The following is a 72,089-nucleotide window of genomic DNA, read 5'->3' as shown; positions in this document are numbered from 1 at the left end:
TGGCATCAAGAAACGTTGATCACAAAGATATGAATCTCTGAAAGGAGTGGTTGCCAAATTCCAAAGGAGCATGCATGTTGCCGAGAATCACAAGAGGGGCCTAAAGAAGATGCAGGTCAGCAATGCCAAGGCTGTGAGCTGGTGCTAAAGCTGTCAAGGCCCTCAACAAGCCCAAGGACGTTAAGCCCAAGATCCACAAGGCTGTCAGTTGCAAGCACAATCAGTTTGCCTACATTACCCACCATAAGCTTGGGAAGCTTACTCATTTCTGCATTACAAATAGTATTAGGCTGTCCCAATCAAAGTTCAAGGCCAAGGTTTAAACCAAGCCCAGGACAAGGCCCAGGTTATAGCTCCAGCTCTGCATTTGGCTCAGGCTTAGGCTCTGAAATGTATTCAGGCACCTAATGTCATCCAGCCCCCCAGAGGTGCTCAGGCCCCTATGAAGGCCCATACTGGTAGCCTCTGTCAGCCAATATAGGGATAGAGGGACTGGTGTGATCCTGGGTTGCCGTTTGCATGGGACTGGTGTCCTCTTGTGCTGTTTGTACAAATAAACCTGAGATAGGGTAAAAAGTAAACAAACAAAAGTGAAAAAAAGTACATATTAAGTAGTTCCTTTAATTATAATTCTAGGAAATGGAAATGTAATTATGTTGCCATAATGCAAATCAGTGGTTGACTGGAGATGGGGTGAAGGGAGGAGGGATTTCAAGTGGACATGTGGGAACTTTAGGAAGTGAATGCTCATTATGTTGATTGTGGTGGTATTTTTATAGGTATAGCTCCATGTTAAAACGCCTTAAACTCTATCCTTGGAACATGTACAGTTTATTGTATGTGGATTATGCTTCATAAGCTATAAAACAAAGAGAAAATAATAAGCAAAAACCAAAAAGTTTTCATTATCTTGCCTAAAGTACATTTTAGACTTGATGTTGTATACTACTTATATATTATGTCTGAGGGGGCCGGTGAAGTGGCATAGCAGGTAAAGCCGCCGCCTGCAGTGTCAGCATCCCATATGGGTGCTGGTTCAAGACCCGGCTGCTCCACTTCAGATCCAGCTCTCTGCTATGGCCTGGGAAGGCAGTGGAGGATGGCCCAAGTCCTTGGGCCCCTGCACCCACATGGGAGACCTGGAGGAAGCTCCTGGCTTCGGATGAGCACATTTCCAGGTGTTGCGGTCAGTTGGGGAGTGAACCAGCAGGTGGAAGTCCTCTCTCTCTCTCTCTCTCTCACTCTCTGTCTCTCTCTCTCTCTGCCTCTCCTCTCTGTGTAACTCTGACTTTCAAAGAAATAAATTAATCTTTAAGAAAATATATTATGTCTGAGTTTCTCTAATAGTTGATTTCATGATCTTGAAAATTTTGTTGCATCAATAAATGCCAAAAATATTCAGTTACCAGTAATTTCTTATTAATTATAATAACACACCATAATTAAATACTCACCTACTTAAGGCTGGGTGAGCAAAATAGATGAATTCAAATTGGAAAGCAATCCACAGGAAAACTCTTTGGCTTAACATTTTTTCATGTGCTTAAGTATTGTCTAATTCACAATGGAGAGTTTTTTCAGTTTTGAATTCCTGCCTAATCAGTTTCTCCTTTCATCCCTTTATAAAAGGAGAGAATTGAAAGACTCAGCAAGACTTGATATGAGCAGAGAGAAGCCAGTCTATTTTGAGCAAAGGAAATCAGGTTGCTGAGACTTTAGTACTCTTACTCTGTAACTAAGTCTCGGGTGGAGAAGTGAAAGACCAATACAGGGACTGGAAGATAACCAGGCATTAGAAATGAGCACAACAACTACTATTGGCAAATACCAAAAAAGACAAAGTGACTATGGTATCAGGAACTAGCTAACACTTGTTTCTCCACAATTTAAAAAATTTCTTTCCATACAGTATCTTCAATAACAGAAGACTGTTGTGGACTCTGTGTTGCTGAATGAAGGAATTAGAATTCTTACCAGCATCTAGGATGATTCTTTTATTTCACACATTTCTGCATATTTTTTGAGCAGCAGAATTGGTTGCTTTTGGTAGAAACTATCTTGGGGTGGGCACTGTGACGTAGTGGCCTACAGTGCCGGCCTCCACAAGGGACTCTGGTTTCAGTCTTTACTGCCCACTTCCAATTCAGCTCTCTGCTATTATGCCTGAGAAAGCACTTGTGGGAAGCCTGACTCCTTGGGCCCCTACACCCACGTTGGGGACCTGGAAGAAGTTCCTGACTCAGGGCTTCAGATAGGCCCAGCTCTGGCTGTTACGCCCCCTTGCAGTGTGAACCAGAGGATAGAAAATCTCTCTTTCTTTCTCTTCCTCTCTGTAATTCTGCCTTTCAAATAAATCAATTTCAAAAAAAAAAAATAACCTATCTTGTTGCACAGGTTTTTGTAGTAAATGGCCTTCAAGATAGATGGTGTCTCTCTGGAGCCAAGAGCAGACTTGCTCATTGTCCAGTACAATAAAGATTTCTCCTTCAGGAACAAAGGTCAGAGAAGTTTACTTACTGTAATAAAAGATTTGGGATCCTTACGCTGAGGGTTCTTCTGTCCTACCCTGTACTACCTAAACAGGTACCATTTTGTCCTTTTGGTGATACTGTAGGAATTGAGGTCTGGGGACCTGGCACAAATGTTGATGCTTTCTGGTTATTGTTTTACTCTGATCAATAAATTGTCCTTTGTCTCTGACCCAGGAATCTCATTTCTTCCACCAGATCCATTATACCATAGGGGGCTAATGTGTTAGTTTGCAAATAGGTTAAAAATCTCAGATCCTTCACAGTTCTTGATTCTGTAGACATTTTTTGGCAGCTAAGTGCATAATCTCAGGAAAGCTTAAAAAAATCAGAATAAGTCAATAGTCAAATATATTGGATAAAGAAAATGAGTAAGTGAAATTTAATGCAAAACACAGCTTCTCCATCCTGCAGAACAAAGTTACTAATAAGCGAATTCTGGTCATCATCTAGCTGTGGGGAATAATAGGTAATGGATAATGAATAATGAATAATTGGTAATTAGTGGCAAGTGAAACAGCCTAATTATCAGGTAAAAACAATTACAGGGAGCAGAAGAAATAAAGAAATTGGAAGACAATAGAGTCTTAACGTGAGGGAAGTTAATCTTAATTTTAAGGAAAAGTTGGTGCAGGAAGCTTCCAGAGAAGTATTATTGCCATTAAGATACCACTGAGCCTTTTGTAATCTCTGGAAGGAATCAAAAATACTACTGAGAATGATTGTTTCTCAAAAGCAAATGGAGTGGCAGAGATCTTCTTAGTATATTTTGAATTTTGAACCATCTGTAGGTAGTATATATTAAAAATTAGTATACAGACCAATTTTAAAGCATTACATAATTTTTAGAGCTGGTAAACACTAATTGTTTTTTAAGTGAAAAAACAACTACTTGCAGGGCAGGGATATTACATTTTAAAATTTTATTGAAAACTTGTTTTTAGAATTGCAGGTAGTTTGGTTTCATGGAGGTAAAGATGTCTTTAGAATTGATTACTTTTATTAAGGAAATTCTTCAGAATAGGCTCTTTCATTCTAGGTATGTAAAGTAAGTAAATACCCACCTATTGCTTTTGGATAAAAGTATGAGATTACTTTGAATTGGAATGCATTCTATTGTGTCCCAATAACAACTGTCAGATGTACATATTTTAATACTAAAGGATATTCAATCCGGGACTATTAGTGTCCTCTCCTTGAGTTTTTTGAGATTGAATAATTAAGAATTTGAGATGGCATTTTCAGGAGTAGAGAGCTTGCATTTATTTGTGCTTTTGGGAAGTCAAAGAGGTATACAGTTCAGCCAGGCTTAGGGCAATTTGTAAGGTTCTGGTCACAGAGTGTGTTCTGGCCCAGCACTGAGAGGAGAACCACAAGAGCAAATTGGCCTGGATGGCTTTGATTCCCATTGGCAGAAAGTGCAGGTGTTTGTTGCTGGGCTATGTGAGGAGACTCAGATAATAATAACAACAACTCACAGGGTTCACCCACTAGATTAAATGAACTATGCTGAGTCCTTGAGACTATCTCAGAAGAGCCCTGGGAAAAAGGAGAGGGCTCTTTTGCAATTGTAGAATAGTACTTAATTAAGTACTATCATTCTCTGAAGCAAAGAAAGAAGAGGATGCGGAAAGATCCAGTGAAGACAAACTAGGCAGGAAAACCACCTCAAACAAAGGTAAGATTTGTCATCCAGAATTAAACTGATTCCGTCTTCATTGGCTATGTGTTACCCTCCTCTTCCTGATCAGAGAGGGAGACATCTTTACTAATGAAGATTTCCTTTATAGATGTACGTTCTCCTACAAAAGGGCAACTTTTTAGAGCTACCCCTGCCGTTGCATGTCTTAGTCATTTTTGCATTGCTGTAACAGAATGCCATAAATGATAGAAATTTATTTTCCATAACTTTGGAGGCCAGAAAGTCCAAGACTGAAAGGCCTACATCTGTTAAGTTCCTTTTTTTTAAGTGCCTACTTTCTTTTTTTTTAAAAAGATTTATTTATTTGAAAGGCAGAGTTGGGGGAGAGAGAGAGGGAGTGAGCGAGGGAGTGGGGGAGGGAGAGAGAGAGGGAGAGAGAGAGAGAGAGAGAGAGAGGACTTCCATCCACTGGTTAACTCCCCAGATGGCTGCAATGGCTGGAGCTGTGCTGATCTGAAGCCAGGAGCCAGGAGCTTCTTCTGGGTCTCCCATGAGGGTGCACTTTGTAAATTCACATTTATTAAATAATAAAGAGAATAAAAAAGAATGATATATATTATTTATTTAGTTAAAGATTTATTTATTTATTTATTTATTATTTTTTTTTAATCTTTTATTTAATGAATATAAATTTCCAAAGTACGACTCATGGGTTACAATGGCTTCCCCCCCCATACCGTCCCTCCCACCCACAACCCTCCCCTTTCCCACTCCCTCTCCCCTTCCATTCACATCAAGATTCATTTTCGATTATCTTAATATACAGAAGATCAGCTTAGTATACCTTAAGTAAGTATTTCAACAGTTTGCTCCCACACAGAAACATAAAGTGAAAAATAATAGATGATTTTTTTTAAATGATGATGAAATCAGATCAGACCTATTGTCATGTTTAATCCCAGTGAGAGTCAAGTTGGGAATTGATAATTTCTTTCTTTTTTTTTTTTTTTTTTTTTTTTTTTTTTTTTTTTTTTACAGAAGATCAGTTTAGTGTACATTAAGTAAAGATTTCAGTCGTTTGCACCCCCATAGAAACACAAAGTGAAATATACTGTTTGAGTACTCGTTATAGCATTAAGCCTCAGTGTACAGCACGTTAAGGACAGAGATCCTACATGAGGAGTAAGTGCACAGTGACTCCTGTTGTTGACTTTACCAATTGACACTCCTGTTTATGGCATCAGTAATCTCCCTATGCACCAGTTATGAGTTTCCAAGGCTATGGAAGCCCCTTGAGTTCTCCGACTCTTATCTTGTTTAGACACGGTCATAGTCAAAGTGGAGGTTCTCTCCTCCCTTCAGAGAAAGGCACCTCCCTCTTTGAAGACCTGTTCTTTCCACTGGGATCTCACTCACAGAGATCTTTTTGCCAGAGTGTCTTGGCTTTCCATGCCTGAAATACTCTCATGGGCTTTTCAGCCAGATCCGAGTGCCTTTAGGGCTGATTCTGAGGCCAGAGTGCTATTTAGGACATCCGCCATTCTATGGGTCTGCTGAGTATCTCACTTCCCATGTTGGATCACTCTCCCCTTTATTTATTCTATTGGTTGGTGTTAGCAGATACTAGACTTGTTTATGTGCTCCCTTTGACTCTTAGTCCTTTCATTATGATCAATTGTGAACTGAAATTGATCACTTGGAGTAGTGAGATGGCATTGGCACATGCCACCTTGATGGGATTGAATTGGAATCCCCTGGTATGTTTCCAACTCTACCAATTGGGGCAAGTCAGCCCGAGCATGCCCCAAATTATACATCTCTTCCCTCTCTTATTCCCACTCTTATGTTTAACAGGGATCACATTTCAGTTAATTTTCAACACTTAAGAATAACTGTGTGATAATTACAGAATTAAACCAGTCATATTAAGTAGAACAGACAAAAAAAAAATACTATGAGGGATAATGTATTAAGTTGTCCATTAGCAGTCAGGGCTATGCTGATCAAGTCACCATTTCTCATAGTGTCCATTTCACTTCAGGAGGTTTCCTTTTTGGTGTTCAGTCAGTTGTCACCGATCAGGGAGAACATATGGTATTTGTCCCTTTGGGACTGGCTTACTTCACTCAGCATGATGTGTTCCAGATTCCTCCATTTTGTTGCAAATGACTGGATTTCGTTGTTTCTTACTGCGGTATAGTACTCTAAAGAATACATATCCCATAATTTCTTTATCCAGTCTACCGTTGATGGGCATTTAGGTTGGTTCCAGGTCTTGGCTATTGTGAATTGTGCTGCAATAAACATTAGGGTGCAGACCGCTTTTTTGTTTGTCAATTTAAACTCCTTTGGGTAAATTCCAAGGAGTGGGATGGCTGGGTCGAACGGTAGGGTTATATTCAGGTTTCTGAGGAATCTCCAGACTGATTTCCATAGTGGCTTGACCAGTTTGCATTCCCACCAACAGTGGGTTAGTGTCCCTTTTTCCCCACATCCTCGCCAGCATCTGTTGTTGGTAGATTTCTGTATGTGAGCCATTCTAACCGGGGTGAGGTGAAACCTCATTGTGGTTTTGATTTGCATTTCCCTGATTGCTAGTGACCTTGAACATTTTTTCATGTGCCTGTTGGCCATTTGGATTTCCTCTTTTGAAAAATGTCTACTGAGGTCCTTGGCCCATCTCTTAAGTGGGTTGTTTGTTTTGTTTTTGTGGAGTTTCTTGATCTCTTTGTAGATTCTGGTTATTAACCCTTTATCTGTTGCATAGTTTGCAAATATTTTTTCCCATTCTGTCGGTTGTCTCTTCACTCTCCTGACTGTTTCTTTTGCAGTACAGAAACTTCTCAATTTGATGCAATCCCAATAGTTGATTTTGGCTTTGACTGCCTGTGCCTCCCGGGTCTTTTCCAGAAACTCTTTGCCTGTGCCAATATCTTGAAGGGTTTCTCCAATGTTCTCTAATAACTTAATGGTGTCAGGACGTAGATTTAGGTCTTTAATCCACGTTGAGTGGATTTTTGTGTAAGGTGTAAGGTAGGGGTCTTGCTTCATGCTTCTGCACGTGGAAATCCAGTTTTCCCAGCACCATTTATTGAATAGACTGTCCTTGCTCCAGGAATTAGTTTTAGATCCTTGATCAAATATAAGTTGGCTGTAGATGTTTGGGTTGATTTCTGGTGTTTCAATTCTGTTCCATTGGTCTATCCATCTGTTTCTGTACCAGTACCATGCTGTTTTGATTACAACTGCCCTGTAGTATGTCCTGAAATCTGGTATTGTGATGCCTCCGGCTTTGTTTTTGTTGTACAAGATTGCTTTAGCTATTCGAGGTCTCTTGTGCCTCCATATGAATTTCAGCATCATTTTTTCTAGATCTGCGAAGAATGTCTTTGGTATCTTGATTGGGATTGCATTGAATCTATAAATTGCTTTTGGGAGAATGGACATTTTGATGATGTTGATTCTTCCAATCCATGAGCATGGAAGATTTTTCCATTTTTTGGTATCCTCTTCTATTTCTTTCTTTAAGGTTTTGTAATTTTCATCGTAGAGATCTTTAACGTCCTTGGTTAAGTTTATTCCAAGGTATTTGATTGTTTTTGTAGCTATTGTGAATGGGATTGATCTTAGCATCTCTTTCTCAGTCATGGCATTGCTTGTGTATACAAAGGCTGTTGATTTTTGTGCATTGATTTTATATCCTTCCACTTTGCCAAACTCCTCTATGAGTTCCAATAGTCTCTTAGTAGAGTTCTTTGGATCCTCTAAGTACAGAATCATATCGTCTGCAAAGAGGGATAGTTTGACTTCTTCCTTCTTGATTTGTATTCCTTTGATTTCTTTTTCTTGTCTGATGGCTCTGGCTAAAACTTCCAGAACTATGTTAAATAGCAGTGGTGAGAGTGGGCATCCCTGCCTGGTGCCAGATTTCAGTGGAAATGCTTCCAACTTTTCCCCATTCAATAGGATGCTGGCTGTGGGTTTTTTATAAATTGCTTTGATTATATTGAGGAATGTTCCTTCTATACCCAATTTGCTTAGAGTTTTCATCATGAAAGGGTGTTGAATTTTATCAAATGCTTTCTTGGCATCTATTGAGATAATCATATGGTTTTTCTTCTGCAGTCTGTTAATGTGGTGAATCACATTGATTGATTTGCGAATGTTGAACCATCCCTGCATACCAGGGATGAATCCCACTTGGTCTGGGTGGATGATTTTCCTGATGTGTTGTTGTATTCTATTGGCCAGAATTTTATTGAGGATTTTTGCGTCTATGTTCATCAGGGATATTGGTCTGTAATTCTCTTTCAGTGCTGCATCTTTCTCTGGCTTAGGGATTAAGGTGATGCTGGCTTCATAGAAAGAATTTGGGAGGATTCCCTCTTTTTCGATTGTTCTGAATAGTTTGAGAAGAAATGGGACTAGTTCTTCTTTAAATGTCTGGTAGAATTCAGCAGTGAATCCATCTGGTCCTGGGCTTTTCTTTGTTGGGAGGGCCTTTATTACTGTTTCAATTTCTGTTTCAGTTATGGGTCTATTTAGGTTTTCTATGTCTTCATGGTTCAATTTTGGTAGATTGCATGTGTCCAGGAATCTATCCATTTCTGATAGGTTTTCCTGTTTGCTGGCATACAGGTCCTTGTAGTAATTTCTGATGATTCTTTTTATTTCTGTGGTGTCTGTTGTTACATTTCCTTTTTCATCTCTGATTTTATTGATTTGGGTCTTTTCTCTTCTTTTTTTAGTTAGTTGGGCCAATGGGGTGTCAATTTTGTTTATTTTTTCAAAAAACCAGCTTCTCGCTTGGCTGATTTTTTGTAATGTTTTTTTGGATTCAATCCTGTTAATTTCTTCTCTGGTTTTAATTATTTCTCTTCTCCTACTAGATTTGGGTTTGGTTTGCTGCAGTTTTTCTAGGTCCTTGAGGTGCGCTGAAAGCTCATTTATTTGGTACCTTTCCAATTTCTTGGTATAGGCACCTATTACTATAAATTTGCCTCTCAATACTGCTTTTGCTGTATCCCATAAGTTTTGATATGTTGTGTTGTTGTCTTCATTTACTTCCAGAAAGTTTTTGATTTCTCTTTTGATTTCTTGAATGACCCAGTGTTCATTCAGGAGCATGTTGTTCAGTCTCCATGTGTTTGCATACTTTCTGGGGTTTCCTGAGTTGCTAATTTCCAGCTTCATCCCGCTGTGGTCTGAGAAGCTGCATGGTATGATTCTAATTCTTTTAAATTTGCTGAGACTTGCTTTATGGCCTAGTATGTGATCAATCCTAGAGAAGGTTCCATGCGTTGCTGAGAAGAATGTGAAGTCTGTAGATGTAGGGTTGAAAGTTCTGTAGATATCTGTTAGATCCATTTGGGCAATAGTGTCAATTAAATCTGCTGTTTCCTTGTTGATCTTCTGTCCGGATGATCTGTCTATTTCTGAGAGTGGAGTATTGAAGTCCCCCAGTACTATTGTATTGGAATCTAAATCTCCCTTTAAGTCCCTTAACATATCTTTTAAATAGACCGGTGCCCTGTAATTAGGTGCATATACATTTATAATAGTTACATCTTCCTGTTGAATTGAACCCTTAATCATTATATAGTGTCCCTCTTTGTCTCTCTTAACAGTTTTTGTATTAAAGTTTATTTTGTCTGATATTAATATGGCTACACCTGCTTTTTTTTGGTTTCTGTTGGCATGGAATATCTTTTTCCAACCTTTCACTTTCAGTCTGCATGCCTCTTTGTTAGAGAGATGTGTTTCTTGTAGGCAACAAATAGTTGGGTTGTGTTCTGTGAGCCAGTCAGCCAAACGGTGTCTTTTAACTGAAGAATTCAGACCATTAATGTTCAATGTGACAATTGATACGTAGTGACTTTGCCCTGCCATTTTCCCGGAAATATTTTCTAGTATATGCTTTGAGCTTCCCATGCTCTTTTACTGGTAAGTGTTCTTCCTTTCCCTTCTTTCATATTGATGGCCGTGTTTCTGTGTTTCTGAGTGTAGCACATCTTTAAGTATCTTTTGCAGGGCCGGACGAGTGGCCACAAAGTCCTTCAATTTCTGTTTGCTATGAAAGGTCTTTATTTCACCTTCATTCACAAATGAGAGCTTGGCAGGATATAATATTCTGGGCTGGCAATTTTTCTCTCTTAGCACCTGTGCTATGTCTCGCCATTCCCTCCTGGCTTGTAGGGTTTCTGATGAGAAGTCAGCTGTGAGTCTGATTGGAGATCCTCTGAGAGTAATCTGACGTTTCTCTCTTGCACATTTTAGGATCTTTTCTTTATGTTTCACTGTGGTAAGTTTAATTACCATGTGTCGTGGTGAGGATCTCTTTTGGTCATGTTTATTGGGGGTTCTATGAGCTTCCTGTACTAGGATATCTCTGTCCTTCTCCAAACCTGGAAAGTTCTCTGCTAGTATCTCACTAAAAAGGCCTTCCAATCCTTTCTCTCTCTCCATGCCTTCAGGAACTCCTAGAACTCGAATGTTGGTTTTTTTAATAGTATCCTGTAGATTCCCAACAATATTTTTTAGGTTTCTAATTTCCTCTTCTTTTCTTTGGTTTGACTGTATGTTTTCCTGTGCTCTATCTTCTAAGTCCGATATTCTCTCTTCTGCTTCACCCATTCTGTTTTTAAGGCTTTCTAATGTGTTTGTCATTTGATCTATTGAGCTCTTCATTTCATTTTGATTTCTCTTGACTATTACACTTTCCTGTTCTACTAGTTTCTGAGTTTCATTTTGACTCTTCCTTAAAATTTCATTTTCACGAGAGAGATTTTCAATCTTGTCCATTAAGGATTTCTGTAGTTCAAGGATTTGCTTTTGAAAACTTCTAAATGTTCTTATCATAAATTTTTTGAAATCCGTATCTTGCATTTCTTCTATCTCATCATCTTCATACTCTTGGCTTGGGGTGTTTTGCTTATTTGGAGGCATCATAGTGTCATCGTTGATCTTGCTCCCTCTATTTCTGTGTTTGTTACTCGGCATAGTTAATTCTTCTTGCGTCACTGTGCGTTTTTTTTCTTTCTTTTTTTTTTTTTATACTGTGTCCGTGTTAAGTGGACTGCCTGCTGTTGGAGGAGCCTTGGAGGCTTGAGATGGGTGCGGCCTGAGAGCTCTGCCTGGTTCTTCCTGGTTAAGGGTGTGCAAAGGTGACACCCTCAGGTTATGCGTGGTAAATCTCTCTCTTTTTATTTATTTATTTATTTTATTTATTCAGGGGGTAAGTAACACCGCAGGGCAGGGCTGTGCAGCATTGATGGTATTTAGCTTCCAGTCTTTGGCTCCTCTGGACTCCCACTGGGTTGCCTAGGCTACTGAATTGTAGTGACTCAGTTCCTTAACTCTCCCCCATTGATATGTAAATCCAAAGAGGAGGCCTGCTCTTTGTCTCTTGTGAATTCTTCAAGTGTTGCAGCCTTGTAACCTTTGCAAGGTTAGGGGGAAGAGAAACCCCGAAGCTTTTTTTTTTCCTTCTTTCTGGTAGTGAGTTTGCTGCACTTTCCGGCCCCCCTCTAGATTCTGACCCCCGTTTCCCCACCAATGTCTCGGGTTATTGAGCTCACCTCCCCTTCCAGCGCCGATGTGTGGACTCGGAGCCCTGAGCGTCCCAAGTCTCCCCGCTGTTGTCTGTGTGGCATGCACTCCCCTTGGAGCACTGGGGCTTCTGCGGCTCGGTCCCGCGACTTGGCTTCCGCGCGGTGGGCGACCTTGTTCTCCCAGTAGGTCCTCCGATTCACGATTCCCGTGCAATTTTTTCCTGGTTCTTTTTTCTGCGGCTACCGTAACTCCCCTTTTATTAAACTAAATTTTCCCGGACTATCGGTGCGCGCCCTCACTATTCCGCCATCTTGGCTCCGCCCCCTCAAGATTTATTTATTTATTTGGAAGACAGAGCTACGGGGAGCGGGGAGGGGAGAGATTCCTTATGCTGGATCACTCCTCAAATGGCTGCACTGCCCATAAATGGAATTGAAGGGAGCAGCTTAACCCACTGTGCCACAACGCTGGTCTGTTATATAAATTTCTCTAAGACACGAAGAGAACAACAGTTTATATGAAGGCTGCTCCACAGGAGTCTAACGCAAGGGAGGAAATATCTCCCAACTTCCCAATATGTACTCCACTACCAGCAGAGTGGAGGTGGAGTCCAATAGATGCCTGAGGGAGCTGGGTACAGTGGGCCATGCAGGACCTGTGGGACCAGCTAGTAAGGTACTACACATGCTTGGGTGAGAGTTTTAGGATGTAGATATAAAGACAAGAAAAATTTAAGCAATTACCCTTAGGGTGACATAGAACCTGGAGAAGAATCGGTTTACACGTGTACTTTATTGTTGATCTGTCAGTAAGTCATTGGGGTTGTTTTGTAGCAGCATGGAACCATTTCCACATGCACAGACTCACCAAGCTGCTTGAATTGAAACAACTGAAATTGTTTTATCTTAATTGGCACTTTACCATGCATTTAAAAAAACATGTAAACATACTGCATACTAGTGATGGATGCAGATTAGAAAATATTAATTGATTTTTATAGAGGGAAACTATAAATCTGTCAGACTTTAAGAAAATGTATGATATAAAAGAAACCATTTTTAGTGTTTAAATTGAATTGCTGATATATTGCCATATTTCACAGGCCCCTGGTGAGAGATTTGCCTATATTCTGGAACTCCACTTTATTGAAAAAAAGCTCTCAATGTTATAAAACTTGAATATTTTCAGGAAGCAAAAAGCATTTTCAAATATAAGTTGTTCAAGGAACATTAGGTCTCTTATTGCTTGAATCAATGGGAAAAAAACTAAATGGTTTTAAAAAAGGTTTGAAGCAACCAAAAAGATAATCTTTCTTTTTTTGAGGCAGTCAACTTGAATGATGAGCAAGTAGAGGGAAATGTTTAGTCGTTAAATTTTGACTTTATTTACACATTAAATTATGAAATACAAGGACACTCTCTCAGTTTTCCACTATAAGGTTTATAATTTCACCAGAACTGAAAACAAATGAATTTTTTTGCAATAAGATTTTCAATAAGAGGGAGAATAAAACAAAACTACATAGCAATTAAATCTTATAAAGAATAAAATTAATTTTAGACCGGAATTTTCGGATTATCATGTTGCCAATGCAACTTTAATTTTTAAATAAAGTAGGCTTAAGGTAAGATTAGATTCTTAAAAACAAAAGTCTCTGAAATATGAAGATTGTCTATTGTATCCAGTAAGGGGAGCTTTGTCCTTTAACTTCTTTCTCTTTTGTGTTTGAGCAAACCAGTCAGGGTCAAGTGTGCAGACCTGTTCCATGAGATACACATCTAGGGAGCAGAGGTCAGGGAGAGAGAGAGAGTGAGCTAAAGCAGAGAAGCCTTCTGAACTGGGGCCCAACAAGACTGATTTACTTGGAAAGAAAGCAAGCTGTCATGCTCCTTCACTTCAGGGTCAGGAATATAATCTGCTTGGTGATGTAGTTGTTTCATAAGTTTTATTCTGAGCCTTCATTGTTTTCCTCCTAAATGGCTTACTTCCAATACAAATGCTAACCTGAAGAGGATTATAAAATGCTGTATGAAGCCCATTCATATATATCTACATATTTTTTCTACTGCTCATACTTTGAATTTCACCTTGCCATGTTTTCTTTTTTATAATTTAATACATGGAAAGACTTCTTTAAGTGATGATTGTGATGCCATCAAAAGGACAGTCATTAGAAGACTGCGTTAGTGCAAAAAACTGCCAAATTTCAGGTGAAGCTATCCAGTCACAGAAAGAGTGCAGTTTATTATAGAATAGGTCAGAAGCCAGAGGCACAAGGTTGAGTTTTATCCCGGAGTTCCTGGTGAATATCTCACTATGGAGATGATGATGTCTCAGGGCCCCATGTCCTCTAGACTCTTGAGCGGCTAGAAAACTGATGTATTCAAAGAAGTGCCCCTTGTTGTTAAAAGTCACTTACCATCATCAAGCACAATGGGTACCGATGTTTGGAGACCTCAGTACCTTCATCAGGCTGTGCTTCAGAACATGATTTCTTCTGTGAAACGTTGCTTTGATTGTTTAAAATAGCTTTTTCTTTAGATGTTGTGTTGTTTACTATAAACAAACTCTTCCTTTGAAGTGTGTCCCCATTTACCTTTCTGATATTTAAGAAATATTTTCCCCCACATAGACTGTGTTGCCAATAATTCTATCTTTGCTTCCCATACTTGCTATGATTCTCTGTGGGGATTATGATTCCCAGAACTATGGTCATTGGATTTGACCATGTGTCTTGCATTGGCTAATTAAATATGAAAAGAAATGACCACACAGATTTTAATCTGAAGCAATACTGCATTTTTCTTTCATCTTCTTGCCTGCTGCCATCCAAGTTAAACATACAATGGGCAGCTGCTGGTCCCAGAATGAGAGACAGACAGGGCAGAAATAAACCTGACCCATGTCTTGTGAGGCAGCTGCCTAGCCAACTTGTGAACTGTGAGAAATAAATGAACACTTTTGTTGTGAGCCATTGAGCTTTTTAAAAGGTGCTTTTTCAAAGCAATATCACAGCAGAATCAAATATACTTCCAACTTTTAATTTTTTATATGCAAAATCTGAAATCTACAGCAAAAATGAAAGAAGAGTAGAATGGATGTCTATATGCTTGTCACTTAAATCCAACAATCGTTAACATTGTGACATTTCTGTTTTCTCCCTTTTTGTCTAATTTTTTTGAGGACAATTGAAAATAGGTAGACTTCATGACACTTCCTTCATAAATACTTTAATTTATAGATCTAAAAATGAAGACACTCTTATTTAGTTTGGGCTGCTATCGCAAAAATCTGAAAGAGTAGGTGGCTAAAATGCAGGAATTTTCTCATAGTTCTGGAGACTAGGAGTTAGATCAAGGTGCTGGCCAAATGGGTTCCTGATGAGGTCCCTTTTCCTTCCATGGTGGAGACAGAGAGATCATTCTCTTGTGTCTCTTCTTGTCAAGGCACTGTTGCCATTCCTAAAGGCCTAATTGCTACCCCAAATCCCACCCTAATGCAATCACATTGGGAATTAGGATTTTGGCATATTAATTTTGGAGGGAGATAAAATTTCAGCCTATAGCAAAGACATTTTCCCATTCAACTAAAAGTGAATTAACTTATAAATGATAAAAAAACTTTCCTTTATCTTAAATGCATAACAATGACCAAGAGTAAGCTAACATTACAGAAAATGTGATAATATTAGAGGTATGTGGAGTATAAAAAGCAACCACAGCCAGTGCAGAGTGAATTGAAACTGTCCAACAACTTCTTGAAAAACATTATTTTCAAGTTTATTAAATGTAAGGAAAGATAATGATTTATAAGCACAGCTACATATATTTTATCAGCATTGCTGAGGGCTCAGGCAATGAGGTGTTTTAAGCTATCTCAGTTTAGTGGTACATAAATCCATCTAGTGCCAGCATGCCAGAGAGTGCAAAGAATTAGAGGCCGGCATGAATTCCTAATGTGACTCAGCATAACGTGTGACTCCTGCTGAACACTTTCAAATGAATTGATGAAGGGCTGTGGGCCACACTCCTTTAAGCATAATGCTCAAGGTTGTTTCTTGTACTTCAGCAATAAAACTCTGCACAAATACCCAGAAAGGAGGAAGCTGAAATATGATAGACACATATGGATTGGAGATAGTAAATAGTGTAGAATAGGCTTTCCAGCTGGGCTTTGCCACCAGACAGACCTGATTAACCTGGATGCTGGGCCCATCCCTCCCTGAATAGTTATTTTTGGTAAAATTTTTAACTTCTCTGTGCTTGGTTTTCTCAGCTATATAATGAGGATAATGAGATGCTGTATTTAAAGACTATTCTGTAAATTTTTAGCTCCCAGTAAACATGGACATTTGATCATTTAGCTTCTCTTCCTCTCCTCCTGTCTAAGGACAAAAGCTGTTTGGGAAATTTGGTAGAAACAGTGGAAAAATAGACTGACAGGTCAACTGTGGTCGAGAAGAGGGCAGCACACACTAGGGAGACAGAATGCAGGAGCTCCTCAGATAGAGTCAAGATGGAAGCAGTTGGAGGAAATGACCATCACAGTACATAGGAGTCAAGGAGGGCTTTCCTGGGAGTGCAGTATACTTGAGAATGCAGCATAGTGACCATAGGCCCTTATATATTTTAGTAGACATAAGTCTGGATTGGAATCAGATCTGGCTCTGCATCATGAAAATTATAGTTCAACAGGAAGCATATGTAAAGCTCATACCAGTGTTTTGCATTGGAGTGGTTAGTAAATGGGAGTTTTGGTCCATTTAAGAGTCTACGAGACAGAAGCACCTTAGAACCATTTAGTCCATCGATTCTCTTTTACTGTGGACATCATTTAAGCTGCTTGTTCTGTTAAATCTTTTGTAAAAAGATCTAGTTATTTGAAAGGATGTTGCAGTGATGGAGTGTGTGTGTGTGTGTGTGTGTGTGTGAGAGAGAGAGAGAGAGAGAGAGAGAGAGAGAGGGAACTCTTCCATCCACTGTTTCACTCCCTTCCCATATGGCCAAAACAGCAAGGTTTGGGCCAGGCTAAATCCTGGAGCCAGAAATTGCATTCTGGTCTCCTATGTGGGTGGAGTGGCAGTTTGGGCCATCTTCTGCTACCTTCCTAGGTGCATTAGCAGACATCTGGATTGGAAGCAGAGTACCCAGGACTCTAACGAACTCTCTGATATGGGGAGTTGGTGTTGCAACTGTTGGTTTACCCTGTTATGCCATAATGCCAGCCCCTGGTTTTTGTTCTTGTATAAAACATAGCTCCTAGCTCCCACATCCATCAGTTCTGGCCTAGAAAGTCTGAGGTAGGACCAAGGAAGCTGCTTTTTTCTTACTTCCCTTTCTTTTTATCCTTGATTCAGGTGGTCTATCTACAGACTACAGTTAGAATGTAGACTCCAAGGCTATCATCTGATACTAGTTCTCTTTCTTGGAGCTATTCTAGAGAAACAGTCTTTTGTGTGCACTATAAAGAATATACGAGGATAGTTACAACAACATTTGTTAGAAGTTAAAAAATTGGAAGGGGTCTAAATATCCCTCAGTTGATAACTAGCGTACAAAGTGTAATGTATTCCTATAATGGAATCCTATGCAGCAATTAAAAAAACTAGGGGAGATCTTTATGTTCTGATGTGGAAAAATCTTTAAGACATATTGCTTAATGAAAGTGAGTTCAAGAACAAGATATACAATGTGGAATTATTTTTAAACATAAAGAGAACAGTAGTACCTATATATTTATGGGGAGATGTATGTATGTAGACACATGTAGGTTTGGAAAGATTCATACATGATAACAGTATTCATTTCAAGACAATGGGTGCAGTGGCCAATAATTGGGGTATTGTTCTCTGTGATGCTTTACATATTTATAGGGCAAATTATTTATTTATTACTTGAGTAATTACAAGTGCATGAAAAAAGACCTAGCTAAATGCTTCCATTTTATAGACAAGGAACCTGATATTTGCCTGCCAACGATCTCAGTCTTAAATGTAGAACTCATGAACTTGATTGCTTGTTCCAGGGCAGGAGCTTATTTCTTCCATTCTCAGTGGAGCTATTCAGGGGCTGAATATGAGAATGCAGTAGCTATGGCCATACCCTCAGTATCAGGTGGCAGTGGCTGTTAAGAAAGGCCAGTGGGGACTGGGCAGAGATGCTGCAGGTGGTAGTTAAATTAAACTTGAACTTGTCAGTATCTGGCTATGGTCAGATAATCAGAAACAAAAATAAGGAGGAGACAGATTGCTTCCTAGAATGCTTATTAATTTATAGTGAAAAATATAACATGGGCTGCTATAGTTCTATCGGTACAGCCATGGTGTTCTATCCAAGTGGAAAAGCCATAAGGAAAGTCAAATGATGAATAGAGAGCAACACTATAACTTACCATGAGCCATCACTATATCAAAATGTTTGAAGTCTTAGGAAGAATGCATTTTCTCAGAGGCCAGAATCAGAAAGGACTTGGTGTGTGTAGAATCAGAAGGGGAAGATTTGCATTAATCAAACATTTCATGCCACCTGGTTAAGTTAATCAACTACATCCAGCTCCTGATGGGGATCAACTTACTGAAAAGGACTGGCCTGTATCAGTCCCACTGGACCGGGCTCCATGGGACTGTCCGCGAATGGGTGGTAATTCTGTTTGCACCTCTCAGCTTCTTGTTTCTGCTTTGATATCTCATCAGCCCTGCTCTATAGATCAAGTATTAGATCTGCTAATATATTCAATCATTTTACCATTTTGCAGGTCTGGGATTTAATTTTATTTTCTTTGTATCTTTGATCCATTGCGTGTTGCATTCACAGTCCAGTGCTTGCTGCCGTTTCAGGGCCTCCACAATTGGGGTGCTCTTCCCACCTCCTCTGATTTTTTTTCTAGATACTTCCTTTGTCATTTGGGTTTTTGCAGTTTCAAGGTCAGTTTGTTAGAAAGGCTTTCCCTGAGCACTAGTCCTACAAAGTCGCTCAGCCATTCTCTATTGTTCCACATTGTTTTAATTTGTGCATAATTCTTATTAGCTTTTTAATATCTGATATTTACTGTTTATATGCTTGCATTTTAATTTTTGGTTGTGTTTCTCATAGGATATAAGCTACATAAAAGCAGGGATCTTGTCAATCTTTCTTCTGCTCTATGTCTGGCACTTAGAACAGGGTCTGGCACTTTGCAGGTTCCCATGAATGAATGAATGATGTATCAAGACTGCAATAGTACTTTTGTAATTGATAACTTCTTGTGACCTCCAAATAATGACAAAGATAGCTTAGAAATGAGCCTGGCCAAGGATCTGCAGGTCTTGGTTAATTCCCAATGAGTGGCAGGCTTGCCCAGTAAAGGGTAGGTTGGAATGGGATATGTTCAGAAATGTTACCGATATAGTCATTATGAAGAGAGTGGTTTCTCAACAGTGAAAACAGATGCAACTGAGTATTCAAATGCTGCCCACCTAACAGCTTACAGTGAGCATACTTCAGAAAACCACAGTACTGATTCAACAGGAGATAATCCTGCAAACCAAGGGGAAAGGGAAACAAAGTCAGATCAGTGAAGAGCTAAGAATTCAATATTCCCAAGACATTTGCATTTCATCAGATTTCAGGGTCTTTCTTCGGAGTCTGAAAAAGTTACCACTCCCCTCAACGCAGAGTGTTCACCTCTCATTGGGTAGGGACAAATCTTGAAAGAAGTAAGGGAGACCCTTTTTGAATGGTGAGTGAGATTGAATTTTCCAATGAGCTATTCAGGAGAAGGATCGCTTACAAGGAAATATCCATAAGGTAGGAGATGATTATAAACATTGATTTATTTTATCTTCTACCAGGTTTTGTGCAAAAAGATCCTAGGCTTAAAAATTTCCCGTTGATATAATCTGCCTTGAGGAAATAAGAATATGAATAGAGATGATAAAGGTATGAAATGACAAAAGGCAATCTTTCCTCTCTGGTATTAAATCTATTTTTTGTATTGATTTTCAAAATGTGGAAGTTTTTGGCATGGAGTACAGATCCATTCTTAATTTTAAAGTTATCACATTTATAAATATCTAATAAAGTAGAATAAAGGAAGAATCTAATATGATGGCATTGTTGAGGTTAAAGTATGTATTTTTGGTGCCATGCAATACTTGATTGTCTTTCAGAGATGATATGTTAGAAAGGTCCTAAAAATCAGGTTTTGTTTTGATTATGATTATGTAGAACATCTTTAGTTAAGATGAAGTAGGTAGTTACATAACAAATGTAGTTTATAACAACAATTATCTGGTAAGGAGAAAATATTTTACTGTTAAAAATATTGTAGGCTGGTGATATTTTACAGAATAATTATGAATAATAATAAAAATTTATAATGTATTTAGTTTCCTATGACACATTAGTGGAATGTTACATTTCTCCACCTGTTGGTCATTTTATTTTAACTCCCTCCTGTAAAGAATTTATGATTCCTAAATAAAAATTAACTGCTGGCTTAAACTTGACTTGAGGGTTTTTAGGACAGAAATTAATGTTTGTATATTATATTCTTTCTATCCACTAGTATTCAGGGCAAATAAATATGGCCATTTATATGGATGCTAAATATTATTTGCATTTTGAAATTTTATGAAGAAACTGTCATTTATTTTCTATTTTGAAGAAGTCAGTTTTTCTCATAACATATCTACACTAAAATGTAAGCAAAGAGATACTATTGTTCTGTGAGAATAAGACCAGGCAAGTCATTAAACAGGAGACATCTTGTCTGAAAATCTGTAAGAAACAGGTCTCCTTCTGAAATTCACATCTTATCTGCTCTTCTTCTCTTCTTCCTCCTTAAGTTCATTGGCAAAAATACAAAGGAAAATGAATAGATATATTTTTGTATCTTTACAAAATAATTAATGAGGGATTTACAGGTATTACTTAACTCAGCCAAAGATAGGCAAGAAGATATTCAATTCAAATGTGATGTCCTTTATTGTTGAGTAAAGACTGAACACTTGGCTGCTTCTTCCAGTTCCTAGAATTTATGAAATATTTGACAAGAGTCCATATTAGAAAAGAATCTTTATTTTCATTTATTTGATACCTGATGTAGTAATATGACATCTACTATAATTTAGCCTTACTGGGTAGGTTATAAGATTTGAAATGTAAGTGTTTTGCATCATCTCCTTCCAAGTGTTTTAATTGACATTCTGCTATAATGAACCCCACAGACCATTACCTGGCTAATTGCTTGAGTTACAGTGCTTACACAATGCCGTTCTTTGTCCTTGGTCTTTTGGGGTATTAAATAGCAAGGCTGTCCTGAAAGAGGAAGTGGCTGCTGTTTCTTGTGTGAGACATTAACCGCTCGTAGCTTTTTCAGGGACAGACTCCCTTCTGTTCTTCTCTGGGCTGATACTTAACCTGATGCTTATCATAGAAATCTTTTATTCTGGGATTTCAACTCTCTCCAGGAGGGCCCTTGACCTCCAAAGTGTCTTCAGAGCCTCTGCCACAGGCAGACTTTTTCATGAGCTGTCTCTAAATCCTGAAATAGCCTTGGACCAGGTGACAGAATAAGGATGTAAAAATATTGATTTCTCCAGCACTGATGATGATTAGCCAGGATTCACTGGGAAAAGAATCTTACTACTTTAGAAGTAGAAAAGGGTGCTGAGTTGGCTTATCTAGTTTAATCTGATTGTTTTAATATAATTACTCTAGGCTCTACAAGTGAAGAACCATAGGCCAGGGTCACACATCCATTAGTGACTCAGATTCAGGGCTCCCTTTCATGACTCCAGATCTGTGATGCAGGCTTAGAGCCTGAGGCCAATTATGGAGTGAGCGCAAAGCAGGAAAGTCCCAGGGTGAACACGCCAGCACAACCCAGAAAGCTGCCATCTGGCTTAGACCCTCACATATTTTCTGCCTACTTGAAAGTTTTTTCTTTAAATTAATTTTTATTGGAACTTTATTCAAAAGACACAGAGAGAACAAGACTGAGAGTGAAAACAAGAGCAAGAGGGAGAGAGAGAGAGAGAATCTCATTTGTTGTTTTATTCCCCAAATATCTGCATCAGGCAGAGCTGGGCCAGGCTGAAAGCCAGGAGGCCAGAGATTAATGCAGGTCTCCCATGTGGGTGGCACAGACCCAAGTCCTTGATCTACCAACTCTGACTTTCTGAGTGTGCATTAACAGGAAGAAAGAATTGGGAGCAGAGCTGGGACTTGAATCCAGAACTCTGATAGGGGATGCAGGTGTTCCAGGTGGTATCTGATTCACTGTGCCAAATGCCAACTCTCATTTCCTGCCCATTTTTGATGATGGTATGAGTCAGTGATGGTGGCTTCCTAATTGGTGAGGCGTAATTATGGGCTTTTCAAGAACTTTTTGAGAACCAGACACAGAGTAAGAACCAGCTGTAGTATCTATAGGTCTAGATTAAGTTATCTCAGCAGCTTCTGCTTAAAATGTTTCTATAGGATGTGCCCTTACATTCATCCTTGATGCTGAATGGCTCTGAAACTGGTTCAGATTCTGATGGGCAGAAGAGGATTAATATCTTTTGAGATACACGAAATGTCTATTGACATCCTCAAACCTCTGACTTTGCTGATATTTATTTATAAGATATTTCAGAGTGTTGGAATAGGTTTAGAACTCTGCACTGAAAACAAACAAAAAGGCAGGAGATCTTTTTAATCTGCAGATCAATTTAATCTCTCATTGCAGAAAGAAAAATGAAAGTTTGGTAATGGAAGCATTTTTATGATAAAGCTTATTTCGTGCCACATTTTTAGTGGTTACATTTTATGTCTGAGCTTTTTACACATGGGAGTACAAGGGAGCTGCTTAAGGGATCAACACAGGTCTTTGGACACTGAGAAGCCAGGCTATCAACAGAAGGTAAGCTGCTTGTGATGAAAACGTCCTATCTACCACCTTATCCAACAACAGCTTCTGCTTCAGAGACAAACTCTTGTGCTGTAAATCTCACTGGGCTGCTAGACTCTGTATCCTGAAGCTTTTCCAGAACCTCTTCTGTAGGCAATCTCTCGCTAATTTTTAGGCAGATGGGAAGGATCAGAAATGAGCTTATTCTCAGTCTTTTTCTGGAATACCCCACTGAGGAATTCCCTACAATGTCATTCTGCTTGATCTCCAAAAAGGTGAATAGTATTGCTTAGGTTTGCTTATATTTAATTCTAACAGATATATAAATAATTCATAACAAGAAAGTAGACAAGTCTCAGTGAAATCTCTACTTTGTGGAGAAAATTTCTAACATAGAGCCTGATTTGGCTTCCTTATGGATTTTTGTTAACATGCTAAAGCCTAACAAAAATATACTTCAGATATATGTAAGTTTTAAACTCAGGTATACAATAAAAAATGGTGATAGATAGTGAACTTCTATCAGGGGCAACGAACAATCAATCAATCAATCAATCAATATATTCAGACTCCATTTTTTCTCTTTTTTAAATAAATGAACTTTATTTTTTAGAGCAGCCTTAGAGTTATAAAACAATTATGCACAAAGAATACAGAGTTCCATCTACCTATTTCCTCACTCTTCACACAAAGTTCCCCACTGCTTTTTTATGATTAAGGAAATGTATATGTCTTCAAAACTTACTTCAGAATCATTATCCAGCTGTCCACTCATATGTCTATACGTCCTCATACCCACTTCCCTTAGTTTTCTCTGTCCCTGTAATAGGGAAATAACTAATCACTACAGCAGTTGTATTCAGATGTACTGAGGGAAATTAAAAAGATGAAACTGAATAATCAATTTTGTTCTTTTTGTTCTTGCCTTTGTTCTTGCCTTTGCCTAATCCCATTCTTAAGGATTTTTTAAAACTTCTGGAATTGTGGAGCTGACACTTCGTTTGTGCCTAAATTTGATCTACATTTTTCCTTGTCTACTTCTCTATGCAAGTGACTTTGCTTTCCCATCAACCAGTCACTTAAATTATTTCTTGGTTTTTGTCCTGGTTGATTTCTCTCTTAAATGCAGTTTCTTCTCCACATTCCACCCTATGTCATGGGTCTCCACTGCAACTTGTAACATTCTGCTTCCTGTCCTGCTACTTAGATTTCAGGAAAGGAGGGAGGGAACTGAAAAAGTGGCACCAGGCAGAGAAGGGGAAAAATCCACATTTGTAGCTGGACTCTTTTTATGGTGTTATACTCTGAGCCAAATTCAGTCCCTTGCTATCTGATGGAAAAATACTGAGAATATTTTTATTTTCCTGTATACTTGCTAAATGCAAGCAGCATTTAACTTGATAAAATATAAAAAAAAATCAGTGTACTTAATAAAATTATGATGGATTCACCTATTGAAACCCTGTGGAAGAGTTCCCACTGCACAAAAGACATTACCATGCTTTGCTGCATGTATCAACACAAAGGGATGAGCAAAGACCATCAGAGCTGTTTTCAATTACTCCAGAATTGTTCCTGAAGAATAAAGTAAGTAATAGGAATCCACAGTTATCAAGTTTCTCTTCTTTCCTTTTGATGTGATATATATTTCTGAACGAACTCAAGATCTGAGCTCTAGAAGTTTATGAGAAGAATTGGGGCAGAAATCATAGTTTATGAAAAATTCTGCCTAGTTCACTTTCATGGTTGCATAGCATGGAGAGCACAACACCAGGCTTACCCAAAAGGAAGTGAGGGTTTTTTGATGGATATAGCTCTCAGGAGGGGCTAAATAGGAGGAGTGGCAGCAACCGCGCCTACCTGCTTCCTTCTGACATCCTTGTGTACCACGTGCTTGTGGTGGGGCCTGCAGCCCTGAGTGAACCCGCCTGAAGTGGGTGTGATGGTGGTGATATTTATACTCCCTCTTGGCTGCCACTCCTAACCCTCAGCTCACTTTCAGTTGTTTATTTAAAGAGACATGTATGAATTTATTTATTTGAAAGGCAGAGCTATGGGAGGGGGAGATCTTTCGTGTGCTGGTTCACTCCCCAGATGCAGCAGTAATCTGAAGCCAAGAGCTTCTTCTAAGTCTCCCACGTGGGTGCAGGGGCCCAAGAACTTGGGCCATCTTCTACTACTTTCTCAGGTGCATTAGCAGGGAGCTATATTGGAAGTGGAGCAGCTGGGAGTTGAACTGGCACCCATATGGGATGCTGGCACCACAGGTGATGGCTTGACCCACTGTGTCACAGCACCGGGCCCCTTAGTTGCTTATTTAAACAGGAAAGTCACAGGAAGCTCACAACCCTCAGCCCAGAAGTCATTCCATTTCTTTATTTCTTGTCTTGCGTTGCAGGCCTCTTATAACTTTTTTTTTCCTTTCAATCTCTCAAGCCAGGGAAAGCACCACAGATCACTCTGGTTTATTTCACTCAAGATGTTTTATCAGAAGCTGGGCTGAGATGTCATGTCACCCCTAAAATTCACTAAGGCAAGCTAAGATTTAGTTACCTTGGTCTTAGAGGGATAAAGTTTAACCAGGACCATTTTCATGTAAACATTTCTATGACTAAGTTGTGCTGCCAACTACGAAATCACTTCTGATTTGCTGTGTATTATATTTTAAACTAAAAGTTAACTAGTAACTAAGCCTTAATTTATATTTCCAAAATAAAATAATTATTAATTATTTATCATATTCTTCAGGAAATTTCCCACAAACACTAATACTGGGCCTTTTTTCTTATCCTTACTTTTTTTGGTGATGGCAAGTAAAACCACAATTCTACAAAATATTCTAGAGTCCAAATATAAAGGTAAAGTCTAATTTACATTGAAGATGCACTTTTTGGATAGAATGTAATGTGATGATTATTTTCCATAGCAGATTGATGTTTTCATTTGTGAAATAATGTCAACAAAATGTTCAAAGCCATCATCGTTTCTTGCCTGGACTACTAGCCTCCCAGTTGCCTTTACAGCTTATTGCTTTGTTTTACCTGTAGCTATGCTCTGCAGAAGAACCAGGGTGACACTTTAAAGCTCAAAGTTTATTAAATCTCTCCCATGCTTTAACTTTAAGTGACTTCTGTCAGCCTGTAGAACAAACTTCAGATCCTTGTGATGGTTTATAGCAGCTTACATGCTGTGCCCCAGATGGCCACTCCAGCCTCGCTCCTTCTGACTCCATGCATTTATGGCAAACTGGCCTTCCTTCTCTCTTGTGCAAAGGCACACCCAGTTCTTGCTGCTTGGAACCCTTGTCTTGCTCTTTCCAAGGCTGGCTCCTGACTCATCAATGCTCATTCCTCAGGCCTTTCCTATCTGCGTAAGTGCTATTTTCCTATGCTTTCACTAGACACTTTTCTGAAACAATCCTTTATCATAAGTCTTTAGCAAATCCACTTATTTATTTCTTCATACATTTACAATAGTATGAAATATTTGTTTACATCTGATATTTGTTACTCCCATTGGGATAGAAATGCTGAGGTCAAGTAGTTTGTTCTATAACTCCTGCCCATAATAAAGTGGAAAGCATCAACAACAGATGTGATAAGGCAGAAGAAAGAATATCTGAGCTAGAAGACAAATTTTTGGAGATATCTCAGTCAGACAAAAGAAAAAGAAGAACAAAAAATTAGAAAAACTGAAAATAGTATTCAACATTTATGGGATACCATGAAACAAACGTACATGTCTTAGGAGTTCCTTGAAGGCATGGAAAGACAGATAGATTAGAAGGTCTATTTAGTGAAATAATGGCAGAAAACTTCCCCAATTTGGAGAAAGAAAGAGACTTCAAGTCCAGGAAGCTCATAGAACTCCTAATAGACATAACCAGAAAAGAGCTTCATCACTACACATTATAGTCAAGATTTCAACAGTAAAACACACATCTTTTATCATGCATGGAACTTTTTCTAGGATAGACCATATGCTAGGCCATAAAGCAAATCTCAACAAATTCAAAAAAATTGAAATCATACCTTGTATATTTTCTGACCACAATGGTATGAAACAAGAAATTAATAACTTAAAAATCTCTAGGAATTATGGTATCACATGGAGACTGAACAACATGCTCCTGAATGAACAGTGGGTCATAGAAGAAATCAGAAGAGAAATCAAAAACTTTCTCAAAACGGATGAAGATGACAACAGAACATGTCAAACTTATGGGATATAGCAAAAGCAGTGTTAAAATTTAATAAAATAGGAGATGAAAAAGGAGTTGTTAAATGGATACCACAGAAATTAAAATAATCAGCAAGAGTTACTACTAAGAGCTCTATGCCAATAAATTGGAAAATCCAGAATAAATGGATAGATTTCTGGACACATACAATCTACCAAAATTGAATCATGAAGACATAGAAAACTTCAATAGACCAATAACCAAAATGGAGATTGAATCAGTAACAAAAATCCTCCAGACAAAGAAAAGTCCAGGACTATATGACATTGCCACTGAATTCTACCAGGCTTTTAAAGAAGAACTAATTCCAATTCTTCTTAAACTACTCAAAACAAGTGAAAGATAGGGAATCTTCCCAAACTCCTTCTATCTGGTCAGCATCACTTTAGTTCTAAAACCAGAAAAACATACAACAGGGAAACAGAATTATAGATTAATACCCCTGATGAACAAAGATGCAAAAATCCTCAACAAAATATAGTTAATTGAATCCAACTAAACATCAGAAATATCATTCATTTAGACCAAGTGGGATTTATCCCTGGTATGCAGGGATGGTTTAACATTTGCAAATCAATAAATGTGATACATCACATTAAGAAATTAAAGGATAAAAACCACATGATTATTTCAATAGATTTAGAGAAAGCATTTGATAAAATACACCGTTGCTTCAAGATAAAAACTTTAAGCAATTTGGTTATGGAAGGACCATTCTTCTACAAAATCAAGGCGATATATAACAAACCCACAGCCAGCAGCATATTGAATAGGGAAAAGTTGGAAGCATTTCCACCAAGATCTGGAACAAGACAAGGTTGCCCACTTTTGCCATTGCTATTCAAAATAGTTCTAGAAATTTTAGCCATAGCCATTAGGCAGGAAAAAGAAATCAAAGTGATACAATTGGAAAGGAGGAAGTCAAATTATCCCTGTTTGCAAATCACATGATTCTATAGATAGGGAGTCAAAAAGACTCCACTAAGAAACTCTTGAAACTCATAAGAAAGTCTAGTAAAGTTTCAGAGTATAAAATCAACACACAAAAATCCATAACCATCGTATACACAGACAATGCCATGGATGAGACAGAACTTGTAAGATCAGTTCCATTCACAATAGCTACAAAAATTTTTAAATGTCTTGGAATAAATTTAACCAAGGAGGTCAAAGTTCTCTACAATAAAAATTACAAAACATCAAAGAAATGAATGGAAGAACACATCAAAAAATGGAAAAAATTTTCCATGTTATGGATTGGAAGAATCAGCATTATTAAACGTCCATACTACCCAAAGCAATTTACAGATTCAATGCAATCCCAATCAAAATAGCAATGATATTCTTCTCAGATCTACAAAAAATGATGCTAAAATTCATATGAAAACACAAGAGACCTCAAATAGCTAAAGCAATCTTATACAACAAAACAAAGCTGGAGGCATCACAATACCAGATTTCAAGACATACTGCGGGGCAGTTTTAATCAAAAACAGTCTGGCATGTAGATAAATGGAACATAATAGAAACCCCAGAAATTAATACCACATATCTACAGCTAATCTTTGACAAAGGAACTAAAAACAGTCTATTCAACAAATGGTGTTGAGAAAGTTGGATCTATGCATGTACGCAAGCCTTTGCAAACTTGCCCATCCAATAGCTGATTACTTCTAAGTGATTCTGCTCTGTGACTTGTCACAGAACAGAAGAATCTCCTTGTTTATTTAGGTCTGAATTTCTGATACACAAAACTATTTGTTATAATAAAATGGATGTCATCTTAAACCACTGAGTTTAGGATACTTTGTTGAACAGAAGTAGGAAACTGGAACATATAAATGGGATTGGTGAGTATTGTCTGATCTTGGTTGCCTTTAGCTGGTCTTAATTGGGCTCACTCATGTGTCCTTGGGTCAGTGGAGACCCTGCTCTAGGGTATGCATGGCTAGGGCAGTTCAGCTGGGACAATTCTACCATGTGAGCAATAATTGAGGCCATTCATACCATTTTCAGTGCAATGGCAAAAGTAAGAGAGCAGGTAGAGAAATACAAGGATCCTTGATACCCAGGCCTGGGACTGGTATTCTATTTATTCTACCTCATACTACTGGTCAAGTCACATGACTGAATTCAGAATCAAAGATTAGGGCATCCACTCTGTTTCTTTTATGGAAGTTAGAACAAAATCCACATATCGGAGGATTCAGAGAGGGGTGAAAATTTGGGATAATAATACAATTTACTAAATTTATTTAATTTCAGTTTAGCTCATATCTATGGGATACCTACTATTTACTGAACATTATGCTAGTCATTGAGAAAATAGAAATAAAAGGACTTCTCTTTGTGTTCTTGAAATGCTTACTGTCTTGGCAACATTCAGGGTAGTAAAAGGATTTACTGTATTTAGGTTTTTGATTGGAGACCTCAACTTCCTATTTTGGCCTTTACTTCTAACCCGTTTGTCAAGATCTACGCCTGCATTATACTTCAGGCCTAAAATTTAAGTTCTGTTTTATTATTCTATCAATTTAAAATTTGGTCAGAAGTCCTTCTATGACTGACCCATTGTCAAATTTTATTTGGCAGGGTATTTATGCTTTTATGCAAATGTGAAAACATTCTAATGTAAAGCAAGTGACATGTCTGAAACATCAGTCAAGTTACTGCCAAATCTTCACCATTGTCATTTGAAGGGCTTAATGTTTTCCTCATCACCAAACTCCTGGAAAGTTTTATCATAAAGTGTAACAACATTATCACTATTACCTGTATTTAAATTGGGAAGAAGAAATCCACAATATAAAAGGAAACTTATATGAGCACAATTCACTCTCGCAAATGACACTGAGTATCTTCCTTATATTGGTTGATTCTGCTCATTCTTTTCTGAAGCTCTTTGGTGCCCTGCTGTATGAATTGTGTTCCCCACTGAAACTTGGTTTGCCCCATACCAACGTATTCACTGTCAGAGCCGGGACTTCATAACTTTCCCCTTCCTTCCTCATCTCTTCCCTTAAGATCCTATTGGTGGCCGGCGTCGCGGCTCACTAGGCTAATCCTCCGCCTTGCGGCGCCGGCACACCAGGTTCTAGTCCCAGTCGGGGTGCTGGATTCTGTCCTAGTTACCCCTCTTCCAGGCCAGTTCTCTGCTGTGGCCAGGGAGTGCAGTGGAGGATGGCCCAAGTGCTTGGGCCCTGCACCCCATGGGAGACCAGGAAAAGCACCTGGCTCCTGCTTTCGGATCAACGCGGTGCGCCGGCCGTGGTGGCCATTGGAGGGTGAACCAACAGCAAAGGAAGACCTTTCTCTCTGTCTCTCTCTCACTGTCCACTCTGCCTGTAAAAAAAAAAAAAAATCCTATTGGCTGTCTGTGGGATGTCACTTTTATTTTAGTTTTTTGTTTTTAGTGAAGGGCCTAGAGTTGAGCTCCACGAAGGATCCAGCCCAGTTCATGGCAGCTGCATCCCTGGCCACTCATTAACCCAGAGCAGAGGCAGCATGACACAGTGGGGAGCTGCTGGTCTAATTTCAGAGCCAAATAGGCTAGATTTTAACTCAAACTCCGTGACTTACTAATATTGCAATTTGGGCAGACCACTTAACTTCTGCTTGCCTCAGTTTTGTAATCCATTATCTGAGCATAATAAATCTTATTTTACACGGTTCTTGTGGTGTAAATGAAATAACAGTTATAAAGTTATAAAATAACAGTGCTGGTTGTCTTAATGTTCATTCCCTTCCCCTCACCCCTCTCTCCAGTTCTCTCTTATTTGCCATTTCAGGACTGATTTACCAAGAGTTTTCACTGCATGTTTTTAGGGTCAAAATACTTTTTATGGCCGGCATGGTGGCTCACTGGGCTAATCCTCCGCCTGCGGCTCCGGCACCCTGGGTTCTAGTCCCGCTTGGGGCGCCAGATTCTGTCCCTGTTGCTCCTCTTCCAGGCCAGCTCTCTGCTGTGGCCCGGGAGTGCAGTGGAGGATGGCCCAGGTCCTTGGGCCCTGCACCCATATGGGAGACCAGGAGGAAGCAACTGGCTCCTGGCTTCGGATTGGCACAGTGCCGGCCGTGGCGGCCACTTAGCGGGTGAACCAATGGAAGGAAGACCTTTCTCTCTGTCTCTCTGTCTCTCTCTCTCTAACTCTGCCTGTCAAAAAAAATATTTTTTATGTATGAAAGAATAAAGCAGAATAAGTAATAAGTAAGTAAAAGGGAGGATTATTTTCCCACATGATCTCACTTGTTCAAGAAAACATTAAGAAATACCTGACAGCACTAAAACTCAACATTCTGCAACTCCCAATTCTTCTTATAATAAAGTGGTGAGAGAATTCAAAGATATTGATAATTTACTTTAGGCTTTCTGCCAGATCTCTGATTTTTCTGTAGCCTAAAGATGTGGGTCTGGTTATATTTGGATGTTTAATGCTGTAAAGAGCCTTAAGAATGGGCTGCATCTTACTGTCTTCATGTCATAGGACTAAGCACTGTATTTCTGAGATGTTCACATAAATGTTTGTACAACAAATGAATATTTTGTTTAAGGCAGTTGTAGGAACTAATGAAAGTTCAATGATTTTATACCTAAGCAGAATATTTTATTTTGAGTTTTTGCTTCAGCTGGCTTTAGCTGGCTGATGCCTGGTAACCTCATTGTCTGTGCTCACTCTTGTAGGGTGGAGGGGTGTGTGTGTGGGTGGGTGGGCGGGTCTGCATTTGGAAAGATGCAGTATGCTCAGCTTTTACTTTCATTTTTGCTTTTTTTTTTGTCTCTCATTTTTCTTGACTGTAAACTCCAGGACAGAGACCAGGGTTGATGTTTAGTGTTACCATATATACTCTCTCTCTGCTTGAGATGTTGTCACTATTCAGTAAATATTGGTTGAATGGAAGATTACAGCAGCAAAGACAACTCAAAGTAAAGTTAGCATTTTTGGATTTTTATATGATTTTGGAAATACAGCATCCTATTTTTGTGCTTTCTCATCTGCTCTAATTTATATCTATCTCCTCTATAGCTCAGTTCCATTGAGCTGTGCTTGGATTTATTGTCGTTTAATATCATCTTTATAAATGCTGCATGATTTGTGGAAAAGAGTTTTGAATAAAGCAGATATGGATTTAGGTCCTGAATCCCTAACTTGCTAGTTGTGTGACCTTGGGCAAAGTATGTAACCTCTTGGTGCTTGTTTGTTCAGGTGAAGAAAACTAAGAAGGGGAAAAAAATAATATGTCATCCATCTGGAAGAGTTGTTTTAGGAACTTATTTGATTGATGACTGTAAGGCACCTGCTCATAGTACAGGCTCTACAAAAGCAGTTGTTTTTACTATTATTACTTCTATTATCCTTACTCTCCTGCTATTTTTCCTCATCACTCCTGTACTCTCCTACCAGAAAGCACAGCTACTGGAGTACTGGGAGCTGATAGGAAATAGAATACTATGAACTATCAAAAGTTCACTTCTTTGGGAACCTTATATCATATCACTTTGGACACTGATAAAAGCCTTCATAAGAATACCCATACTTTACTCTATTAAAACAGTGCAAGGATACATGGGAGTTTTTAGAAAAACCTATCAAATTGTAAGGCAAAGAGAGTTAAGTGGCATATAAATAATTTAAGGCCATAACATATATTCAAATTTATGGTTTTTTTATTGTCTCTCTTTCCATTTACTGCAATAGATTTTAGAAGACTGCTCTCACAACAGGACCATTATCCCTTGTAGATTTAAGGACTATTACACCAGCATTTTTTTAAATAATTGAGTTTGTTGGAATAAACTCTTCAGCTCAATATTTTTCATCTCTCCCTAATACAAATATATTTGATTCCTATAAATCTGAGTGAGGTCAGTCAGGAAATTAAATATATTTGTTTTCCACAGGGTATATGAACCATTAAGTCATGTTGCATTTATTATAGATCATGTTTGCTCTTTGGCAAGATAATTTGAAAGATTCAGAACACTATGAATATGTAACCCTGAGAAACCAACAAGAAAGGAAAATTGAAGCAAAATGTTCCTTATAATAACTACTTTAAGTAAATAAAATGTTCTGTGTGATTCAAGCATACATTTACATGATAGTATCAAAAAGATATCATTCTATACCAGGTTCATTCTTGTGGTTCAGATATATATATTTTCTCATATAGTATTTAGATAATTTAGTCTTTCCATTCAGATCTCAATTAATGTGCATGTTTTCCTATTATATCTTCCAGCTTCAAGTATGTGGATATTTTCTTGTTTTTGTGCCATTTTAATTGTTTTGGCTATTTCTGGTATTGACACAATAGCAAAGACCACACCATATACCAAATTTACAAAGAAATCTGAGGGAAAAGAAATACCAAAGGGTCTGAAGCCAGCCAGTGGCCCATCTCCGGAAGAAGAAGAGACTCCCTTCACAGAAATGGCTGACATGGCCATGCCAGCAGAACCAGCCACTGACTCTTTGGCCCTGGATCCTGCCTTGGGTGCTGCCACTCTCTTTCCCTTTGAAAACTTCACTCTCGACACGGCTGACTTCCTCCTGAATTGCTGTGATTGTTGTTCACCTGTCGCAGGGCAGAAGGGAGAGCCTGGAGAGATGGGAAAGCCAGGTATTTGAAAACACATCAAGTCACATTTCTCACCCTTACATAGTTAGAGTCAAGAGATGGGTTGGAGGGTGGAGTGGTCCCAAAGGTGTCTCCATTGGCCATGCAAATGGTGACAGGCATAGGTATGACATCGTGACAAATGCAAATGGGTGCCCTGCTGCCCAAGGCATCAGTTACTGCCTACTATGGTTATCTAAGCATTAAAATTAAATTAAATGCAAAAAATTAAATCAAATGTGTTGAAAAACGGAGTTAATCTGTCAAGATAGCCACACCACAAGTGCTCCCTAGCCACACTAGGGAGCTACCATGCTAACGGGCTACCATGTTGGGCAGTGCAGACATGAAGCCTCTGTCACTGCAGAGTTCTTTTGGGTGGTGCTGGCTAGAGCAATGTCAAGGACTGCTAGCCTCAGCAGTGGTGCTGCACAGGTTTATTGCCAGGACAATCTTTTCATTAATGGCTTATTTAAAAGTGGTGAGTGGAAGCTCTGCTTCTAGGGAGAATGTGTGCTGACTTATGGCTTTTTTCCAGTGCTATTTGTCATTAGGGTTAGGAATGCACTGCCTGTGAGGTGGAGAAGAGAGCCCAGGATCCAGTTTGCTTGTCATTGAGATTAGGAGGCGACACTGTATCATTGTCTAGCACTTTCTCCACTGAACACCACAATTATGCATTTCAGCATTTCAAATGCCTCTTATATATCCATAATGAGTACGCTCTTTGTTTTATTATAAAACATTTTGACTTTTACTTGTCACCTGGCAGAGAATTCAAGGCAAAAGTAAGATTAGAAAGTCAGTTTCCAACTCACTATTCTCTGAAAAAAAATACACATAAACATTTGTTGTATCTTGCCTGTAGAATTTAAAGGTATAAAATCGGTAATTACACCTCCTTACCAACCTTTTCATTTGTTTATCCCATGGGAGGGATCTTTTGAAAAATGTGCTCGGTATTTATGCATTGCTGGATTAGGAGGTAAAGGATATGCCCAGGGGGGCCAGGACATCAAGATTCTGGGGTTGCTAAAACAGTACTAGAAAAGTAATGAGACTGAGAAAGCCATGTTTACCAGACTTTCTCTCTGTGTCCTGTCTGTCGGGTAAGCTGCTTGGGGGTGAAAACCCCTAGGGTGTGGTCAAGTAGGCCCCGTTGTTTACTGACCCTCTCTTAGGGCTATGTGGTCTGCAACATCAGGGCTTGTGTTTTACCCAGTGGTGGGTTCCGCTGGGTTGTTGTTGGACCTCAGAATACAAGTGATAAATATTTTGAAGGTGTGCCAAGTGATTAGCTAGCCTGGGAGTCTGGTTCTGCCACAGTGTATATTGTATAACACCTCAGAATGCTGGTTTGTCCTTGTTCTATCTTAGGAACTCTCACTGTTTGTCTCAGTTTTCAAAGAGTGTGTGTGTGTACATACATATACTAAATATTTATTTTATTTATTTGAAAGGCAGAGTTACAGAAAGAGAGGGAGAGGTAGAGAGGTTGAGAGTTAGAAAGAGAGAGAAAGAGAGAGAGAGAGAGAGATCTTCTATCTGCTGGTTCACTTCCCCACAGGCTGCAATGACCAAGGCTGGACCAGGCCAAAGCTGGGAGCCAGGAGCTTCTTCCATGTCTCCCACATGGGTGCAGGGGCCCAAGCACTTGGGCCATCTTCTGCTTCTCTCAGGCCATCAGCAGGGAGCTGGATTGGAAGTGGAACAGCTGGGACTCAAACCAGCATTCATATAGGATGCTGACATTTCAGGTGGCAGCTTTACTCATTAGGGCACAACACCAGCCTTTCAGTTTCCAAAATATTAAAATAAGTTAAGAATGATACTCACGGAATCGAGAGAACTGAATGAGATAAGACATGTAAGAACTCAAGGTGGTGCCTCGAGTAGGATAAATGAGCAGGAAACTATTTTTATTTTTCCAGTGAGCTGTGGGATGAGTCTGGCCCTCAGAATACTCCGAGGTGGATAATGACAGGATACTGTTTTTGCGACTCAGAGAGAACTGTTTGTTCTAGCTTTATCAATGCTTGTCAAAACACTGCTTCTTCCTTGTTGTTTTTTTTTTTAATTAGAAATCTAGTATAAGAGCAACATTGAGAAAACCTGAAAAAGGAGAATAAACCTACTCAAACCCAACTGCTTTAATTTTTCGTCATTGTCTTTCAGTCCTTGGTTACGTGAATATACTCACACACACGAATGTATGTCACATTTTGCATTACCAAGTTTTAAAAGCATCTAACTTTATAGTGTTTCTGGATGAAAATGTTCTGAAGGATTCCGGTCTATTTAATGGCCAACAAAGGAAGAATTCTACTTAAAATTTTATCTCCTGTTTCTTCCATGAGTTCGGTTATAATAGTTGGTACTTACTGTATGTGAAGAACGGATAGGCACTTTATATTACTTCTAATCTTTATAAAAATGCTATTACATTTCAACCAGCTTAATCATGTGTCAGAGTTCCTGTGAAGTCTGGAGATTGCACTACCTGAGAGTGTGGAGACTGGAGTCCAACTTGATTTGTGGACCTTCAAGCCCCAGCTCTTCCCATTATGTTCAACCTTATGGTATTTATGCCACTCAATTCTACATGTACATCTCACTTAGACATCTGGGGCAGTCTCTCTTCCCTCGTACTCTTTTTTTAAATTTATTTGACAGGTAGAGTTATAGCCAGTGAGAGAGAGAGAGACAGAGATAAAGGTCTTCCTTCCGTTGTTTTACTCCCCGAATGGCCGCTACGGCTGGCACTGTGCCAATCTGAAGCCAGGAGGCAGGTGCTTCTTCCTGGTCTCCCATGTGGGTGCAGGGGCCCAAGCACTTGGGCCATCCTCCACTGCCCTCCTGGGCCACAGCAGAGAGCTGGATTGGAAGAGGAGCAACCGGGACTAGAACCTGGAACCCCTCTCATACTCTTATATGCAGTTGCTCTGTGTTCCCTGTGCCAACCTGGGTAGAGCCTTTATAATTTCCCTCAATATTATACCCACATGGAGAGAATATTTGGTGCTCTGAGGATGAGGGGACATTGCACACTGAAATGCAATTGGCTGCCTTACTTGCTTTCACCATCTATGCTTATGCTTTTTCCATTCCTCTCCATCATGTAATCCTCCCTTTTCTAGATAGGAGAATTTAATAAGCACTATTGGTTATTTGAGCCTTCCTTAAGCCTTAAACTCCATTGTCAACCATTTCTTAAAATTTTTCTTCCAAAGAAATACGGTCTTCCTTTCCTTTCCTCTCTTTTCCTTTCTTTTCCTTTCTTTTCCTTTCTTTTCCTTTCCTTTCCTTTCCTGTCCTTTCCTTTCCTTTCCTTTCCTTTCCTTTCCTTTCCTTTCCTTTCCAATTTATTTATTTATTTGAAAAATAAAATTACAGAGAGGCAGGGAGGGGGGGAAGGAGGTCTTCTATCCACTGGGTCACTCCCCAGATAGCAGCAATGGCTACAGCTGTGCCTATCCAAAACCAGGAGCCAGGAAATTCTTCTGGGTCTCCCATGTGGGTGCAGGGGCCCAAGGACTTGGTCCATCTTCTACTGCTTTTCCAGGCCATAGCAGAGAGTTGGATCAGAAGAGGAGAAGAGAGGACTCAAACCAATGCCCATATGGGATGCCGGCACTGTAGGAAGTGGCTTTACCCACTACGCCACAGTGCTGGCCCTACAATTTTCTCTCAAAGAGGAGTTCCATTGAATGCAATTTCCCAATTTCATCTTAATTATAATAATTATAATTATAATCATTAAATATAATCATATCTAAACAACAAATATAAATTAATATAATTATACTAAATAATTAAAATAAATAACAAATATGATTATAATAATTATAATTAAGATGAAATGGTATCATTTATCAATATGGTTAACATTTAAATTATTATACTTGGGGATTATTGCAGGGATTGAGACACAATTCTCCCAGCTTGCGTTAGACTGGGCCGCAGGAAGGATGATTATCCTAAGCTCAGTGTATTCATGTGGCCCAGAACTCCCTGTATAAGTGAGGGCAAGGAATGGGGGCTGAGTCCTGCCTCACCTGCTGTTTCCTACCTCTCAGCCTCCTCTCTTGCTTGATCCTCACCTCTACCTGCCATGCTGTTCTTTTAGTTCATTACAAACACCATGGTCTTGGGCTGGCACTGTGGTGTAGTGGGTAAATCTGTTGCCTGCAGTGCTGGTATCTCATATGGGTGCCAGTTAAGTCCTGGCTGCTCCACTTCTGATCCAGCTCTCTGCTATGGCCTAGGAAAGCATTAGAAAGTGGCCCAAGTCCTTGGGCCCCTGAACCAGCGTGGGAGACCCTGAAGAAACACCGGGCTCCTGGCTTCAGATTGTCCCAGCTCCGGCTATTGTGGCCATTTAGGGAGTGAACCAGAGGATGGAAAACCTCTATCTGTCTCTCTCTCTCTCTCTCTCTCTCTCTCTCTCTCTCTCTCTCTGTAACTCTGTCTTTCAAATAAATAAAATAAATCTAAAAAAATAAACCTCACCATAGTCTTTTCTACACGTATTTTTTCTGAAATATTTGTCTGCTTACTTTTTGCTTCTAGAAATCCAAGTCCATTCATTGGTCTTAGCCTAATGCCATTTTCACAGGGATGTCTCCTGATCCCATAAATATTAATTAGATTCGGTTACTATAACCCAAAATAGGATCTTCTTTTTCCTTTACATCATTAACCACCATGTGGCAACTCCTATTTATTTTGATTTCTGTTTAAATTTTCCTTTCACAGATTCTCAGCTCCAAGAAGGTAGGGGTGCTGGAATGTTGATGACTGCTTTTCCAATACTTAGCAGGGTACCTGGTATAAAGGAGGCCTCAGAAGTAGCTCCCGAGTGAGTGATGACATGAATGAATGGGAAATCCAAAAGCGCTAGGTTTTGTGTTTTTACTTCCAATCTGAAAGTGCGGTCCACACGAGGTTAAGTGTCAGATAATCATTTTGTTCTTCCTATTTGATATAGTGCCGCGCCCCTGAATCATTTGATCACTGCCGTGAATGCAGTGACAAGTACTAATGGGCTCAATTTATCTACTCAGGTAGTACAAAATTGCAAATCAGACAAAAATTGTACCCTTAGAACTCTGTAATAGTTTATCCTCGCCTAGATTTTATCATCAGAACATTGGTAGTTATTGGTCTTAATAAAATGATTGGTGTTTATCTGAACTATGAATTTCAAAAGAGAATGTTTCTTTTCTGATGATTTTACAAATCACTCTTGTTTCTAGGTCCCAAAGGAGAGGCTGGTGATGTCGGGGTCCAAGGGCCACCAGGAGTCGTTGGGTCCCAGGGCTCCAAGGGCCAGAAAGGAGAGAAGGGTAGGCGATTCGTTTCATGTTAAAACTCAAGAGGCATCTGCACTGGTTTCTGGGAGAGAAACTTGCTGAGTACATGTTACATTTGTACGTGCAGATGAATTTTTAAACATGAAGACTTTGTAAAACACATTGAGGTAAATGGGTAGTATAAATTTAATGTTTTAAGTGGCCAACTGAAAAATTCTGGACAAACATTTAGCACAAACATACGTTCACACATATGCATACATGTCCACAAGATTCTCTTTTTTTTCTCTCATTGGCCACCTTGCTGATCCAGTGATGGGAAACTGCAGGATACAGTCACTGGTGAAGAGTCCTTTCTTGTATATTCCTGTGTGAGCTTTTCTTTAGGACACAAATAATCTTGATAAAGCTAGCAGAGGCAATCTTCTAGAATATCCAGAATCAGTGGGTAGCCTCCTTGCTAAAAGAAGCCAGCAAATCCTGTGGGTCACTCTACAATAAGTGCCGATGGCTGGAGGACACCTGAGTAAAATTGAAGTAATGAAGCATGGAAGAGTGACCTTGGACCAGTCGCTTCACCTTGTCTGGAAACTGAAGGAAATGCACTAGATAGTTACTTCTGCCTTGTTCACTCTGAAAGAAGATTTTGAGTTACAGGTCTCTCATAGATCTTTTCCAGTTCAGAAATTTTTTAATTCCATAGATGCAGCAGTAAAGAATACTTTCTGCCCCAGGAAATCCCTGGGTCTGTAAGTGCTTAAAAATATGGAGGAAGGTTACAGATTCACTGAGACATTTAGAAATCCCTCAGTGAACACCCGCAGCCTGTAGAAATACCATCTATCCATCACATTAAATGTTTCAACCTCCATGTCACATGTCAGAAGACCTAATATCATCTATACATCACCCTCCACATGGCTCAGGAACTGCCTAACTCATTTCTGGTAGAACATTCAGTGAAGTACTTACTCAAAAAAGATGCTAAGGTAAGAGAGAGCTGCTTCACACTTGTCAGTTATGCAATTTTCATTCTTGGAAACATTTAATCCTTTTGTGACTGAATTATGTGAGCAGAAAACCCTGTGAAATAAAGATGAGTGATGAACTTCCCCAGTGATTCACACATTTGGAAGCCAGACTTCTGGAAGTAGAAGAAAAAAACAGGGAAGTAACATAAGATAGGGTTCTTAAGAATGTGCTTTGATGCTTTTGATGAGATCAAAAGTAGAAATTCATTCAACCAGTGTCTGTAAAGTGGCAACTCTACTTTCCTATTTCAGACTTACATTGGACTCTTTGTTAATACTGAAAGTTTAAAAAATGAATTGAATGACTGCATTCTGGTTAAGCACTACCTGACTGAGTATATTCATGATAAGGAATTCAACTCCTGAAATGAACTTGAGAGCTAAAGTAACTCTGTTTGATGAAGATCGGAATTTGATTTTTGACAAGGACTGGGAATAGGATCTGTCCTTCATTTCCATTCAAGGTTACATTCTCTCTACATTCTAATATTTTCCTCATGGACTAATGGTTAATTTCCAAATTTTGTATTTCAGACAGAGTAGAAATGGAGGACCTAGCTACTTAGAAAACTCCACTGAGGTACCAGTGATGGGATTTTCCTAGCTGGTCCTGCTAAATGAGGGGGAGTCTATTTTAATTCCTTTTATTTTGATTTTGGATTTTCTTTTCCTTAACAAGAAATGAAACAGAAAATGTTAGATTGCCAATAATATAGTTGGCAAGTCGATGTCAACCAAAGTAATATATAAGCAGATTTGGCTTTCTAGAAATTTTAAATTGTTTTCAAACCTAAATTTCTTCCTTGACAAAAGTGGTGACAAAAATTTCTACTATACCTTGCCGGAAGGGGAGGTACTAGGTACTATACACTTTTGTGGTGCTGTGATATATGAGTCTTCCTTTTATGTAAAAGGTGGCATTAATTACAAATAAAAATTGTATTGAACAAGAAAGGATGAATTAGATAAAAAATGGTAAAAGTTTGGAACAATGCCTGGTATAAATTAAATATTCAATACTAGTTAGCTATTAATTTTATCATTGCTATTATCATTTACAATTAAAACTGACATGATTGCTATGTAACAGATAGGCTTTTAATTTGGCCTTATTAATAACAATCAATTTTATAATATGGCAAACATCTGAAAACCCAGCATTTTCAATCTGTTTTTAAACATGAATTCTTACAATTATGTAATTTGTCCAAAGGGTATCTTTGGACAATGCAAATCTTCCAATGCAAAATCAAAATTGGATTTTCCTGATGCTTTAGGTCAAGGACAGTCTTTCCTGGGTGGGTTTTTGTTACAATCGCTTCTAGCCAATTGCAAAATATTGTGCTCTATGTTTAAATTTGTTATAGTATATGGCATTATTTCTCAGGCAGTCTGGACAAATGAAGATGTTCCGGCTGTGATCCAAAATTCATAATAGGAAAACATAAACCCATGTGTGCATAATGCAAGCAAGAAGTCACCGGTTCTATGAGAAGTTTGAAGAGTCATGGGAACCTAGCCGGCAAAGATGAGTTCTGTTGGAAGGAACTGACACTGTCACCAGACTTCCTTTAAATGGTTTACCAATTACATACTCCTAATGAACCTCCATAAACTTCCTTTTTAACAGTGTTTTACCTTTGGTTAAAGGAAACACTGGAATGCATTGTGGTTTTCAAAGGGATGTTGCATACAACATAAATACAATGGGAAAAAGTTAATTTTGGTATCATTGTAGGACTTAAAGGAGAACGTGGGGACCAAGGAACAAGTGGAAATCCCGGATATCCAGGAAAACCTGGAGAACAAGGTAAATACAAGCTGTCCATTGTGGGTGATCATGTGGGCCTCACAGACCTAAATCTTTCTGTTTGTGTTTGGGGTTATCAGAGAGGTGAGAGAAATATTAATTCCCATGATTCCTCTGATTATTCAGTGTATACACTACATGATGTTTGAGTAGCCCTGTGTAGGATTTTGGAGACCAGGTCCAAGGATCTGAGCTCAAGATTTATTTATTTATTTGAAAGGCAGAGTTACAGAGAAGCAGAGGCAGAGAGAGGGAGAGAGAGAGCGAGCGAGAGAGAGAGAGTGAGGTCTTCCATCCATAGGTTTATTCCCCAGATGGCTGCACCAGCAAGAGCTGGGTCGATCTGAAGTCAGGAGCCAAGCGCTTCTTCCAGTCTCCCATGTGGGTGCAGGGGCTCAAGGACTTGGGCCATCTTCTACTGCTTTCCCAGGCCATAGCAGAGAGCTGGATTGGAACCGGAGCAGCGGCACCTCCAGCCGGTGCCCATACAGCATGCCGGCACCACAGGCTGTGGCTTCACCCACCCTTTACCCATTATGCCACAGTGCCAGCTCCTAATATTCTCTATCATAAAAATAAAACACAAATAGAAGACAGCTGAATCTAAGCTGTTGTTTCTTGGAAGCATTCCGAGAGTGTGGAATGATAGGAATGACTCCTTGTAAGAGCTTTGTAGGCACAGCTATGACTGAGGCAGGAGCCGGGTGTCCAGGTCTCCGGTAGCATGTTTTATTTCTACTGTCTGAACTCTGGGGGTAATAGCACCCGGTTGCCAGCCTGTGTGATCCTTCACTGTTGTTGTAATTTTCCATTTCAGGTGCACTCGGTCCTAAGGGGGATAAAGGCAATGTTGGCCTGGCAGGAGTGAAAGGACAAAAGGGCTCAAAAGGGGATCCATGCGGGAACGGCGGGAATGGCACCAAAGGCGACAAAGGAAACCCTGGCACTGTGGGCTCTCCCGGTTCGGATGGAAGGCCTGGGGCCAAGGGAGACAAGGGGGAGATGGGGGAAAAGGGCCACTTCGGAGATGCTGGGGAGCCGGGAGGAAAGGGACAAAAGGGTGAGGAGGGGATGAAAGGAGATACAGGTCTCAAGGGAGACCCTGGGATAGAGGGCAGAAGCGGCCTAGATGGCCGGCCTGGGGCCAAAGGCTATCCAGGGGTCAAAGGAGAAAAGGGAGAGTTAGGGCCTCCTGGTCTCATGGGACCTGCTGGGCCAAAGGGTGACATTGGTAGCAAAGGGACCCGTGGCCCCATTGGGAAGAAGGGCTCTCGCGGCTTTAAGGGCTCCAAGGGGGAGATGACCAGAATCCTGCAGTCAGCCTTCAGTGCTGCTTTATCAAGGCCTTTCCCTCCTCCCAACGTCCCTGTCAAATTCGACAAGGTCCTCTATAACGACCAGGGGCATTACAGCCCTGTCACTGGGAAATTTAACTGCAGTATTCCTGGGACATACGTTTTTTCCTACCATGTCACTGTGCGGGGCCGACCTGCAGGAATCTGCCTGGTGGCAGGGAACAAGAGGCGGTTCAAGTCCAGAGAGACTCTGTATGGCCAGGATATAGACCAAGCCTCTCTCCTCATTGTCCTGAAATTAGGTGCAGGAGACCAAGTGTGGCTGGAAGTGTCCAAGGGTTGGAATGGAGTGTATGTCAGTGCTGACGATGACAGCATTTTTACTGGGTTCCTTTTGTACCCTGAAGAAACTCTTGGCATTCCACCACACCTTTGAGCCTTGCATTTTGCAGTGTGGCTTTAGTGGAATAAGCCCATTAAAATAGAGTAGTGCTATTAAAAAAAAACTTCAATTTTTAAATGTTTATGAACACAGCACAAAAAATAAGATAAAATAATTCCTATTTTAAGGCATCTCCTTTAATATGTATGTGTTTGAGAACATAAATGTCTTAACTTTGTAACTGACTTCATTTGGCATTATTTTGACACTACTCATGCATTTAAACAAAAATATTTGTATACCAAAATATGAATGAATCTTATAATTAATAAATATATTCTTCTAAAACCTTCTGTATCTCACGTGAATGTGTTACTCCTTTCTGTGTGTGAAGCTAGTAGCTGACACAAGCACAGGTCTTTCTCAAAGTTTCCAATTCTCTTGGGAGGGTTTTCTTCTTCTTCTAAAAAAAAAAAAGCAAATATTTGGGGCCAGCATTATGGTAAGCTGCCACCTGCGACACCAGCATCCCATTTAGGTACTGGTTCAAGTCCCAGTTGATCCACTTCCAGTCCACCTCCCGGCTAATGTGCCTGGGAAAATGGTGAAAGATGGCCTAAGTCCTTAGGCCCCTGCATGCACATGAGAGATTTGGAAAAATCTCTTGGCTCTTGGCTTCAGTCTGGCCCAGCTTAGGCCATTATAGCCTTCTGGGGAGTGAACCAATGGATGGAAGAGCTCTGTCTCTCTCTGTCTCTGCCTCTCTCTCTCTCTGTAGACTCTGCCTTTCAAATAAATAAATAAATCTTTTAAAAAGTACAAGTGTTTTCATGTTAGTTTAATACAAGGAAAATTTATCTGTTTGTAAGGGTTTGCTCAAGAAATGTAGAGTTGTGTATTGGGTAAAATGTAAAAAGAAAGTTGATCAACATATCGCTCAATCATAGCAAACACAAAACCATATGTCAAATTATTCTGCTTAGAAGAAAGGAGTGTCCAAGAACAAAATGAGATCATTGATCTAAATTTTGGCCTTTTCTTCACAGAGGAAAATTTAATTAGGACAAATTCTTAGACATCATTATTATCATTTATAAAATCATTCATTCCAGGCATTTAGTGATAACATTGCTGGAGCAGATGGGGGCTTGGGAACTAATTTTCATTGTGAATGTTTAACAACTATGAATATTTGATAATTCAGTGACTTCATTTTCTAAAAACCAAATGGGTTGAATCCACACTGAATTTGGTTCTATGAAGGGTGTTATGCAGATTTGTCCCTCTTGGTGTGCCAAGCCAGGAAGTGAGTGATGGGTTACTTTCTGGTCTTGCTTTGACATATGCCCACTTTGACATATGCCCACTTTGACACATTCCCACTTTGAGATTCTCATTCACATATTTAGTAGAATAAGGTTTCCCAAATTGTGTTCGAAGAATACATTTATGAAAATTGCTATAAACTACTAGAAACAGAGTAATTTGGACATCAAGCAAATATAGGACATGCTATCTTCTACAGCTCCCTCATAAAGAGTCATAAAGCATGTCAGTGTAGTTTCTGAAACACACACAGAAAATAGCTTACTTTACTTCTGTCTTATCCAGGGATCCAAAGGTTATTTTGGGCATAGAAGTCATCAACTAACATCTCTTGAAACAGCATTCTGTGGGATCTTAATTTTGGAAATGCTGCATTAGTTTCTCATCCAAGGATTACCTGGCAGGCTGAGGAAAAGTTCACTCCTGGCATTTTCACTTCCTTCAACAGTTTTTACCTGTTTAGATTCCAACATTGCATTAGTTGTGACTGTATTGCTGTTTGGCAAAGGGAGAATAAGAAAAATTGCGAGTGATTTTTAAAAATGATGCTTACACTTGGAACTTTCATTTTTCATTTGCAGTATCAAGTAATTAAGAGAATCAGGAACTTAGCCTGTGTTTGTTATTTTTCTTGTTTAGAATTCTTTGTATTAATTTGATGTTTGCCTATCAATTTATTTATTTATTCAAGAGGTGGGGGAAGAGAGGGCGGGAGAGAGAAAGAGAGAGAGATCCAATCCTGTAGCTCACTACCGAAATGCTTGCAAAAACAGGAACTTGGACAAGCCAAGCTGGTAGCTGACAACTCGCTCCAGGTCTTCCATGTGGGTAGCAGGGATCTGACTGCCTGCTGCCTTCAAGGGTATGCATTAGCAGGAAGCAAGTTAGAATCAGGAGCTGAGCCAGGACTTGATCCCAGACACTCTGATATGGGATATGAGGGTGCCACATGACTTTTTTATAATAATTGTTTTTTATTTAGTAAATATAAATTTCCAAAGTACAGTTTATGGATTACAATGGCTTCTCCCCCCATAACTTCCTTCCCACATGCACCCTTCCCATCTCCCGCTCCCTCTCCCATTCCATTCACATCAAGATTCATTTTCAATTATCTTTATATACAGAAGATCAATTTAGTATATATTAAGTAAAGATTTATCAGTTTGCACCCACACAGAACATAAAGTGTAAAATACTGTTTCAGTACTATTTATAGCATTACTTCACATTGGACAATACATTAAGGACAGAGATCCCACAAGAGGAGTCAGTACACAGTGACTCCTGTTGTTGACTTAACAATTTGACACTCTTGTTTATGGTGTCAGTAATCTCCCTAGGCTCTAGTCATGAGTTGCCAAGGCTATGGAAGCCTTTTGAGTTTGCCGACTCTGATCTTATTTAGACAAGGTCATAGTCAAAGTGGAAGTTCTCTCCTCCCTTCAGAGAAAGGTACCTCCTTCTTTGATGGCCTGCTCTTTCTACTGGGATCTCACTCACAGAGCTCTTTCATTTAGAGTTGTGGTGTTTTTTTTTTTTTTTTTTTTTTTTTTTTGCCAGAGTGTCTTGGCTTTCCATGCCTAAAATACTCTCATGGGCTCTTCAGCCAGATCTGAATGCCTTAAGGGCTGATTCTGAGGCCAGAGTGCTGTTTAGGACATCTGCCATTCTATGAGTCTGCTGTGTATCCCTCTTCCCATATTGGATCGTTCTCTCCCTTTTTTATTCTACCAGTTAGTATTAGCAGACACTAGTCTTGTTTGTATCTAAGAGTCGAAGGGACCAAATGGCTTTTAAAAAAATATTTATTTTTTGAAAGTTATAGACATATACACAAAGGCACACACACATGTTGCACAGTGATAGAAAAATCTTCCATCCTCTGATTTACTTCCCAGGTGGCCACAACTGCTGGAGCTGGGCCAGGAGGAAGTCAGGAGCCAGGTGTATCCCACATGGGTGGCAGGGCCCCAAGTACTTGGGTTACATTCTGCTGCTTTTCCCAGGCCATTATCAGGAAGCTGGATCAGAAACAAATTAGCTGGGACTCAAATTGGCACCGCATGGGTTGCTGGTGTCATATGCAGTGGCTTTACCTGCTAGGCCAAATGTCAACCACATTATATCATTTCCCTCATTCGGCTGAAACAATTTGGGGAGGCTGAGAACCAACTGACCAAGCAAGATAAAAGAGAAAATCATATCATAAATATCGTATGTGAGACCTGTGCTGTGGTGTGGTGGGTAAATCTGCTGCCTGCAATGCCGGCTTCCCATATGGGCACTGGTTCGAGTCCCAGATACTCCTCTTCTGATCCAGCTCTGTGGTATGGCCTCAGAAAGCAGTAGAAGATGGCCCACATCCTTGGGCCCCTGCACCTACATGGGAGACCTGGAGGAAGCTCCTCACTCCCGGCTTTGGATCGGCGCAGCTCCCGCTCTTGTGGCCATCTGGAGAGTGAACCAGCGGATGGAAGACCTCTCTCTCTCTCTCTCTCTCTGCCTCTACCTCTCTGTAACTCTACCTTTCAAATAAATGAATAAATCTTTGAAAAAATCATATGGGTGTTCTATTAACGGGCAGGTGGCAATTGGATGGGGAATAAGATAAAGACACCAATTCATTAATTACTATATATTTACCTGATAGATGTTCTTCTTAAACTTCAGAAAAAAGTATGTTTTCATAATTAAGATTTTCACACACTTCATGTTCTACTGACAGTTTTTTCAAACTTGATCACATTGTTGGGTAATTATTTTTCTTAGTAGTTTTTAAAAATTGATTTGAATTTAAAGAAACTTTGATCAGCCAAATTGGCACTAAAGCTTTGAAAAGAACCAGGAATCTTATACATACTTTGTTCAAATATTGTAATGGGATTTGAATTAGATGCACTATCACTAGTGTAGACAATGTTGTGTAGTTCAAATATTTAAATTTAATCATAAAAGCCAATGATCATTTATTTACAATTTTACCATCTCTTAAATAAATGTTCTAGAACATAGCACTATCACAGATTTCCTTTCTAGACTTGCGTAATCACAAATTTAATAGTGATCTGAATTATTTAATATTGAATAACATTTTTAGCCATTCATTGTGCTATTGGAAATGCCATACCATTGCAAATGCCATACTATTGTAAATGCCATGCAATTCATGAATACCAAGAAAAATGAAATGGGACACAAAGAAAAGCAAAGCAATGGATTCCAAGCACAATTGACATATAATTCTTTGTTAATTATAGCATTTTATTTTATACTCTCTAAGAAAAAGACCGGATAAATTGCATCACCCTTAATTCAAAATTCTCATGGCTCAACTCCTCCCATCCTCCAAAGCAGTGGCCATACCCACATTTGCAGCAGTGCAAACCACCAACCAGGATGGAGTTTGGAGGCAGTCACCTTTTATTTGATGGACATAGGGCAAAGGGCCTGGATAAAAGCTTTTCAGGGCATCTAAAAGGCAGTAGTTACTGGTGCACATGTTTAAGTTTGAAGATTTCGCTATGCAATAATTGATCCCTGATCCCCAACAGAGTTTCCTTGGGTACTGTAATAAATTTGTGTGCTGCGGGTTTTTTTTAATTAAAGCTTTATTTATTTTATTTTAAAGGCAGAGTTAGAGAGAGGGAAAGGGGGAGGGAGAGGGAGAGAGAGAGGGATATCTTCCATCTGCTGGTTCATTCTCCAAATGGTTCAACACCTGCTGCTGGGCCAGGCCAAAGCCAGGAGTCTGGAGCCCCTTTGGGTCTCCCACATGGGTGCAGCAGCCCAAGCATGTGGGCCATCCTCAGCTGCTTTCCCAGGTACATTAGCAGGGAGCTGGATTGGAAGTAGAGCATCTGGGTCTCAAATTGACACCCATATGGGATGGCGGCATTGCAGGCACTGGCTTTACCCACTAGGCCACAGGGCCAGCCCTGTTGCCTCTTTTATGCAGGAGTCATTAAAGCATGGGCCCAGGGTAGGTCTCCCTCTCATATCACTTGTTTCTGTCTTTGATCTCTTCCATGGAAACAAATCTGTTAAAAAGTAAGTTGATTTTCTTACCCCTCCAGTTTCAAGCATTTTGTTGCAAATGACAGGATTTCATTTTTTATCACTGTATAGTATTCCATGGTGTATATATCCCATCATTTTTTATCCAGTCTTCAATTGATGGGCATTTGGGTTGATTCCATATCTTAACTATTGTGAATTGAGCTGCAATATACAGGGGGGTACAGGAAACACTTTTATATGATTTCATTTCCCTTGGGTAAATTCCCAAGAGTGTGATGGCTGGGTCAAATGGTAGGTCTACATTCAGATTTCTGATATATCGCCATATTGTCTTCCACAGTGGCTGTACTAGTTTACATTCCCACCAATAATGGATTAGGGTACCCTTTTCCCCACATCCTTGCCAGCAGTTGTTGTTTGTTGATTTCTGAATGAAAGCCATTCTAATGGGGAAGAGGTAAAACCTCATTGTGGTTTTGATATGCATTTCCCTGACAGAAGCCAGGGATTTTTATCTGTTTATTATTCTGTCTCCAGAATTAAACATTTGTGTTAAATATGTGTTCAATGAATAAAGAGTAATAGGATCCTAACAGATGTGATAGTTGTAGGTCTGTCCACAAGGTGGTGCTCACAGATTATTTTTGCTTCTGATTTCCTTTTTAATTTTGAAAACAACAATAAAAAACCCTCTCTACATCATAGTCTATTGCAAAGTAAATAGAATAATGACTTAGACTTCACAGTTAAGAATCTTGTTTCATGGAAAACCATGCTTTCTGTTTCATTGTGTTTTAGAAAGCTACACATTTTTTTCCCCTGTTAGTACATAGAACTATTGGGTGACTATGGGATGGCCATGAGAAACTTACAGCAACAAAAGGAAAACGTGGCTCCTGTTGTCTGGATCCAGTGCTCTTTCTGAGTATAGGCTCAATCCATTTTTATCTCCCACCCCATTTCAAAATGGATAATTCTAGTCCTGGGATAGGATATATTTTATAGTTGTAAATTCATTTACAGAAAGATTTTTAAATGGGACAAAAATGTTAGAGTTCAAGGATGCTACATGATTTGGAAGAACTTAGGGAGAAGAAAATATTGAGAATAATGCAGCTGGCAATGGCAAAAGTGGGTGGGGGCAGAGAGAGACATTGGGAATTATGGTGTCATAGTAATTGCCATTTCCTGGGCCCTGCCCATGTGCCAAACACAGCACTTTACATGTCCAAGATGCCCTAAGTGACATGTACCACAAGTAGAGACTGAATCATGGAACATGCCAAAGGACACTCATCTGATGGACACACAAGGACTCATACAGTTTGTATGTGGAGCATACAATCTTAAATTTTAAAATCTTAAAGAACACAGCAAAGCTTACTAAAAAGCTGGTGAACATCTGGTATAGTGGGTAAAGGAATAGTAGGAGCCAAGTTTCTCACTGTTAACACCTTAAGTGGAAAGGGGAATGGGAAATGGATCAAGAATCAGAGCATGAAAAGATACACCTGACAGAAAACTGCAAATGCAACCAATGGGGCTTTGCCAATAAAGGAGACTGCAGGTGGACGCTCTGATCAGTCTGGCATATGGTTCTTGTGGATTTAGTGGATAAAATTAGGAGTACTTGATTGTTCTAGGAGCTAGAATAAAAACAAATTTATTGTTTGAATTATAAGACTTATTTTTGAATACAATAATGATATCATAAAATATTTGCATACTTCAGAGATAGGAAAGGTGTTAGAAGTTATTCCTCTTGTTCTGAGCTAATGGAAGGAGTTGAGGAGCAGAAGCCTCGGTCTCTTATTCTCTGTGTATGCATTCATTTATTTAGGGTTGTTGTGTGCCCAGCACTGTTCTTGGTATTGGGGTTAAATCAGTGAACAGAATAGGTGAAAGGAAACTCTGAGTTTGTATAGATTACAAAGAGAAAGAATACAAAAACACTATAAATCTTATGTTACACAGTATTTTTGAAGACAATAAATGATTCAGAGACGAATAAAGTGGGAAGGAGATTGGCAGATGGGGGGGTGGTGCAGTCAATGTGAATGTAACATTTGAGCCAAGATGTAGAGAAGGAGGAGTTAAGTCCGAGGGATGTCCAAAAAAACAGATCCAACACAAGAAGGTGGCAGGAGCTAGCCTGGCAAGGAAGCCAGTGTATCTGCGTGGTGTGAGCAACAGGACAGGAAGTGAGGTGAGATCTGAGAGATAATGGGGCCACAGACTGCACAGGACTTGAACTTTTACGTGGGTTTGGGAAATATGGAATCTGCACTTTCCAGATCTCCTTGGAGGAAAGGCTAGGTACCCAGTTCTGGGGACACTGCTCCACAGATAAGCTCAAACTGTTAGCTCTTTCTGGTGCTGCCTGAGTGTAGAGCTGCCTCTTTTGAGGGCAGCCCAAATCAAGTAGCCAAGGAAGTTGGTTGTTTAAGGCCTGACCTTTTTAGCCCTTTGATATCACACTGTAAGCTCTATGAGCTCCAGAACTCTTTCACAGTTGGCCAAAGCCTTGCTGGACCTAATTGCAGCTCAACTTCTCCCATGCCCAATTCTACCTCCTCTTCTCTTTTCCTTTTACAGAAGTTCATTCTTAATGAATATCTTGCCCTCAAAATTCTGTCTCTACATCTACTTCTGGACACCTAATCAATGACAATGAGATGTAAAATGTGAGAGGAAGTGGTGGATGGTACAGTTTGTGGACAGCTTGTTCATTTCTCTTCCCTGCCATACTTCTACTTTGTCTTACCTCTACTGAGCCAGAGATTAAAGAATTGATAAGTGAACTAATTCATGTCAATAATATTTCAAGCTTTTGTTGTGACATTTAGGTCCAGAGAATCTCTGTTGACTGACTGTAGTGGTTATGAGTACAAACTCAGGAGCAGATGCACTGGCTTAAAATTTCAGTTACTAGCGATGTGATCTTTGGAAAAGAAACTGAATCTATCTGTGGGTTAGTTTATTCATCTATGGGATGAAATTTTAGTGGAGCAAATGAGTTGATAGTTGCAAAATTCTTAGAACTATGACTGGAACATAGTAAATATGAGATGAATGTTTTTTAAACAAATAAGAAAAGCTAGCACTATTTGGGTTAAATATGAGGCTGTGTGCATTTTCTATATGGGTCAGACTCATTTTCATACCCATGGATGCATGAGTTTTTCAGATGATGGGTCTGTGAATGGAGGGGGCAGTAAAATCTGGACTTTCTGGGACTCAGTGTAGGATCATAGGTAATAGGGCTGGTTGAATTTAGGATATATATGATTTTAATCAAGATCTTCCCATAAAACATCCAGATTATATAGACATAAATACTGTGGTTTATCAAATAAACTTGAAAACGAAGTATTAATTCTTTGAAATGAGATTGAGATTCACTCTTTCTTTATAATCACTATTAATAGAGTCAATTTACTGAAGTGTATAGACTTGATTTCATATTTAGGCACCTAGGGTCACTGCATTGGATTGCGTGTTAGCCATGTGTTACTTGTACATCTGAACAAGGCACTGAAAGAGAGCCCACCTAAAGATGGATGATTTGCTGATCTGAAGGTAATGACAGTGACAAATGAGACCTCCCAGTGGACCATAGTGAGGGTTAGCGGCAGGAAATTGCATCGGCCCAGTGATTAAGGCAACATCAGCAGGCAGAAGACAGCAGCAGGGCAGGTGGCCTTGGTCTTACTGCTGCCTCATCTGATCCGTCTCACAGGGTGATGAGTCTGAGATGTGTCCGCCTCACCTGCAAACACAATCCTCCCTTGCTTCTCCCTTTTTTCTTGAGGATAAATGAGCAACAAGAAATTTGGAACATCCAGATTATTCAATGTCAGAGCTATTGCCAAAGCAGCACGCCCACTCTCCTTGGATATTGAATGTAAGTTAAAATTGCCTCTGGCAAAAGATTTTGTGAAGGTCTTACTCATTCATTTTAATTCAAGAAAAATTAATGAGCACCTACTACGTACCAGGCAGTAGGCTCGATGCCAACAGTACAAAGATGAATGAGATAATTTCTTGTCTTCAAGGAAGTCACAGTCGAATGGAAGAGGCATCTAACTAAACCCAATGGTTGTTCCATCTTTTCTTGTCTCAGGGAGGGCCAAAGACCTAAATGTCATAGCTATTATAGGAGAAATTGAGAAAACACTTAATCTAGCACTTGGTTGATTGATGTCCTTATTTTACTACTCCAAGGAGTACTAGGTGAGCAATTTATTTCAAAAGGTTCAGCCTTAGTGGGAGAAAAATGTTAAACAAAAAAATTCAAGAATAACATTTCATAGTTGGGTGTTAGTTACCATGTGGGACCTGAAATCTTATTTTTAAGACCTTGGATGGAAAATGAGAGAGAAGACTAAAGTCTATAGGGAAATTTGAAGCAGAAATCTGATTGAGGAATTATCTGAGCTTGGAAAGATCTTGATAGTCACCTCAGCAGCTCATCTTGAGAGACTAGGGTCTAACTTTTAGATTCTATAACCTAAAATGTAGGGTCTAAGGACCTACAGATCAAAACTCTCCCATTCCAACCAAGGGATCTTCATTTACAAAAGAAAAAATAGGATATGATTTACCTACATATACATACACAAATGTTACATATACAGCTTAATGACTTTACACATACTGCTCTAACCATGAACACAGCACCATATCATAAGAAAAATTTCCAGTACGTAAAGAATGTCCTTAGAAAATGCCCACTTCCAGTCAAATCATCCCATCCCACAAACATAATCACTATACTAATTTCTACTGCTATAGATTAATTTTGCATGTTCCTGAGATTCTTATAAGTCAAATCAAATCTGGCTTTTTTCCTCAGCATTCTGACTGGGAGATCATTCAAGTTGTTGTGTGTATCAGTAACACTTCAGGCATTGCACCTCCAAGTGGCTCTGCTGATTGGTCATTTTGGTATCCTCTCCTGTGAAGCGGCTACTCAAATTTTTTTTTTTTTTTTTGCTCAATTTCATTGGATTGTCTTCTTTTCCTTATTGACTTATAGCAGTTCTTTCTCTCTTTCTCTCTTTCTTTCTTTCTTTCTTTCTTTCTTTCTTTCTTTCTTTCTTTCTTTCTTTCTTTCTTTCTTTCTTTCTTCTGACAGGCAGAGTGGGCAGTGAGAGAGACAGAGAGAAAAGTCTTCCTTTTCTGTTGGTTTACCCTCCAATGGCTGCTGCAGCCGGCGCACCACGCTGATCCGAAGCCAGGAGCCAGGAGCTTCTCTTGGTCTCCCATGCGGGTGCAGGGCCCAAGGACTTGGACCATCCTCCACTGCACTCCCGGGCCACAGCAGAGAGCTGGACAGGAAGAGGAGCGACCGGGACAGAATCCGGTGCCCTGACCGTAACTAGAACCCGGTGTGCCGGTGCCGCAGGTGGAGGATTAGCCTATAGAGCCGCGACGCCGGCCTATAGGAGTTCTTTATAGTGCATGCAAGATTCCTGAGTTTTAATCCACCTTTTTCTCCTAGTAGATCATTTGTTTACTGAGCCTCCTTTTCCCTTTTATTTATTCCTCTTAAGCTTATAAACCCTTCCAATTTACACTACTTTGATGCCTTTCTACCTTTCTAAGACTAAAATTTTCTTCTAAAAAGTGAATTGGAAGGGGCTGGTATTGTGTGCAGCAGATTGAGATGCCACCCTCAATGCCAGCATCCGATATAAACACTGGTTCAAATCCGAGCTGCTCCAATTTTGATCCAGCTCCCTGCTAGTATGCCTGGGAAAGCAGTGGAGGATGTCCCAAATGCTTGGGTCCTTGTACCCATGTGAAAGAATGGGAAGGAACTCTAAGCTCTTACTTTGGCCTGGCCCAGCCTGGCTGTTATGCCCTGTTTGGAACATGAATCAGCTGTTAGAAGTTCTTTTCCTCTCTCTCTGTCTCTTCCTCTCTCTGTAATTCTGCCTTTCCAATAAATAAATACATATTTGAAAAAGTGAATTAGAAGTTACTGAAAATCCTTTGTTACAGTATTACCTAGATATTTATCTTTCAAAAGGAAATAAAGTCAATAGATTATCTGATAGTGGAACTTCAGGAACTGGAAAACTAGTTTGAGGGAAATTGGGGAATAAGAATGGCCAATAAAAGGCACTTATATATGTCTCTGAGTTATAACTATGTTGTCATTTCTTAAAGTTTTGAATGTGGAAAATCAACTTTAAGAGATTTTGGACAACAAACTTGTATTCATCAATGAATGATTATTTTATTGGGAATAAAGAGAAAACATTAATAGGTACTGAGATATGGCTAGGTTACTGGTTTCAGGACTCTTTCCAATGATTGACATTAGTGGCTTACTGCCAGCCTGGGAATCTCATGGTGTGATGTTCTAGAGAGACTTGTTATCTTAGATATTGATAGCAATAATGGCTTTCCAGGAGATTACAAAGCATGCTGAAGAAGTTAGTGAGTGATATGAAATTGGGAACTGGCATTTAACACCTAACAGGCAGGAGAATGATTGAAGATGCCCTCGAAAATGAGGGCTCACAAAACCCCAGAAAAATAAGAAGAAATATCAATAAAAACAAGTTATGTAACGAGAAATTGGGACCAAAAAAATTTGGTTCTGAGATGTTCCATCTAAGGAAACTGGACTATTTAACTCTTACTCTAAAACCAGCACTCAGATTTGTAAATCACAGTCTGTTTCTGCCATAAATAATTCCACTCCTCAGAGATTTATTAATCACTTTGCTGTCAAGTGCCCTGACTGGTAATCATCATATAATTTTGTAATTTCTTCAATTGAAGTTTTATTAATAATAATAGGAGAACAGAAGAGAGGTTGAAAGCAATCTGGGAGGATTAGAGAAGCTTTTGCACTAATTTATTTTATCCATTCAATAAATATTTGCTGAGTGCCTATGTCATGCCAGACATCATGATAGATTCTGAGTATAAAGATTTGAATAAGAAAGATATATCCTTGATCTAATGGAGCAGGCAGCGGTGGGAGGCAGAGGAAATCACTGTTTTGAAGGATCCAGTAAGCACTTGTTTCATGAAAAAGAGAAGAAGGCCAATCCCAGCAGAAGCTCCTATAAGTAGAATTGCAGAATTTGGAATGAGGTTGGAAAATTAGGGGAACTACAAATAATAGGATATGGCTTGGATCATGTGGAGGTACATTTGATGAGGATCTGGTAAAGTGGATGCTCCAAATATGTGGCAGCTGAAATCTTCAACTAGCTAGTCTGGCTAGTCTGGCTTCAACTGGCTAGTCTCTCTTCTCTCTCTCTCTCTCTCGCTCTCTCTCTCTCTCCCCCTCCATCCCTCCCTTCCTCCCCCTCTGTCTCCTTTACTGTTCAAGGTACTGAACTGAAGATGAACACAAAATCTGTATGCTTATAATAGAATGTAGAAACATCATAGCCACATGATATTAAGGCGAGAGAAGATCACAGGTGGATTAAAATGGAAAGGACTAGGTTTAGGGTTGAATTTGGCCTCCTCAGGTCATGAAGATAGGATTTTGAATTTTTACAAAGGGATTTACTATCCCTTACCCTCAGATGTTCAAAGACTTTTGTAGCAGTTTGGATTAATCAGCTCTACCAAGAAGTGTCAGAGCAGGCAAAAGGCAAGCCCATTAAAATGCCAAGAAGAAAGTGGCCTTGTGAGACTCCGATTTACTATTTTCTGGTCAAATAGCCTTTAAGTGTCTGGTTCAAAATGACCAATTTAGAGTTACATTTATTACATTCTCTCAAATGCCTTTCAGATGCATTGGGCATGCATTATCTTTTCTGTAGTAATAAGCAACCTTAAAATTTCAGTGGCTGCCAAGCACAGACGTTCGTTCCCACTCGCTTGCAGGTTGGTTGTAGTTTAGCTCAGCTCTGATTGGCTCAGTTGGTCTGGACATGGAATGATTTTAGGCTTGTCCCATGAATCCTTTTATATGGGACCTCAATGGAAGGAGAAACTTCTATTGCCTAGAAAAGGCTTTCTCATAATGGAGGGCTGAAGCTCAAGCGAATGGTACTTGAAAGTCCACTAAAAATTTTCACTTGAATGTGGTAAGAGTCATATTCATTTACATTCCATTTCCAAAACAAGTCATACTCCAGACTTGGAAATGGGCTTGGAGGTTCATTCAGCTTTCCATTATCTGTGAGTTCTACATCCACAGATTCATCCAACAGTGGGTCACAAATATTCAGATAAATACATTTGTATTGAACATGTGCAGAGTTTTTAGGGGTTCATTATTCCTAAACAATATCCCATAACAATGATTTACCTAGCATTGACATTCATTTTTATAAATAATCTAGGGATTATTTAAAGTATATAGGAGGATGTACAAGATTTAACACAAATACTATTCTATTTTTTTAAAAAAGATTTATTTATTTATTTGAAAGTCAGAATTAAAGAGAGTTGGGGAGAGAGAGACAGAGAGGGAGAGAGAGATATATCTTCTTTTTGTTGGTTCACTCCCCAAATAGCTGCAATGGCTAAGGCTGGGCCAAACCAAAGCCAGAAATCAGGAGTTTCATCCATTTCTCCCATGTAGGCATAGGGGCCCAAGAACTTGGGCAACCTTCTGCTTGTTTTCCCAGGTGCATTAGTAAGGAACTTGATTAGCAGTGGAGCAGCAGGGACTCAAACTGGCATGCACATGGGATATGAGTATAGTATGCAGTGGCTTAACCAGCTATAATGCAATGCCAACCTCCATACTATTCTATTTTGTGTAAGGGATTTAAGCACCTATTTTAGTATATGTGGTGGGCAGGAGGATGGGTTGTGAAGTCAATCCCTCATGGATACCAAGGGATGATTGCTTACTTCTTTCTAAAGGGCTAGGGCAGGGGAAAGTAGTACAACTGTTTGTTAATATAGTCTACCATGAAGTATGTGTATGTTTATGTTGTTTATAAAGTAACATCTACACATAAGCTTAAGTATTCCTTAGTGTTGTAATCAGAAGTTTTTAGAGAATACTACATTTCCAAGGTAAGGGTCTAAGATTTTCTTTCATGGGACACTAGAAGAATTGGCATTAGAAGTAGGTACATAGCAATGATTTGAACACTTGATTTAGAGAGAGATTCTGTGCAAAAAATCAGGTTCAGTCTATAACAAATACTAGTCCACTCAAGCAGCCTTAGAGTGAGCCATTTTTTGCTTGTTTTTTTTTTTGGAAAACAGAGTTACAGAGAGAGAGGGAGGGAAAGAGAGAGATAGAGATCTTCTATTTGCTGGTTTACTCCCCAAGTAGATGCAATGGCCAGGGCTGAGTCAGGCCAAAGCCAGGAGCCAGGAGCTTCATCCAAGTCTCTCATGTGGGTGTAGGGGCCCAAGGACTTGGTCCATCCTCCACTGCTTTCCCAGGCCCAGTAACAGGGAGAGGGAGCAGAAGTGGAGGAGACAGGATTTGAACCAGTATCCTTATGGGATCCTGGCATTGTGGGTGGCAGCTTAAGCCACCACACCACAACTCTGGTCCCAAGCCATTGTTCTTTAAATACCAGAACACACGGAGGGTTAGAATGGTATGGAGGAAATGTTGAATGTTTTAGTGTGGATACATATAGTTACTATGTTACTGATACATTCTTTATGCTTTATTTGGCTGAACAGTGTATATTCCCTATAACTGATTTCCCCCCTGAAAATCCAAGAAGTATATTGCCACAATTTGCTCCAACTGATAGATGTAGTCATTTTCCTGTGTGTGGGAAGACATAAATCAATTCCTTGCAATAGGAGTATAAATATGGTTCTATCTGAACTCTGAGTTACACTTGGTTGTAGAATTAGTTATAGGTCAAACTTAGACTAGCTTAAATGCAGTGTATTTTGTGTAGCTTTTTATGACTATAGGACATCACATAGCATGGTGAAAACATCACATTTTCTGTTCTTACACTTTTATGTTATAAGCTGCTATAAAGTTTTGTCTTCATGTGCAGTGATGATTGTTTTAGAGTGTTATTCACACTTCTGCAGCTTTGGCGAACACTACTTAAACCCAAGCCATTGAGCAATTTAGATAGAGATCACAGTTAGCCTCTCTAATGGAGTATCACTGTGTACTGTGCTTAGAGAGACCGTGGTTCTGCACAAGGCAGCCCATTCTATGACATGCACTAAATTAGTTCTGTTTTTAAATACAGATGATGTAAAACACTCTTATCAGGGTTCGTGGAGCCACTAGCAATTTGTTGAAGACATAGAGGAAAGATGAATAAAGAAGTTTGATCTGCCCGATGAGAGAAATTAAAGTCCTCATGAAGAAATTATCATGAGGTCACTGAGGTCTAACTGCTGCTCCACATTTCTCCTCTTTGCATTTTGGCTTTTCTAGTAGTACCGATTCTTTCAGTGGCAGTTAATAAGAAATCTAATTCATCCAACAAGAAATTTATTATCTCACATAATTGGTGGTCAAGAGGTAGGGCGGCCCAGTCCCAGCTGAGCAGGGGTCCATTTTTACTTCTCTGTGCTTCTCTAGGTTCTTCCTCTTTTGTGAGTTCTCTTTATTCTCAGGCTGGCTTCTCTCAATTATGAAGATTGCTTCTAGCAACATCTAAAGAAATCTGGGTCACATTCATAAGAAGATAATTATCCCCTACTGTTTCAGAGACTTTAGTTGTTAATGAATATCTATTCTTCCTTGTTACATAGAGCATTTATTAGAAGCATGGTCTTCCAATTGGAGATGACATTTTTCAGTAAGCTGAAGATTCAAGTTCTTGTTAGTGGGAGGTGATGCAAGCAATGGGCCCACCTTCTGGCTATATTTTGAGAGAAGAGTGTCTTCCCCTTTTTTTCTGGCAATTGGATGGCATGAAGTTTTGTTGGTGGGCTTAGCCTGGAGAAGGAAGTCTGGTATGAAAATGAAGAGTAATAATACAGAAGGAGTAGGGCTTCTGACAACTTTGCAAAACAGGGCTAACATACCAGATTGAACTTTATATGAGAGTAATAAGCTATCATTTTTATTTATTGATTTAAAATTAATTATTATATGAGAAAGAGAGTACTCCCATCCAGTGGTTCACTTTCCAAACTTTCACAGTGGTGTGTACTGGAGGGGCCAAAGGCAGGAGTCAGGAACTTAAGCCAGGTCTCCCACATGGATGGCAGGGCTGTAACTACTTGAGCCTTCACTACAGCCTGCCAGGTCTGCACTAGCAGGAAACTGGAGTTGGGAGTTGAAGGTGGACATCTAACCCAGGCACTCTGATACAGAACATCAGCATTTTAACTGGGGCTCTGATAAGGAACATAGCATCTTAACTACTAGTTTAAATACCCAGCCTAAGTTGTCATTTTTAATTTCAAGCTCTTTGAGTAAGGTTTCCTAATCTTACCAACAGGAGTAGAGTAAAGCCCACTTTTCAGGTTTTCTGTATCACTTTAGGTCATGTGTTCATCCTTTACTCAGAAATGATCACCAAAGGAACCCATGGCATATATTGACCAGCTTATGCCAGCTTCCTCAACTAAGCACTCGGAAGAGGAATGGAATCATAATGTCTAATTAAAATTAGGCAGGATCCACTCCTAAAGTGGACATTCAGTGGAATGAGCAGGGCTTCTGTCATGTTGAGGGTTCTGTTCTGAGGAAGTGAGAAGGAGTTGCTCCAAGATATTTATTAATAGCATGACTCCACTCATTGGCATATTCAACAGGCTGTGGGCTGAGAAAATCAGTCAGTATATTTATTCTGCCCTGTTCTCAGATTGCCTGAGCTGGAAGGAATAGCCTAAATGATGGGCATTATTTCAGATATAACACTTATTCATGTGTCTGAGTGAATGTATGTTTGCATGAGGGTGTTGAGGTGTTGCTGTGGGAAGCACAGGCAAGATTGTTCTTCCTCCAGCTTCTGTCACTTGAGAAAAATTTGCTTGGTGTGCTAGCTGAGAATTCACTGCATCTGTTTTCTCCTGTCTTCAGGAATACAAAACTAGTTCTCTTTAAAAGTTTATCAGTCCAGTATGATAAATAGCTCAAGATCCCAACAACTGCTCAACTATCCAGTAACACTTGAACCAAATGACCTCTATCTGTGGGTAAGGTGGAAGAAGACATTTATTGGATGGACAGAAGAAGGGATGTGTTTCATAATTTTACCTGGCATCAGCATCTGCTCATTAGAATAACTCTCCTCTGTCACACTCCCCTAAAACCTTAACTTTTGCAAAATTATGAAAGATAGGACCAAAGAACTGGAGCAGATTATTGACTGCCTAGGTAGTCTTTGAAGGAGAAGAAATCACGGAAAATAAGTTAGGAACAGTGAGTCATTTTCCCCTCTAATAAGGAGACACCAAGAAAATCACTAATAGCACAGGAGTCTGAGCTCTGGGATTCAATTGGTGGTGTCAAAAATCCTGCCTCCTCCAGTGACTAGTTGTGTGAATTTCAACAATTACTATATTTTTCCTCACAAGTCTTCAGGTACGTGAGTTCTAGCTTCTTTTCCAGCAGTGCCATCATTGAATTTTTTATTTATTTTTCTTCTATGTGAAAGGCAGAGAGGGATGTCAATCTTTCACTTGCTGGTTCAATGTACAGTTGTGGATGAGCCAGGCCAAAACAGAGAACCTGGAACTCAATTCAGGCCTCCCGTGATGTGGATGACAGGGATCTAATTACTTGAGTCTTGACCTATTGCTTTCCATAGGGTGAATTAGCAGGAAACCAGAATTGTGGGGTGGAGACAAGAGTTGAACCTAAGCACTCTGATATGGGATGTGGACATCCCAAGCAGCATCTTAACCTCCGCCACAAGCACCCATCCCACTTTCCTTATTTTGAAGAACATGCAGGTGACATAGAAAAAGCAATTATATTTTCTATCTTAAGTCTGGAACTCAATTTTTATTAGATGCTCCCCCTCAACAGCATTAACTTCCATTCATAAAGCAGCTAAACATGTATGCACGTGAACACACACACTAACACTTGCCCCCTACCCCTTCCTATGCACCCTTAAAAGGGAGCAATTTTGGAGCCATTAGAATTAATTATCAACTGACTTAACAGCAGTGTGCTGCATGATGGGTAATGATCAGCTCAATGATACATTAGCCAAGATCTCTGAGTCACTAAAATGTCAATTTCTACAGAGATTGGAGATGGCTCTGCTAATGATTCAGTTGATTTCCATCTAATATAAGGAGACAAAAGTTTACTTTCTGTAAATTTAATTAGATGTTCATGGCCATGGTAAGTTCTGTTTTACTGGAAATTTCCAAGCAGAAGGTGGACAATCATTTTATCAGGGATATGATCAAGAGATTCACATACACAGTTTATGGTTGGACTAGCTAACTGCTTGGCTTACACTTACTTTTGTGATGCTCTGTATATAAAAAGATTTATTCATTTGAAAGGCAGAGTTACAGAGAGGCAGAGAGAGAGAGAGAAAGAGAGAGGTCTTCCATCAGCTGGTTCACTCCCCAAATGGCTGCAATGGCTGGAGCTGTGATGATCCAAAGCCAGGAGCCTGGAGCTTCTTTTGGGTCTCCCACTTGGGTGTGGGGACTCAAGAACTTAGGCTATCTTCCACTGCTTACCCAGGCCATACCAGAGGGTTGGATCGGAAATGGAGCAACTGGGACTTGAAACAGTAGCCATATAGGATGACAGCACTGCATGCGTCAGCTTTATGCACTACACCACAACACTGGCCCCTGCATATGTTAATTCCCATACACAAGGTTTTCATTTAGAAATTGATCTATCAATAAGCCATTGTAATTCTTCTCTTGGTGAATCCTCAATGGCAGTCAGAATGTGCTATTCCTTAGAAAAGGCAGCCATTAAAACTATTTATTCAAAGACTAAGCTAATTATCCTGAAGTTACAATTATTGAAGTAGTCATTGAAAGGGACCATAATATGACAGTAAAAAAACAAATAAAAATTGATGAGGCCAAGTGAAAGGTAAACACCATCTTTTGGAGAGAATTAAAAATTTCATACATTTACCTTTACTTGCTGCAAAAACAAGGCAATTACAAGACTTTTGACTTTTTAATTATGCTATTGCCACATATTTTAACTTTAATGTTTTGAAGAGCCTTGGATGAAATTATTTTAATTGAGGCCAACTCAATTTTTGGTTATTATTTATGATTAAGTAGAATTTCCCTTAATGTAATTTTGCTACAGCCTTCAAAACACCTAATAGAAAAGCTAGCAGTGTGCATACTGAACAATTACATATAGAACACAATTTTAGCATCTAATGAATTTAGTAATAAAAATAATGGGCAGAAAGAAGTTAATATTCATTGGACCATCACTCTGTTTAGATACCTAGGACATAGAGTCTTATTTAACTTATAAATGACCTGATGAGCATCTGATATATTTTATGTCATATATGTGTATATGTATATTCTCTCTCTATATATATTATATTATATATACTTTATAGATAATATTTTTCTGTTATATATCTTGTCCATGGTCACTAAGTCAGTACATACTGGGTCCAGGATTTTGACCTAAGAGAATCCACATCTGTTACTGTACACTGTGCGCATTTCTCCACCAAACTGAAATGCCTGCACTGATGAGGCATGGATGTAGATGATTGAGCCCAAAGCAGAGGTAGGAGGGATGTAAGCCAAGTGAGCCTGAGCCAGAGGGTGCATATTTTGCCTAAAGGCATCCAGATTACATTGAAAAAAAAAAAAACATTTTGGCAGTTAAACAAACTCATTTCCTAGTCCTATAAAGCACGCATGCCCAGAGTTTGTAACTTCTGATGCTGTTAGATTCTCATGGTATTATAATGTACAGATTGAATAAATGATTTAAGAGACACAGATAAACTGTGTCTAAATTTTATTTATTGGAAGATGCTTTATTTTTTCTGATGTAGGATAAAAACATTGGCAGATTTGGTGGCTTTTTATGCCCACATCTAAGTAAAAGACATGTCTACCATCAATTCAAGTCAAAACAATCTGAGTTCAGTAATTAGAGTCTTTAGTACTTCATAAATCAAAATTTCAAAATCGATCCATCTTCTCCTTTCCCCCAATTGATCCCTTGCAGGAGGAGAGCTGGTCATGGTTTTCTTTTACACCTATTAATACAACTCATAGCCTGTTGTGATCCTTGGAGGAGAAAAGGAGAGAAGAGGGAGGAGGGATGAGGAGGCAAAGAATATAAAATGTTCTTCCTTGAAATGTACTGTTGTGTGCCTGTCAGAGAGACACATAAGGTTTTCTCTCTTTCAAAGCTTTCTCCATGATTACCTTCAATGGAGACTTCTTATCTGCTGTTGCCTTGGGAGAAGTAGAGAGATTCAAGTCAATATCAGTGGATATTTGGGCCTCCCTGAACTCTACTTCCAACTTATTGTTGACAAGTCCTTATCCAATAGTTTAGAGAAAGACAGTTTTTAATGTATTTATTTGAGAGGCAGAGAGAGAGACAGGATGAGATGGGGAGAGAGAGAAAGAGAAAGAGAGAGAGAGAGAAAGAGAGAGTCCCATCTGTTACTTCTATCCCCAAAGACCTGCAGAATGGCCTGGGTCTGAACTGGGAAGCAGAAATGCAATCCAGGTCTCTCACATGAGTAGCAGGAACACAATCGCTGCTGCTTTCCAGAGGCTGCATTAGCAGGAACCTGGAATCAGGAGCCAGAGCCAGGAATCAAATTCAGGTATTCTGTTGTGGGAATGTGCATCTTAACTGCTAGATTAAATGTCCACCCCTTTCCCCACCTCTTGAGTTGGGTGGATGTTGACCTTACACTGCACCTTATTTGCACACAGTAATCCAATTACCTGGAAACACTTTTGTATTGTTTCCTCTTAAAATTTCTTATAATATTCTCCCTCTTATCATTTCCTATAATAGAGGCCAGTTTCAATGAGTATCAACTTTTCTGGATTTTCCACCAACGTAGTCACTTCTCTGTCCTCTGGACTTCCCAGATTAGGAGGTGGTGTCTAGTCCATTCCACCTCCCAAAATAGGGGATGCAAGTCACACTTTCCGGGCTCTCCAAATATCCCACTGAAGAACTGACTCTACCCCTGCATACAGGATGAGAAAGAAAAGTCAAAGGGAGTAGTAGGACCGAGACCATGAAACCGAGACCATGATTTTATACAAGATAAATCCTTTCTTTGATCCCTTAAAAAAGAAAGAAAACACAAAAGCCCTTAACCTTTTTGAGTGTAAGAGTAACAGGATCCATTTTTATTATTTTCTCTGTAAATTCTGGATTTTGATCTGATATTGACTATGTCTTAGTGCTTCAGGTAAAATGTAATTTTAATGTGATGCTACACTCAACTGTCTCTGTGAGGATGAGGCAGCGCTGAAATGGAAAAAAAAAAATAGTTTGTAAGGTTCAGGGATCATCTACCAGGTACAATCCTTGGAAACAAGATCTAGAAAATGTTCAACAAGGACCCTTGGATGGCTTTATGGTATCTGAACATCTTTTGCAATCTTGAAAAATTTGAACATGTGTGTGCAAATATGCATTTTCGATAGTTAACCTGAAATGGGTTGGGGAAATAAGCCAGTCTGTCCAGATAAAAGTACCTTTTCCTGAGGATACAGCCATGTGTGAGAAGAAAGTGACTCACATTGCTTGTTCAAATTATGCTTTGCTTTGGTGAAGTCAAACAAACTGCAGATGTCAATGACTTTGGATTCCACTTCATTATTTTGATCAAAACTTAAGACTTTTAATTCTCTGTTTGCTAATGTTAAACTACTTCTTAAAGTATTTATATCTGCTTAGTTCTCAGCATGCTGTATAAAAAAAATCTTTTCTATAGTTCTAGAGACTGGATGACAGCAGCAGGGGTAGGGAATTAAATCAAGTTTTTGACCAAAGTGTCATTATCTCTTATGTGTGTATTTCTGGTTGGATCCATTCTTTGGGTTATCTTATTCCTAAAGTAACACTAAAGAATTTACAACTATAGAGTCTTCTAATGCCTTTTAGGGCAGAAACTATTAAGGCAGCAAAAATAGAATTAGGGAAAAAAGCCACATCAAGTAATGGAGCAATGAAGATGTTCTAATTAAAGTTATAATTGTAAAATGAGTGCATGAAGATAACTTGAAATTTTTTCTCATCTGGGTTTTTGTAGTTTGTATTTTAATTCTTTATACCTCATTCTTAATTTCCATGTCTTACAGAATCTATGTGGAATCCTCAATAATTTAACAAAGAATTTTAGAAATGATATTTCCAAAAATAATAAAGATAATAATTAAAGCATTGCTTTTGAATAGAATAGGTTTTTGCATTGCTGTCACTTCAAAGTGCTTTTAAAAATTCTTCTGAAAATAAGTTCCCCTTTGAGACAGAGAATAACAAGTTGCAGCGTGACTCAGGACTCCTTCCAGTTGGCCACAGACTGCATCCTTTCACAGAGCTCTCCTAGTTGTCTCAAGCGTCTTTTGCTGCTGCCTGCCTACCTCACTTTCTTGACTCTTAGTTAATGATTTTACTGCATTGAGGCTTAAGAAAAGAGACTTCAGGCAGCAGCTTTATGGCTTTTCTGACTTATGAAATTAAGAACACCATAAATGACCCCCCCCCCCATCATTCTCGTGTTTTGGAGGAAGAGGTGGCCTATTTTCCTCGCACCTGAATCCACTCTACACTGGCCTCCTGTCTCCTCCCACCTCTCTTTGCTGGCTGTATACCTTGGCTTTCTAGTCTTTCACATCTTTGTGCCAATCCCCCCTCCAGAATTTTGCTGGAGATTACAAACTTGTTCTTGCTTTCTTCATATCAGAAAGGACTGAGTGAGTCATCCGAAGGTCTCCTTATCCACTTGCACACCATTCTTATCACCATTCTCTCTGCTTCTTCAATTCACATTACTGCTGTGTCCTTTTCCAGACACCAGCGTGCAAATGTGGTGCTTCAGAGATCACTGGAAAATAAGGCAAAAACAAGCAATAACAGCATTTAGCCTTTGCACCCTTACAGGTCTTTCCCCATATACGTGGATACCAGTTACAGCTTTGTAGTGTATAATACAATTCTGTATCTTACTTCTTTACATTGAACACATTCTTGGAACTTTGAGGATATTGAATGAATATTAAATGGATGAATGTGGCCAGCGCCGTGGCTCACTAGGCTAATCCTCCACCTTGCGGCGCCGGCACACCGGGTTCTAGTCCCGGTCGGGGCGCTGGATTCTGTCCCGGTTGCCCCTCTTCCAGGCCAGCTCTCTGCTATGGCCCGGGAGTGCAGTGGAGGATGGCCCAAGTCCTTGGGTCCTGCACCAGCATAGGAGACCAGGAGAAGCACCTGGCTCCTGGACTCGGATCAACATGATGCGCCGGCCACAGCGTGCCAGCCGCGGCGGCCATTGGAGGGTGAACCAATGGCAAAGGAAGACCTTTCTCTCTGTCTCTCTCTCTCTCTCACTGTCCACTCTGCCTGTAAAAAAAAAGGATGAATGCATATTTAACAAAGTTTTTTATATTAGTTATCTATTGCCACGTAAATGACAAAGAACCATAAAAGCTCTGTGACATGCAGCAATAAATATCTACTGACTTCATAAGTCTGTTGAGTTAGCTGCCCTGGGGTGGGCTCAGTTGATCTTACTTGAGCTTCCTCTGTGTTAGTCATGGGCTGCTCTGTGGTCTTGATTGGGCTACCTTAAATATCTGGGGATTACCTAGCCATTGGGCGATTTAAAATGGCCTCAGCCTCCACAGCTGGGAAGACTCAGCTCCAGAAGGCTAGCCTGGAATTATTCTCATGGAGATGGCTGATATGCCAGTGTAAGGGGAAATCACACATAATTGCAGAAGCACTTTCAGGACTACTTGTGTCATGCTTGCTGACATCTTATTGTCCAAAACAGGTCCCATGGTTGAACTCAGAATTAAGGGGTAGGGAAACAGATTTGCCTCTCTGTTGAGAGTAACTGTCAAGTCTCGTGCAAAGGGGGTGAACACAGCAATGGGTTAAACACATTTGGATCAGGAATATAATCAGTCCACCACACACACGTTCATCAGAGTGATCATTTACTTCTGGTTTGCATTTTTGTTTACGTAACATCTCCCAATTAGCAGCTAAAAGGTTGATTTACTTTTTTCACTCTTATAAATAAAAAAGGCCCCCTATAAAATATCAATAAGCACATCACTTTTTGTCCCCTATAGCATTCATTTCTCTGTGTAATGTTAAATGTCTGACCAAGATTTCTTTTTGATATACACAGAGTTTAGAGATTGTGTGGTGGACATTGGCATTGCTTTAGTTGTGTGCTGGATTCAGTGTGAATATCTCTACAGTTCTTTTTCTTTCATGTTCAGAGATGGCTGCTATGGCTGCAACAGCCACTTTTGCATTTACAGCAGGAAGAGGAGAATGAAAGGGACCCGGATGGACTTTGTCTTTCTCTGTTTGCCTAGAACCATGACACATGGCCATGCTTGGCCAGAAGATGGCAGCAGAAAGAGGCCTGGGACATTGAGGATATCATCCCAGGGGCAGATAATAGGTGACAGTGCCATGAATATGTTGATGTCCCTTGCTACATATTTGCATGTTCCTTTTCAAAAGGATGTTTCCAGTTCACAACACCCTGAGTAGCACACATTTATCATAGTCTTGCTAATATTCTTTAACAATGAATGAATTTGAACATTTTCCTTGTGCTCATTTTTCCTGGAATATTTCCATTTATATTCTTTATTTTCTTTTACAAATTATTTTCTTTTACACTTACAAGGTTCCTTTACATTGACAGATAGTAACCTTCTTTATTTCATCTGTTGCGTGATTCCCCTCTTTATTGTTTTAAAGGTTATTTCTTTCTTCATTTGAAAGGCAGAGCACCAGAGAGAGGGAAGGAGACCAGTGAAAGAGAACTTGCATCTCCAAATGGCCCCAACAGCTAGGCCTGGACCAGGCCAAAGCCAGGAGGACAGACTCCACTCTGGTATCCCACATGGGTAGCAGGGGCCCAAGTATTTCTGCTGTCTTCAGCTACTTTCCCAGGTACATGGGCAGGAAGTTGGACTGGAAGCAGAGCAGCCAGGAACTGAGCAGTTGCTCCAATATGGAATGCAGGTGTTGCAAACAGTGGCTTAACCCACTGTACCACACACTGGCCTCCTTTCTTTGACTTTTGAGATTTCTCATTCTGGAGGTGCTTAAGCATTTTTAGCAAAATTTCTTTAGTTAAGTATTCCATAAATATATGATTTCTACAGGACCAGTCCTTTTCCACAAGACACTTTTATGTGAAATAGAAAAAGTCATCTCTCCAAAAAGACATTTTGTTTTCATCTCTTAGAGAATTGTCAAAACCTAAGGATTTTGTTGATTCTGTCCCGGTTGCCCCTCTTCCAGGCCAGCTCTCTGCTATGGCCTGGGAGTGCAGTGGAGGATGGCCCAAGTCCTTGGACCCTACACCTGCATGGGAGACCAGGAGAAGTACCTGGCTCCTGGCTTTGGATGAGCGCGGTGCACCGGCTGCAGCTGCCATTGGAGGGTGAACCAACGGTAAAGGAAGACCTTTCTCTCTCTCTCTCTCTCTCTCTCACTGTCCACTCTGCCTGTCCAAAAAAAAAAAAAAAAAAAAAAAAAGGCAATGTAACTGGCATCTTTTAGGAATCTTCCTGAAGAATAGACAGCTAGTGTATCTGCATGTGAGTGATGTCCTTTGAGGCTGTGTGTCCAAACTTCCCCAAGTATATGTTCCCAGTTTCTAAAGTCAACGAAGACTCATGCAAAGGGTTAAGTTGCACAAAAAGAAAATTATTAAGAATTGGGCTCTGCAGAGACTGAAAATAAGATATAATTGGCTATGGAATCAATTAAAGTCATTAAAAAGGTGGCTGTTCAAAGATTTTCTACTTTGAATTAAAGATAAATTTAAGAGTATATTACAGTTACTAACAGTAATATAGGCATATTGAGGTTATCAAACTGAATTTTAAAACAGAAACAAATGATATATGCCATGGATGTCTGTGTTTTGATTTTTTTTTAAACTGAGTACATTTTGTTTAACAGTGTAGTTGTAAACTATTCAGGAAGCATATTAGGTGGAAGGGAAATGTATACCAAGCTGTTATTGTAATTTTTTATTACTTAGTTTGCTATTTTGTGAAATCACTTAATTTCTGTGGGCCTCTATTTCTTTGTGTGTAAATGAAGACAATGATATTAGACCTGTGTAGGTTGTGAGAGTGTTAAAATAATTATTTGAAAGGGATTTAATTAAGTCAAAAGGATAGCACTCATTTAAATATAATTTAAATAGGAATTCTTAGTCTTATAATGCATCTAAATTTATAAGGTGTTAAATTTGCTTATTTGAGTTTAAACAATTGAAGAAGGAAGAAGAAATATATTCACTGAAGTTAAAAACTGTGTCAGCAAGAAAGTACAGTGAATTATGGATCTTTCTGCGGTTGATATATTAGAAGGTCAATTTGGCATGATTTCATGGTTTGGTGAAGAAAGCTTGTTATGAAATAGGGAAGCTTCTTCTCTAATATTAATGAAGATTTTCTCAAAATTCATTTAATTTGGTTCTAAAGTAACAGACACAAAAATCTCATGTCTATTTTCTCTCTAATTTGGTTTAGATTCTGAAAATTTTCCCTCTGTTTTAGCTACCATCCATTGGTTGGTAGATATAAATATGTTAAAAAATTTGCTTGAGGATTTAGTTTATAAATATAAACAATTTCAGCTGAGGCTACATAGTAAATCATCTAGAAAAAACCACTTAGCAGTGAAATTTTACAAAAAGAGCCATCTAAACCTGTTTGCTCTCAAAAGTTTTAACTTCACTATGATTTTCTTTCAAGTAAAACCTTTGTATGTATGAATTACTTAATAGAACAACATGTTCTATTAATGTTTTTAGAAACATTTTTTCTTTGAAAGTTACAGAATCATTTTAATAGTACTATATGCTCTGATAGTGCAGCATTAGGTTTTATCTTTTTCATCCATTCTCTGTCATGAAAAAGGGTCCAGGTTGGGCCAGTGATCTGTGATATGGGCTACCCAGAGGAGAGGGACTGGCAGACTCAGGGGCAGGGAAGCTGACAGATGCCACCACTAGATGACACAGGGACAGGGTACGACTGGAGCCCCACAAATAATTTACAAAATCCTGGTTTCAAAAGCCAGCATCATTGTAAAAATATCAGTTATGTTTAGTAACTGATCTATATTTATATCATGCATAGAAGCATAACCATAATTCTGGTTAGAGCAGTAACAGTAATCACTGTAGAGATCAACTCTAAGCTGCCCAATAATCTGCTTAAAACAAGAGAATCTCATTCACATCTAATTCCAAATCACAATGTGATAGCATAATATTTTAGCTTTAGGGTGGTGTTATTGCAGTTTTATTGTTATAGTGTATTGTTTATAATCTTAACTACCATTTCCCTTTTCTCTAACTATCCATCAACTTTCATAGGTATAGCTGAAGAGGGTAGAAGTCAACTTTCATAATAAGGTCTAAATTTCTTAAACTCATTGCCGACACCCTAGACTATGTCAAGACTTCTATATGGTCAACTAAATATCAGGTAAACAGGACACTATATAAGGAAATTAGATTTTATTATGAGTGAGACACAACTAATAAAAAAGTCTGGTTTTTATTTTAGGTGGGTTGAGATTTAAATGAGAATTACTAAGTTTTATTGTGTCTTTGGAGTATAATTCTGACATTTCTAGTGATCTCTATAAAGTTTCATTGCCCTATAACAGTTTATTAAGCTACAGGGTCTTCATAAATATGCAAACTAGCTTCATAAGATTGTCTGCCATGATTGCTCATCACTTTGGTATTGAAAGGGCACAAACCCAGTCGATAAAATGTCTGGTGCTGGAATGGTCTGGGGCACTCCTAATCTCAATGCTTATTTTCCTTAAAGGGGGCCATAGCTGTTAAAATAATAGAATCACATTATTTATATGAGTAGAATGACTATTTTATTCATTAGGCTTTATAACTTTTGTTTGGCTATATTTCACACACCTGTGGACAGTCTTTATAAGTTTGCCTCCTGATTATTTTATTACACAGGGATTTATGGTTTCAGAAATAAATAAATAATTGGCAAATTAAATAAATAAAATATTGGTCCTAAAGTGGATCAGGGAAAATGCATGTCTATTGAAGAAACCGTAAAATGAAGAATTTATTTGGAATAAGGTCTACTTTATTTTAGGTAGAAAGTTCATGTTTATATTTTAAAAAAGGGCAAATGCTTAGTTGTCTAGTAGTTAAGGTGCCACACTAGAGGGACTGGGTTCACGTCTGCCTCAGGTTCCTGACTCCAGCTTTCTGCTAATGCAGATGCTGGGAGGCAGCAGTGATGGCTGAGGTAACTGGATTCCTACCACTTGTGGTAGATCTGGATTGGCTCCCCAGTTCCTGTCTCCAGCCTCATCCATT

At 39.3% G+C, this 72,089-nt stretch overlaps 1 protein-coding gene across 1 annotated transcript; it reads left to right on the top strand.

Moving 5' to 3' along the window:
- The first annotated feature begins 33,081 nt into the window (after window positions 1-33,081).
- On the top strand, window positions 33,082-43,360 carry OTOL1 (otolin 1). The gene is made up of 4 exons (XM_070073090.2): window positions 33,082-33,454; window positions 38,707-38,796; window positions 41,533-41,604; window positions 42,422-43,360. The coding sequence occupies exons 1-4, from the start codon at window positions 33,082-33,084 to the stop codon at window positions 43,333-43,335; spliced, it is 1,449 nt and encodes a 482-aa protein (XP_069929191.2). The 3' UTR covers window positions 43,336-43,360.
- The last annotated feature ends 28,729 nt before the right edge of the window (window positions 43,361-72,089 follow it).

This window comes from Oryctolagus cuniculus, chromosome 4 (genome assembly GCF_051225735.1).
Source record: "Oryctolagus cuniculus isolate XC-2025 breed Fujian yellow rabbit chromosome 4, ASM5122573v1, whole genome shotgun sequence".
NCBI classification, from domain to species: Eukaryota; Metazoa; Chordata; class Mammalia; order Lagomorpha; family Leporidae; genus Oryctolagus; species Oryctolagus cuniculus.
Note: the sequence above shows the minus strand (reverse complement) of the source record. Positions and strands in the feature narration are given on the sequence as shown.

Coding starts and splice junctions, on each gene's coding strand:
- OTOL1 (XM_070073090.2), top strand. CDS start 33,082: ATGTGGATATTTTCTTGTTTTTGTGCCATTTTAATTGTTTTGGCTATT. Junction 33,455..38,706: donor TGGAGAGATGGGAAAGCCAG/GTATTTGAAAAC, acceptor TCTTGTTTCTAG/GTCCCAAAGGAGAGGCTGGT. Junction 38,797..41,532: donor GGGCCAGAAAGGAGAGAAGG/GTAGGCGATTCG, acceptor GTATCATTGTAG/GACTTAAAGGAGAACGTGGG.